Genomic DNA, 70,447 nt, shown 5'->3' on the forward strand with positions numbered 1-70,447 from the left:
TACATCGACTTTTACAAAGTAACAATATTATTATTATTATTATTATTATTATTATTATTATTATTATTATTATTATTAAAACGGGTTGCATTATTATAAGAAATTATAGTGTAGACCAAATCACAACTTTGACCAATCTGTGCCATGTCGCTGTTTCATTCATTGTCTGAAGCCACTTTCTAATATGTATTAATGAAACCGCGATGGGGTACAATTCCGTCACTCAGGACTGGCGGGGGGTCTTGATTGCGGCGAGCCCTATGTCGTGTCAATCAAAATAGCAGCCCTTATACTTTTAATTCTCTTGCTGTAGTAGAAACGTTTCCAATACAATAACCGCGAAATGCAACAGGAGTCTAAATCTGTATTAAATAATAATAATAATAATAATAATAATAATAATAATAATAATAATAATAATAATTAAATATTATTACTTCTATTATTTATACTCTGGGAATTAGAAAGTATTTGCCTGCAGCATTGCATTTGTGTATACATACATAAACATGTATAAATAAAACGTTTCATATTTACAATTTATACCATTCCTTTATCCATTCTGCATATGCATCCATTATATCAGCAAACCTGTATTACTTATTGTTTCCAGAATATGCTACACTAATGCACATTTGAGGTGTGCATGTCCACCGCATGGACTGTATTACAAAAATAGATGGAGTGAATGCAAGAAATGTAAAACTCTTTGCTAGTGAACCCGCCACATTGCAATGTCATGTTTGCTGGTGTCGACTGGGCTGTGCAAAATCTTGTTAGGTTTCATGCCCTGGCAATTACAGCTCAATTAGTGTGTTTTCCGTTATGTAAAATGCTATGCAAATGAGCACCCTGCGCTGCACCTCCTCTTTAATCCCGCCAGTACAGGCTATTTGTGAGCTGCCCGCGATAGTAATCCTGCCAGACCGCAGACAGCAAGAGCAGGAGAGTCGGAGCAGCGAGGATTTGCGCACTTGTCTCCAGGTGAGTTCAGGGAGAAACTCAGAGGAAAGTCTCGGTGCGCAGTCCTTGGTAGCCGCCCGTCTATTGGAAAGGTAATATATATTTATTTGTACGTGTGTTCCTTGGTAGTAATATTGTATCCCACTATTATAGAAACTGGTTATCATTGCATTGCAACGAAAGCAGCGCTTGATTGTGCCATCAGGCCATAGGATACAGGTGCGTCTTGGTGAGATCACACAGTGCAGGCACCAGAAGCGTGTACAATGCAATGCGGAGTTATTGGCAGCGCTATTCTCAGGTGTACACTTCTTCATTTAACAGTGACACGTAACGGTGGAATAAAACATTATGCTCTGGTAATGGTAAAATTGATTTTTGTATTGATTTGTATTGGGGCACTTTTGTAATGCTGTGTAAGCCTGTCTGGATAAGGGCGTCTGCCAATTCATACATGCATTCCTTCATTCCATCATACGAAAATGGCTGGTTCTACACTTTAGCGTTGCATTCAGCGCACGTTGTAGTTTAAAAGCTCTTTAAACTTTTGTTTTTATATATTTTAACGTAGGCTATACATACAAATAAATATAGGTTGACTTTTTCAATAACTATTGTGACAGTCTACACTATTACACTATGTATTTTTAGGGGGGGAGACTATGAATGGCAGGTGCGTCGGTGTGGTCTGTAGGCTAATAAAATCTGAATTAGGAGTATAAGCACTTGCGTAATTTATTATGCATTGATAATAGTTGTGGACACAGAGCATGTGGATTGACATGGACAGCCATGTGAATTAGCCACACGACGCTTTGCTGAGTTGCGCTTATCCGTGTGATGGGTGACAGCTCGGATATGATTTGAGAAGAGCAGGATTATTAATTCACCCGTCAGCAATGTACGAGGGGCATTAATTCAGCAGCGAGAGACGTGATCAAAAGCAACCCAGAAGTGGTGGGACTAGCAGCATGGGCACTGATACCGGTATTATGATTGTGATTATTGTGATTATTGTTATTGTAGTGCTAAGTGTGATAACGGTGTTCTTTGCTTCTGTTTATTAGGCTACATATGAAGTTAATTCTTCGCATTTGCAGTATTGTGTGGCTGTGCGTTTTAACATGATGCCAGGATTATTATTTGTCTTTATTGTTCTTTGTTAAGTAATGTTTGGGAAAGTCTGCTGAAAGGGATAGTCTATAGTGCGAGGAGCATGCTATATTCTAATTTTGGGCAAAGTGATCAACTATGGTCCATCCATAGCTCAGAGACGGTCCTTTTGCGCAAACGGTGCATCGATGGGAAATATTGGTTGTTTTCAGGTCCCTGTAGTGCTGAGACAGATTAAGGTGTTTATAACCAAAGGCGTTTTGATGTTTTATATTATGACTTTGGTGCCATAGTGAAAAAACCCAACCAAAAAACAACGTGAGGATATTTCCAGGTGTGGTAAATCCAGAACTCTCTTGAATTGTACTTCTCGATGTGTAAATCGTTTAGGATCATATGTGATGTCATCCTTGGGTAACCTAATTCATGCTATCTCTTCCAAGAAATTATCCAGGAATTAAATCGCAGTGTTGACGCTTAATGTGTGCAGACAACAGCTTATTAAATATTCCTACATTTTATCGCAAACCATCCGATAGTCGAGCCAAAAAGGTCAAGCACGTCCATCTTCGGCCGTCATTTAATAACCCAAACACATGAATACGATAGAAAACAACGCGTTATCCTGACCTTTCTGGCACCAGTCAAAGCTGGATTTGGGGATTGTGAGTTTTAACCTAGTGAGGGATGTCGTCCAAGGTTTGCATTTAGCGCCCAATCTTCCAGGTCTAGAGATCAAATGAAAGCTAATCCCTTATATAACTAACTTTGCACGCACGAAAGATGCGATGCTTGCAGGGGGACTAGCCCACTTTCTGTGCCCTGTCGAGATCTTGCTGTCAACAACAGCCCATTGAGCTTAACTACAGCGGGCCATTTATAATGAGTAGCAGCAACCTTTTATGTAAGGTAGACTAGTACGAAACAGATCACAACTGGTTAAGCTTTGGTATTGTCCTCAGACAAGGGGAATGAGAATGCTGGTTTGAGAATATAATAATCCTTGTTCTTGTTCTCAAGCTAGGTTGATATCGGCAATATTGTGATACTGTGCTATCACACGTTTTTAAGGATACATTTCTCTCTGTGTGACTCTCTCCCTGGATCATTTTCTCTCTCAGTGTCTCTGAGATCCTCGCCCGTCCCTCATGTTCACGAGAGCTCCTTGGCACAGATAATTTCTCCTCACACGAGCTCTGTGGGATTCATCAATCGCAAACCGATCAATCAGGTGGCCCAATTACATACAAATCAGCCCTGCAGCAGAAGTCCGACAGATTAGTTTGCCAGCGTCTCCCAGGATATTACTACGAGGCGGGGGGGGAGTGTGGAGGGAGGCTGTCCGCCACACAATGTCATTTGTCTGGACTGCACTGCTTAGAGCTGTCTGTACAGGTGATTAAGACGACAGGACAACCTTCACCTCCTTTCTTTTCAGATGCACTTAATAGCGGAAAGTCACAGTCTGCTACGGGGCCGTGGTTATAAGTGTGATCAACACTATTCAAACACCAACAATGACAAACACATAATAACAAATAGATGTTCTGCAAATAGTGTGAAATATTGTCACAACTGAATAAAGTGTGATACGTGGAAAAATATGGAGTTATACAATTATAACATTATAGCAAAGGAAAGGAATGAATACGTTAAGTTTGAGTAAGGCTGAGTTACATGACTTAAAAACTGGTGTCTTGTAATGATTACCTGGGGGTGGGATTAGGACAAAGTTAACCATTGAAATCAATAACAAAAGAAGTATGGCTCCTAAAATCTGATATTTCCTTTAGCAGAAATCCCTGTGGAAGCTCGAGAAACAATGGGTCGCAAAGAAGGAAAGGACGGAAACACCTGGAAGAAAAGCACGGACAACATCCAGGATGTCTTTGAGATCATGGAGGTGCTGGGGTCGTAAGTACAGACATAATTTCCTAAATCCCTCCCTCCCCCACCACCCGTCATCTTGTCTCGGACGCCTCGCACTCGGGGGACAGACGAGACGCTGGGAATCGTGGGAGCTGTTCTCACTTCCGCACGCTATCTGGAGTGGAACTTTAACTGTACGGAACCAGAGCCACTTTGCTCATTAACACAGACCCGATTCAATTACTGGGTTTATGTAAGACCTACTTTTACAGCGCCTGGGGAAAAGGGTCTGGAGACACGGGCTTAATCCCTAACCTCCCGGATTGTCTGAAACCTGGAGTGGCTTAAAGTCTCAAGCCGATAGTGCCTGGCCCAGATCGATTTCCTATCTGTTTTAGTGACGCCTCCCTTGATGGGTTAAGCAGGCAGATAAAAGGTTAATTAAAGCTCTACAGCGGGGGTCTCAGACTCAGTTCCTGGAGGGCTGTGGTGTCTTCTGGCTTGACTGGATCGGTACTTCTCTCCAAACTGCAGATCATGTGACAGGTGGTGCATCTTGAGTCGAAAGAATAGTTAAAAATTAAGACATTTCAGATTGTCTTCAGTTAAGTAATTCAGTGCTCCGGCTGGAATGAAAACCTGAAGCCCCTGCAGCCCCTGGCAGCTGAGTGTGAGACCCCTGATCTTAAGCTGTGCACTGTGAGTGTGCTTTGTGAAATCCTTAACCTCTAGAGAAGCAAACTGACAATGATTTTGACTTCTAAGATAAGGCTACATACATGCCCTCTAGGAATTGAGTCTTCAGATGCATGTTGGGCTGGAACAGGGATAAAAAGTGATCTTTTTATCTAGAGGTGTTTTTGTTTAGAACAAGAATGACAAGTTTGGAGTTTGACTTCTCCTACTACAGCCCAGACCAAAAATGTTTAATCTATCTGAAAAACATACCTGAATAAAAACAATTTGGATCTTCATGTGCCATTTGCTAGACATAGTGTGAAAGAAATATCATCAAGTAATTAATGTGCCAGCTGAATTGTTAACCTTCAGACAAAAGAGGCCACAATTGAGATCTTAAAAGGCGCATGATGTCTGTAGTCACACTTCTGTGTCTTCAATAATCTGCCTGTTGATGAGGTCGTCTTCTTAAAGATGCATTAGGGATGGATGATACATGAGGCTAAGTTTGATAATTACAGCCTGCAGATGCTCATAACAGGCTTATGAGAAATAATTATAAACATGGAATGATCCCTTATTATTCTGCAACAGGGTTTAAGATGAACCAGGCACTTTGAATTTGCACTTGTCTTCCATTATATAATATATTTTAGGGCAGTAGTGCTGATGACAATGTGTACTAACATAAAATGCACAGAGGGTGTGTGTAGTGGGGGGGTTATATCAGGTGTTTAATGCGCACTCTGCCACACCAGTCACTTGCCCCGAGGCTAACATAGTTTCTTCTCCCTGTGGCTGTCATCGAGGGTTGCTGGACCATGCGGATTACATGTGACTGTCTAAATACACCGGCCAACATCTTGGATTAGTAAGACTTTAAAGCTTTTCAGGCAGTGCAGCTCCACGAGGCATTTATCCCCTTGAGCGGCACTGTGCCAGTTCTCGGACACAGCCCACAACAAGGCAAGCCAGCGGAGAGCTAGTGTGGGCGAGGATGCTCAGGGATGGGACTGCGCTATTTACACAGCTACCGAAACCAAAATGAACTTGCATTCAATATACTGTTAGGTCCATAAATATTTGGACAGTGACATAAGTGTCATTATTTTGTCTCTGTATGCCACCACAATGGATTTGAAAGGAAACAATCAAGGTGTGCTTTAAGTGTAGACTTTCATCTTTAATGTGAACATAGGAATTCCACCCATTTTTATATGTGGTCCCCCCAAGTTTAGGGGCTCAAAAGCAATTGGACAGACTAACATAATCATGAATTAAATTGTGAGTTTCAATACTTGGTTGCAAATCCTTTGCAGTTAATGACTGCCTGAAGTCTGAACCCATAGACATCACCAGATGCTGGGTTTCTTCCCTGGTGTTGCTCTGCCAGGCCTGCACTGCAGCTGTCTTTAGTTCCTGCTTGTTCTTGGGGTGTTTTGCCTTCAGTTTTGCCTTCGAAATCAAAACAAACCAATCAGAGAGATAGCAAAAACATTAGGTGTGGCTACTATATCAACTATTCGGTACATTCATACACTGGTGAGCTCAGGAACACCAAAAGGCCCAGAAGACCACGCACAACAACTGTGGTGGATGACAGAAGAATTCACAACAGCTGGTCAGATCAAGAACACCCTCCATGAGGTAGGCGTATCTATGTCAAAGTCAACAATCAAGAGAAGACTTCACCAGAGTAAATACAGAGGGTTTACCACAAGATGTAAACCATTGGTAAGCCCCAAAAACAGGAAGACCAGATTAGAGTTTGCCAAAAAAACATCTAAGGAACCCTGTACAGTTCTGGAACAACATTCTATGGACAGATGAGACAAAGATCAACTTGTACCAGAATGATGGGAAGAGAAGAGTATGGAGAAGGGAAGGAACTGCTCATGATCCGAAGCATACCACCTCATCTGTGAAGCATGTTATGATGTAGGCATGTATGGCTGACAAGGGAACTGGTTCCCTTGTATTTATTGATGATGTGACTGCTGACAAGCAGTAGGATGAATTCTGAAGTGTTTAGGACTAAATTATCTATTCAGATTCAGCCAAATGCTTCAAAACTCATTGGACGGCACTTCACAGTAAAGGTGGACAATGACCTGAAGCATACTGCGAAAGCAACCCAAGACTTTTTTTAAGGCGAAAAAGTGGAATGTTCTGCAATGGCAAGTCAATCACCTGACCTGAATCCAACTGAGCAGCATTTCACTTGCTGAAGGCAAAACTGAATTCAAAACGCCCAAAGAACAAGAAGGAACTAAAGACAGCTGCAGTGCAGGCCTGGCAGAGCATCACTAGGGAATAAACCCAGCATCTGCTGATGTCTATGGGTTCCAGACTTCAGGCAGTCATTGACTGCAAAGGATTTACAAACAAGTATTGAAATTCACAATTTAATTCATGATTGTGTTGGTTTGTCCAAATAATTTGAGCCCCTAAAATTGGGGGACCACATATAAAAATGGGTGTAATTCCTACACCGTTCACCAAATAAAGATGAAAGTCTACACTTAAAGAACATCTTGTTTCCTTTCAAATCCATTGTGGTGGCATACAGAGCCAAATTGATGACAACTGTGTCAATGTCCAAATATATATGGACCTATCTGTATCTGCTAAAACACACTGCCTTCTTTAAGTAATCAAATGCTGTTTATAACCTCTCTCGTAGATTGCTATAAATGCACACCGCTTTATAAAGGTCTGCAGATCTCCAGCTCATTTCTGTTCTCCTCTTTGTCACAATATTCATGCCGTGGGAATGAGGGGAGTGCATGCACAGTCTGTTTTTAAACGGGGAGACCCAGGGGCTTGTCAATGCTGGATCCCAGAACACAGCGGCGACAGACGCTGAACCACACTGGCACAGGGCCGCTGCTGATGTGTAATGCTGTGTTTGAATAGTAAATAAGACCTCTGGGACACTGCTCTCTTCATAAACAAACAAACACAGGACGAGCCCCAGATGAAATGGAAAATTAGTTTAGGAGAGAATTAACTTGAAATAATCTGCCCACACAAATGTCTTTATGAACAGTTGAGGGAGTCTGGAACAATCTTTACCTCAGACACACAGCCACCCCCACCCCCAGATGATGAAGGACTGAGGTTTCAGTCTGAGTCTGAATTTGGGGAATCGGACACTATAGGGGCGGGGACTCGATACGAGTACAGATGAGTGTGATACAAATCTGACAGTGACAAGGGGTTGAATGAGATTCTCTAAAGGGCTTGAGGGACGTCTTGCTTTCCTTTGTGATGGCCTCGCTGCAGCAGTTTCCATGGTTATTACTGTGCGATGGCATTCAACAGGTAACCTTGATTTTAATGCACCATATATGCTCTTGCTGGCAGTGTGGCTGAGGAGGTGCAGTCTGGGGTGAGCAACACAACACAGAGTTCATATATACAACGTTTTCAAGCTAATGGAGAACCTAGTGGAGAAGAAAGTCCAGTGGCAGGATTAATGTACAAGGAAGGTGTGTGTGTGTGTCTAGGGTTTCAAGGGCTGAAAACAGGCTGAATCCATAAGGAATCGCGCGGGGAATTATTGCACCATTTGGGAAAACAAAATCACGTACACCACTTGTTATTCCACAGGATGTCAGCTCTCGAGTTGTCAAGTGCCTGGGTGTGAGGAAGCACCAGCTGCTGCCGACGGTACCCAGGAGTCTGTGCACTTGTTTCTCTCAACTGATGAACGCGCTGTACAACACTCTCTCTCTCTCTCGGTGCTCTGTGGGCAGGGATCGTCCAATTAAACAGCCCCGGAATCACTGCGCTTCGGTGTTTGAAAAGCGGCTATGCGTCACAGTGTCAGGAAATGAGACTCGGAGGAGGGGAGGGTGACAGTGCATCATGTGAAGTGCCATGTGTTTCTCTTCCTCCTGCGAATACAACTTTGCATTTCGGTGATGGTTAACAGTTTCGGTGTTTTGCTAACAAGCAGGATGTGGTGGTCTTTACTGATTCCCCTGTCTGGACCCCGACCCCTTTCTGGAGAAGCTAGGGCAGAACTGGGCTACCTTGGCCACTTGTGTGTGCGTCCCTCACCTTTTGAGAGATGGATAGTTTCCATTACGTAAGGGATTAGGCCTCTAATCCACAGGCCTCAAGTCTCAATATAGACCTAGAGCACATCATATATAAGCCCTTCCCTGTAAGCCCAGGCGCTGATCAACCCGAGACGACACCCCAGCAAGATGCTTTCTGGTTATTTTTGGTGTATGACCAGCTAATAAGGTGGAGCGCAGTTTGCGATGACCGCTTAGTGTGGCAGAGTCGCGTCCATTTTAAAACTTTTCCAGACCCATCTCTGATTCCATTTTGTTTAACTCTATAGCTCTACATACTCCACATACTATGTGCCGTTCATGTCATTCCAGTAATGTCCATTTGCCCAGGCCCATTATGTTCTTATGTTCTTAAGTAAATGAAATGGGGCTTAGCTATCAGTGTATTAATGGGTCTGGATTTCCCATGCAGTCTGTGCCAACTAAAATGGAAGCCATCCACAGTGTTTTCAGTTTATCCTGATATATAATGCTGGGTTGTCTCAAAGTTCCCCACCCCTGTCCTGGGGACCCACTGTCCTGCTAGCTTTACAATCAAGCTATCAATTACTTAATGGAACTAATAATTGACTTGTAACCAGTAGGGCAGTGAGGCTGCAGGAGCAGGATTGGAAAGCCCTGCCCACCTAACGCCCTGCTGCAAGGTTGTGTACGGCCAAGCTTTCACTCAACTTGTGACTGATCTGGTCGTGGGGGTCTGACCTGTCTGTTTGTCTCTCCTAGGGGGGCCTTCTCCGAGGTGTTCCTGGTGAAGGAAAGGAAGACTGGCAAGCTCTTTGCTTTGAAGTGCGTCAAGAAGGTGCCAGATCTTCGTGACAACAACCTGGAGAATGAGATTGCAGTGTTGAGGAGGTAAGGCTGTGGACCTGGTTTCTCAACCTAGCTGATCATCGGTGAATGTGGGGTACTTTCCATTCTGGAGAGCCATGTAAGAGTGCTGCAGGGCCTTTTAGAGATGTTGAGCCAAAAGCTGTGATCCATGTCTTCATCCTGAACCTCATGAGCTGCTTATTCTTGTTCTTCACAGGATCAAACATGACAACGTTGTGGCCCTGGAAGACTTTTACGAGAGCAGAACCCATTACTACCTGGTCATGCAGCTGTGAGTATGAAAAGATGGCGCAATGATTTTCAGTGTTACAACTCTAGGGGAGAAGTGCTTGACAAATTAAGGTTTAAATGAGAAAACAAAGTGGATGGGCTGATAATGATTAAGGTGATCTCAGCATGGGAAACAGAAGAAGATAGAAAATCAATCTGAAATGCATGTTTTTCGTATTGGGGGCAACTGGCACACATATTGTAGCTGCACATTCAGAAATGCTCCGGTCAGGGTGGCGTGCTGATGGGCCCTCTCTCCTCAGGGTGTCTGGAGGGGAGCTGTTTGACCGGATTCTGGACCGTGGGGTTTACACCGAGAAGGACGCCAGTCTGGTAATTCGGCAGGTGCTGGACGCGGTCAGCTACCTGCACAACAACAGCATCGTCCACAGAGACCTGAAGGTATGAGCCCTGGCTGCTTACCTGTGACTCCTCTACTCAGGACATCTCTACATTTATATTATACACATTCACATCTTCAAGCAACCATGAACCCTTTGGGGTTGGGCGTCTGCTCCTCCTCTGACCTCTGACCTCTGTGTTTTCACTCTGCAGCCAGAGAACCTGCTGTACTACAGCCAGGACGAGAACTCAAAAATCATGATCAGCGACTTCGGCCTCTCCAAGATCGAGGACAACGGTGTCATGGCCACTGCCTGCGGGACTCCAGGATATGTGGGTGAGCACACAGGGCCGGTCTGGGAGGGGACAGAAGGGCGGAGGAAGAGGAGGCGGCTCTGTGTCTAGTCTGTCTGTCGCTATCGCTAATAAACGCCAGAGCAGGTGCGGATGGTGTTTCAAGCTCCGGTGCAATGATGGGCGAGCACAATTATTATTTCTGTCATCTCATGCATCAATCGACGGATTTTTACTTGCTGTGGCGCCCTTCACAGCACAGTGTCACAGAGTCCTCTCACAGATTTAGGACAAACAAGAAGAGTTACGATACAGCTATAAAACGCCATTACAAGTCCACATATAGCAGGTCATCTAAAGCAGAAAAACCCGGAGGAGTGTCTTTCGGATAAGTCAATTAGTGTGCTTGTGTTACCTGTGTGTGACGTTGGGAAAGCAGTGTTCTTGTCTTAGTGACCGGGTCATTTCTCTCCCCGCAGCTCCAGAAGTCTTGGCCCAGAAGCCCTACAGTAAGGCGGTGGACTGCTGGTCAATTGGGGTCATAACCTACATCCTGTGAGTATGATCGGCCCCCCAGCTCCCTCTCTCCCCTCTCTGTGTCAGGGCTGTCATGTCAATATCCGTCTTCGAATGGGTGCCTCCGTCCTGACACCTTTTCATCTTTGGCCTTGCAGCCTTAATCTCTGCCTAGCTTTAATCCTTGAGTTTATTCCATCATTTGGTAGGATGGAGTTACAGCGCCCCCTTGTGCAAAATAGTAGCTTTTCTATAGGTCTTCATACATACATGTTACATACATAGATACATTGATGTGTTTCTTCATGTATAACTTGCAATTTTTAGATCCGATTCAATACCTGAGAAAACTGGACTAGGTTCCTCCAGAAGCCAGGGTTGCTGTGTGTGTTGTGTGTATCAGAGCCAGGCTTCTGTCTGGGCTGTTGAAATGAAGCTGTCTGTCTCTGTGCTCTTCCAGGCTGTGTGGATACCCCCCCTTCTATGAGGAGACCGAGTCCAAACTCTTCGCCAAAATCATGAAGGCCGAGTATGAGTTCGACTCTCCGTTCTGGGACGACATTTCTGATTCAGGTATGTCTTCGATTGTTATCTGTACTCATTAAATACTTGAATGTATGTTCTTTGTTTTTATTTATGTATGTATGTATTTTAATATGATTTTATTATTTCTACAGCAAAGGATTTCATTCGTAACATGATGCAGAAGAACCCCAAGACTCGCTACACTACTGAGAAGGCTCTGAGACACCCTTGGTAAGTAGGGTCAAATAGGACAGATTCTTCATCAGTATCTGAGAAGGAAGTGATTCAGACCCATCTCCCATCTCTCGATCTGACCACACTGTCTCTGCTTCTCCTGGCAGGATCGTGGGGAAGACGGCGCGCACCCACGACATCTACCACTCGGTGAGCGAGCAGATCCAGAAGAACTTTGCCAAGTCCAAGTGGAGGGTGAGTCTGACCGAGCTCCCTGACCCGCTAACACTGTACTGGACAACATCCTGGTCTTAAATCAACACAGTAAAAAGCTCAGTGTGCTCAGAGTCAATGAAGCCCTCCATTATATAAGTATAAGAGATGTAATGTGACCTCATAGGTTGATGGATATTTTCCTTCTGTGCTGTTTGCAGCAAGCCTTCAACGCCACAGCGGTCATCAACCACATGAAGAAGCTCCAGCTCACCCACTCTGAGGTGATCAACAAGCCGGTCCCTGCGATCACGGTCATGGGCTCATCTATGCCCGGCTCCCCCAAGAGGCACGCTCTGCAGGAGCCCAACGGCAACGTGGAGCACCCCTGCTCCCTGCCCGTGCCCGACAACCTGAACGAAGCCAAGAGCCACTACCACGGCCCGCGCACCACCCACGGCGAATCTCCCCACGGGATCCACTTCCTGTCCGAGCCGGCCAACTTAAACGGCGCCGCCAAGAAAGCGTACGTCCCTGTCTGCCCATTCTCCTGGTTGAACCTCCTCGTCGCCCTCTGTTCAGCTCCATCTGCCAGCCCTTCCTCCTTCCATAACTCCCTCCCCTAGTCCTCACGGTCCCTTTAGTCTTGGCTCTTCCTCGAACCAAGAGGTCTCCCTGTCTCCACCAACACCCAGTGTCTCCTCCAAGGGCAGCAGATTAATGTTCTGTCCGACACCGTGTCTTGCAGGTATGTGTCTCCTACGCTGATCATCCCGGTGAAGAGCATGAGTGACCAAAACCCTCCCCTGCAGACGGGGGTGTGCTCCGTCATGTGATCGCCCGGCCGGCCAGCGACTGGGGAATTCTAACAGGTGCGTAGATCAGCGCAGGACAGACACAGCACTAAGGGGCGGCACGAGACCCGCAGACATAGGGAGGGAAGGGACAGACAGTGCCTGCTTGGCTTGACACGGCGCCATTTAACTCTGCCGTCAGCCCTCACTCACTCCACCCTGACCGACTTCTTCTCTCCGCAGGACTGTCCTCTCCAACATCTGGAAGGACCTCACCGGTGTTTATCAGCCCACAGCACATTTGTTTGGCTGCACTGTTACCAGAGAGCGAGGGTCACGTGTCCTACGGGCTCCCACAGGATCTTGAAGAAAAACCGAGTGCCTAGAGAATATATCTACACATATTTATAGATATACATACATTGTTCTTCAAGACATTCCACAAGGGGAGATCCCTGTCAGGGGATCACAGGCTCGCTAGGAGAGACTTGATCGTTCAATGTGCTTACAAATACATATAATATTAAAAGAGTAAGTAAAACACTTTATTTTTGTCTGCTATCGTAAGCTTTGTATTAGTGTTTGGAAAAAGCTGAACAGATTATTGATTATGTATTGTGATGTGCAGTAAAACGTTACATGTTTTGAAAACTGTTCCTGTGAATCTGGACAGCAAATAAATGCTTCATGGGCTGAACCACATGTTGAAGGGTATTTTAGATACAAGTGCAAATTAATTTTTTTTCCTCAGTGCTGTGTCAGTATAGAATTAACAAGATGCGCTAATTTGCCATAATTCTGCTGCCGTATTGGTTTTGAAGCCCTAGAAACAAAAAACAAAACAAACCTTTAGCACAGTGCATGAAATCAGAGCTACAGCTACAGTTTTATTTATTTTTTAATTGGCTGTAATTGCTAGTTAGTCTGCAATTAAGTTCTTATGCACTGATTTGACAGACTGGTTTGTAAAAGCCAGAACATCCAGTCTCTCAATATGTGATTAATTGTCTGTTTTAATGGAGGTAGATAAATACATAATCTGTTCCTGTTCCTAGCTTTAACTGAGGCAAGCTGATGCTCTTGTTCTTGGTAGACTCCTGAAGGTCATGTATTATATTTTTATATTAAATATTGCTTGATGACTGTTGCAAGAAAAAAAAAAAACACACACACAAAAAGTGACTGGAGTTGTAGCTATGCGTTATAGTTGTAGTGTTGTTATTGACATGATTATTGTTATCACTCGCCAACAGTTCTGAATGTCTCGTTTTGACGCTGGTACTTTACTGAGGGGAAGGAGGGCGGGCTCTTATTCTTATTAACCTATATATATATTTTTGTTTCGGTAAAAGAGATTATATTTAATATACCAAAAAAAGAAAACGGATGTGCATTACAGCTTGCGTGTACTGTTCCGACGCGGGATTTGTAACACCCTGCGTTCTTCTGTACCAACCACCAAATGAAGGGGAAAATACCCATGCTTTAAATGTTGATCTTGCTTTAATTGATTAATTAAAATCGATTGTGGACTGTAAACATTGACCTTTTGGTTTTCTTGTGTGTTTTGTTATCCGTGTCATCTGAAGAGAGCGTATTTAGCACCACAAGTCTGATCTGGGAGGTCTGGAATGGGTCTAGAGCAGCTCAGGATCATAATGCTGACCCAGTTACCTAACTGATCCATTTTGGCACTTCCTGATGTCTTTAAGCACACCTATAAATAGCTCCAGATAACCACCTACCCCCCCACACACACAAACACTGCTTCACTTTGCTTCACTTGGAGTCCCTTGAGTTTCAGGTTAAGTGTTTACTTTATCTCTCATACAGTATTAAATAAACTGACAACATGATGCTTATGCATTTCAATGTATTCATCTCAGAGCATCGTATCAATGTTTTAACAACATGGATTGTAAACGGGCAGGAGATGGTATCTACTTTTCCCTTTAAGTCAGGGGTCCCCAGTTAGTGGCCCAGGAAAAGTTCATTTGTGGCCCTTGTGTGACCAGCTACACATTGTGTATTGCAAGATGAAATTACAAAGAAAAGCAATACATATTAAGACGATGATAAAAACAAAGATGACAAAAGTTTAACTATTTATTTTCATTGGTTAACGCATAACTCTCTTCGCAACTACATCCTCACTTCAATAATAAAAATAAATAAATAACGTTATTGAAGTCTCGCCAGAAAAACAATAATAAATAACGAGTTTACACACTCAGTCACCTGCAACTTATGAATTTATAATTTGAAGAGACGTCAACTGTAAGTACAATCAGTTATTTATATATCTAGGAAACGCAAAGTACAGCGAAAACAGACACACAAACAAACCGCAGGCATTTTTGCGTTGTTCTCTTCGGGAATTATGCAAAACCAATGTGCGTGTTGTGCACACAAACCGTAACAGTCTGCAAATGTTCGTCAAAGAATGGCAGCTTTAATCAATAGTCTCTCCTAAATCACACACGCAATCAATAGAAGTAGAAAGTTGTATTTCTTTGTCACATCTGTGTCCTTACAATACATAAAACCGCATCCATGCAGGAACACGCAACTGCAGCGCCGCTTCGTGTTGCATGGCGTCTGCAGAAAGACTTTCAGGGAAACTGAGCTTTTAATATCGAATTTCAATCTTCGCACAATGGACTGGTTCAGATGGTGTGTCCAACAGAATGTAATATATTTTCTTACATATTTCCCAGAACAAAGCAGCCTGCATTTTAAGTGAATTGATAACACTGTTGTAGCCTAGCAATTTTATTATATATATATATATATATATATATATATATATATATATATATATATATATATATATATATAATTAAGCTTTTTATTCTTTTCATAAAGTCACATAGTTCACTTCATGACAATGTTGAGGGTCTGTGGTTTGCTGGGGACGCACTCCTCACAGTTTCTGCAGTAAGTCGTTGTTCATCTGATGTACTGGTACTGAACAAATTGCACTTTTAATACTGTAGACCAGGGGATCCCAATCCTTGTCCTGTAGGACCCCCTACCCTGCTGGTTTTTGTTCCAACTGAGCTGAACCTTAATTGAAGTAACAATCTGCTTACATTTGACTTTTTAAATTGTGTAATAAAAGAGTAGGATCTTTAATAAGATCTTCATACAATTCTATACTTAACTTTAAAGCCCTACTTTTTATAATAATGAAAAGCACTCTGATATAGTAAATTATTTGTTCAATTAAGTAAATGAGAGCTTGGTTGGAACAAAAATTGCTTAATTGGAACCGGCTTCAATGAAAGGCCACACATCATGAGATTATTTAAATATGCTTTTATTGAGAAAAGACAAACCAGAGGTTTGCAGGCATCGCTATTTCCTGCTTGGTTTCAGCACAGACCAGAGGCCAGTTAATGTACTTGAGTGCTTGAGAAGAGTACAGTTGCTGTCAACAGTGTGAGGGAGTTAATTGCCACCAGGGGGCGATAGCTTCCCAACAAACCTGCAGAGAAAACAATGTGCAGGAGTGATGGAGGAGATTATTTTAAGGTTGCTGGAGAGAACGGTGGGGATCGTCTGTAGGTCTATAGATACTGTAAGATATAATCTCTCTCAACACTGAACTGCTCCAATGTGTTTGTTAGTCGGTTGCCTAAAGGAGAGCTACTAACTGATAGTGTTTTATTTTTCAATTGAAAATAGAATAAATAATGATGTTGTCAGCGACAGGTGAAGCTGTGCATCGTGCTGAACAGTCAACAGATGGGCTGGGAGGTGCCGGACAGTTCCCTGAACGGGGTTGGGCTGCAATTATCCCTGGCAGATGCTAAGGCGCCGTTGCTTCTCGCGGATGTCTGCCAGGATGCCTTCCATTTTTGTGTCCAGGTTGAGCAGACTTTGGGACTTCTGGATCAGCTCCTCGTTGGCTTGCAGGAGAGCACCTTCTTTGCCTGTTTGCAGAGGGGGGGACAGAGAGGTCAGGGACCAAGCATCACAGCTCATTACTGCTCTCAATATACAGACCACGTGGATCCTTGGGTTGGAGTACGGGCCCTGCATTGGACACCACTTGACCAATCACGACAGGAGGGAGTGGGTCAGCCCTAGTCCTGTCATTGACACGCTGCGGGATCTCTCTTCCTGTTCTCAGGGTGTTAACGCCCCTCCCACCAGCCTGACAGACACTGACCTGAGAGTCTATTGATCATGTCCATGCTGTCCTGGATCAGGACCCCAGCCTGCCCCTGGAGCTGCCGCAGTTTGTCGTCCATGGGGCCCGACTCCCCTCTGCTCGAACTTTCTGATGCCTTCTGCTGTAGCACGCTGTACTGCTTCTCCAGGTCCTTCAGGTCCTGCTCACACACACACACAACATACCAACATTAGTGACTTGTGGAGATAAAGATGGGAGGGGGTGGCTCATCTCCATGTTGCAAATCTATTTTAGTTACATTGCCTGGAGGGGAGGCAACACTAAATCAAAACGGAGTTGAGTTGAATTGAAAACCAGGGTTCAAGAATCCACGGCAAGGGTGGGCAGCTTCTGTCCCTCCCCGTCCCCTCACCCCCCGTCCTCTCACCCATGCAGCCTGATCAGCCTCAGTTTGGGCCAGATCGGCATCTGTGTCCGCCTGTGTGGCCAGGCCGGCGTTCTTCTTCACCAGATCCTTTAGGCCGGTCAGCTGTGGCTTCATGTCATCCATCTGGTCGTTCAGCTCATCCAGAGTCTGGAATGCCGGGTCTAGCAGGCCCTTAGCCTGAGAGAGAGGGGGAGAGGGAGAAAGGGAGAAAGAGAGAGATTGTATTGTGAGCCTTATCTTTTCATTAACCAAGCACTGGTACATTTCAGCAGTGTCCGGTGAAACTATCCCTCACCGAAACGAGCATTTATTTTTTTCAGCAGAAGCTTGCAAACTAGCATTGTGCCTAAAGTGTTAACAGGATAGGAACTGAAATGGTTTGGCTTTGCTCCACTGTACTGCAGTTGGGGAACTCGACAGAGCGCCATCGCTGGACCAGACTAAGTGGAAACAAGATGGCCCTCTTCTGTTGTACATAGGTTGCACAGGCTTCTGGGATCTGTTTGGACGGCCCCTGTCTGTACTCCTCCACTCACGTTTGCAATGTTGTCCTGCACTTGCTTCACGATGTCAGTGCTGCTGCGGATCTTCTTCTCCACTTCGCCCAGCGAGCTCTCCACGCTGCCCAGGTTGTCCAGCAGCCCCTCCACGTTCTCATTCATCTGATTGGCCTTGTCCCTGCAAGACAACAGCGCCGTCACACTCAAAGTAGTGGTCCTACAAGTTGTGCCCGTGTGCTTTTGATTGCCCTTGAAGCCAGTTGCCATGTCCACCCTAGTTTTACATCTTTGAGGTGTGTGAACTAATGGCAGGGTTTACTGTAAAATGACCTTTTTAATTCACTTGTGTGGCCAGGAGAATGACTGATAATGATTGGGGAAGACAAGGCCTAGATATCGTAGAAGGAAAATAAAATAAGGATGTATAAGGATGTTCAAAAGCAGTGCTAAAGTCTGTGTGAAGCTGGAACTTTATAGAATGCCAGAAATGCACACAAAACACCTTGACGAACACCATGCTATGCTGTCCTGCCCTGTCGTTGTATTGAGCTGTAAAAATAAGGGGGATTTCTACGGCATTGTGCTGTCTCTGGGTCTTACCGGGCCTTCTCTGCCTCCAATAGCAGCTTTCGGGCACGATCCAGCTCTGGGCCAGTCTTGCTCAAGACATCGGTGCTGTCAGGCAGGGTTGCAGCAATACGCCTGATTTCGTCCAACTTCCTGCGCAGGGCGTCCATGCTCTGGGGCAGCTGGGTGTCCAGGACTTCTTCACTCACTCTCTGGATGGTGGCAGGGTCGGTGGTGGGGTCTGGGGAAAGAGGGACAAGCACAAAGTTGAAGCCAGTCAAGATATAGGTTGGTAATGCTTTCAGGAACTCACAGAGCAAATTTTTTCCATCAGAGAAGAGACTTTGGAGTCACTGAAGTCTAATACTAAAGGCAGATGTTATGTAGGCTTTTACCAGTCAGGAAGTCCCTCAGCTGCCTGACAAAGTTCCGTGTGTCCTGCATGTCTGCGTCCATGTCAGTTCTGGCTTGTTTGATCCGATTGGCCAGCTGGTCTGTAGAGAGTCTCGCCTGATTGGCCGAATCCTGCGTGTCCTGGATCTGTGTAGAAAACATGTGGAATATCAAGGCATATATAAGCGCTACACTACATACAAGTGAGTTGCCATGTGCTTCATGGAAGACTGCCGCTGAATATGGCACTCCACCCACCTCTGCCGCTGCCTGCTGGATTCTCGAGGTGAGCTCCCTCAGTCTGGACCGGGCCTCCTCGCTGTCAGCCAGGGCCTTCTTCCCGAGAGGCAGAGCTCCAGTGCAGGTCCTCCTGCCATCACAAGGGGGCGCATCTGGGCCAGGGCACAATTGCCCACCACACTCCTTGGGGGTGCAGGGGGCGGTCCGGGTGCTGCCACACACCTGAAACGGAGGACATGGTAATAAGATGGTTTGAAGTTAAACATCTTTCCTCTCCGTTTTCCTCCAATCCTTTGCTTCCCTCTTTCACTCTCTTCTTCCATTTCCTCCCTAATGACTCCTCTCCCCTCCGTTCCTCGCCCTCGCTTCCCCCTCTCTCTCACCTTGCGGGCGGTGGGAGTGAGGTTGGGCTGTGTGCGGAGCTGGTTGTTGAGGTCCTCCAGAGCTCTTGTGTTGCCCGGCTGCACCTGCCCCTCCAGGTCGATGGCATCGCCCCGCAACTTGGCGGACTGGTCCACCACCCCTTGGCTGCCCTCCACGCTCTTCATCGCGTCTGTGGACTCCTTGTAGGCTGTGGTGATGGTAGAGTAGGCTCCTGCAAAAAGGTCACACACGGGTCAGAGGTCTGAGCTCAGGTGAGGCCTATCTTTAAGGCTGTGAGTGCCTGGCATTAGAGCTGAAAGCAATGCTTGGATCCCAGCTGATCCCTGACTTGCGATGGACCAGTGCTATGGGTGCCGCCCTCTGGTGGCTGGACTGGGTAATAAACTCTCACCACTAGGGTCTGTGGTCACAGTTTTGGTGACCTGTTCCCTCTTGATGTTGTACTGCTGGGTGAGGAGAAGCAGCGAGGCCCTCAGGTCATCAATCTGTCGGTCCAGAGCCCGGCTCTGATCCGTAGGGAAGAGGTCAGGGTTCAAACGGCCAGCCTCAGCCCTTGAGAGAGAGAGAGAGAGGGAGCGTTACCTGGGAATGGGACAGACCTGGCAAACGGGATCACAAATTATGATTGATCCATTCGGCCGATCACAAACTAAAGCTAAACGTTACCATTAAGGTGATAATAATACAAAGCACTAAATACTAACTTCAGTCTGTTCAGTGTTGTGATGCTGTCAGTGATCTCTCTGTCAATGGGGTTTGGGTAGGGCAGCTGGTCCCTGATCTGTCGGAGGATGGCCTCCAGCCCAACGATCCTGGGGCCCAAGTCCTGCCCAGAGGAGCCTGGCAGGTTTGTGACCTGGGAGGAGAGACGGGCCAGGGTGCTGGAGAAGCCTTTGAGATCGTTGTCCAAGGAGAAGAAGCAGGAGGGACAGAGCACGCATCTGGGGTAGTTATCGCAGTGCCCTCGCTGGCACCGGTCGCACCGAGGCCCAGTCATGCCCAGCAGGCACAGACAAGCGCCCGTGGTCTTGTCACAGCCGGGCCTCATGGTGCCCGCCTGCTCACAGTTACACGCTAGGAGGAGAGCAGAGATGGACCAGAGTGAGGCGATGTGGGGACACGGGGGAAACAAGGCGGGGTACAAAGTAACAGTCTCAAACTGGTGTGCGGTTTTCAGAGGAGGGACGATTACTGGCAAATGAAGACCGGAGGAGAAAATAACTCCTCCCAAAGTTCTGGAAGGCCTGTGGCGGAAGGCAGATGCCACACACGGCTCTTCGGCAGAAATGGTAAGGGCCTGCCAAGAGCAGCCTTATAGAAGTATATATATCAGATCTTTTAGTGGGAGAGACGGAGGTACTCTGACAGACTGTATTAAGTGTACGTACGCTTGCAGCCTCTGCGAACGTCTCCGTAGGTGTTGTCCGGGCATTCTGTGCAGGTCCGTCCCCCATATCCTGTCCGGCACTGACACTGACCTGTTAACTACAACAGACACAGAACACAAGATGTAGAAGACACTTCTTCACACAGAGAGGCGTCACAATCTGGAAAAAACTCCCCAGCGATGTGGTTGAAGCTGATAATTTGGGAACATTCAAGAACAGACTGGATAGGATCCCTGGATCAATTAGTTATTAATGGACACCAAATGAGCACGATGGGGCGAATGGCCTCCTCTCGACTGTACACTTTCTTATGTTCTTATGTTCTTATGTTCCTAATACATGCACTGTACACCGTCGGCGGCAATTATGTACACACACGACACAACACAGCTCAATGTCTGTCTTGCCTCACACACACAGCACAGAAAAATACAGTTCTGCGCTTTTCTTGTACATTGAGTGCACAGAATCTGCAGAGGAGCCTTGCTGCCACTAGATGGCCCCGGAGTACAGCAGCCGACAGGCCGTCTGGTTACCTGGTCGCAGGAGGAGCTGTAGGAATTGCGGGGGTCACAGTTGCAGCGCTCACAGCCCTGGCCAGACAAGGGGTTCCAGTAGCCGGCGGCACAGCGTTCACACGTCTGGCCCACGAAGTGAGGCAGACACTGGCACTGGCCGGTCACTGCATCACAAGTCGCACCTCTGCTGGAGCCCACCGCACTGCAGGGGCATTCTGGGGGAAACAAACAGGAGATGCTCAGCAGGAGCCGCGGCAGTTATTCAATGAAGCACGTCGAGTGGTTTGAGAGTAGAAGTGGACTATGTGAGGCCCACAGGCACCGAAGCATGCCAATAAATGCCCAAAACATTTACACTTACTCTTGCATCCCATGGGGTCCGAGGGGCTCAAGCCATAGTATCCCTGTTTGCAGCGATCACAGCGGGGTCCCTCCACGTTGGCCTTGCAGAGGCAGACCCCCGTCTCCGGATCGCACATCCTTCCCTGCCCGTTGCCGTCGTTCGCACACTGGCACCCTGCAGACAACAACGACGGTCAAACAATAGCTCAGACTTAAAACTCATATCAGAGTGCTTGCTTGTCTCCTTGCACAGCTCAAGTAAAGCTTGGCAATGGCCCACAGCTGAAAGGAGAATGGAAAAACAGTCTGACAGGGGGTTGTAGACACTGTAGAATATGGCCCCCCAGTTCTGTAGTCCTGACTGGGGCACCAGAGCACTCAGAAACACAGCTTCACCACACGGCATATACATAGAGATGTACAGTTCTGGTAGCATTCAATTGAGAGGGATCCCCTCACTGTTTTGCCAGATGGTGCTGCGGTTTAACCTTTGTTCAGGCAGGTCTCACTGCCATCATAGCCCTGTATATGGGAACACCGAGTTCTCTCATTGGTATTTGCTGCAGCTTTCCGTAGCACTGTCTCTGAAGAGGCACAGTCCTTGCAAGTCGCTTTAAAAACTCAGTGGGAAACAGGATAATCTCCTGGCCTAAGCACAGCATCTCTTCAGATCTGGGTCAGTGTAAACAGCAGTGCTGGTGTAAACATTGGTGTCTGTACTCACGCAGGCAGGCGTCCTGTCGGTTCATGCTGCTCCGAGGGTTGCGGTAGTAAAAGGCGGCGCACTTGTCACATTTGGGGCCGGTCGTATGGTGCTGACAGTCCTCGCACACCCCACCGCTCACCCTACCACTGGCCTCAAACACCGCTGGATCAAACCGGCAGCGCTGGGAATGGTTATTGCACTCGCACCCTGCAATAGAACAATCGGAATGACCACTGTGAGAATAAGACTAAGAGGAAGACTAGGAATAAGATTAAGACTAGGAATAAGACTAAGAATAAAACTAAGACTAGGAATTAGAATAGGAATAGGAATAGGAATAAGAACTATCTCTAGGTGCTGTGTTTGGCTACCAGTCTGTAGGCCTTGGCAGTAGCAGAGGACCAGTGTGCCACAGATACCCACTCTTGCACTGGTGCGTGTTGAACTCCTCGGCGGGTCTCCAGGGCAGGTCGTTGTAGAGGTCGGCGCAGCGCTCGCAGTTCACCCCCGCTGTGTTGTGCTGGCAATCGCAGACGCTGTTCACCTGCACAGAGACGCACACATAGATCTTACCAGGAGGGTCCTGTGCAGAAACATGACTGGCACTGTGGCCCTTGTACTCATAAACCATTATAATCTTGCTGCCATCGTGTATTACATCTGAAATAGCTCGTTCTGCTCTGCAAAGAGGGATGCAACTTTTCACCCATTAAATCGGCCATTTCAATGTTTACAGGTTGGCAGTGTGTTTCCAAACCCTTGGCATGATGAAAAACCTGCCTTCTGAGTCCGCCCCCTTCCCACTGAGCTGTGATAATGTCTGTCTGACCTGTACACTGGACGGCTGCGTGGCGCTGGGCAGGCATCGGTTGGCGTGGCCGTGGCAGAAACAGGTGCCCTGTACCCGCATCTCCTTCAGGGCGTACAGAGCGCTGGATGCACGGGCATTGCTCAGAGGGGGTGCCCGGCCCAATTTGGTCAGGTTCACACGCAAGTTGGTGAAGTCTGCCATACCTGAGGGAGGGGGAGGGACAGGGACAGGGGTCCAGTTCAGTGACCTTCATGCTAAATATATACTGTATCTATTTAAAATATCTTACATATTTGCATCTTCCCATCTTCTTTAGTTTCTGTTGTGTTTCAGGGTTATGTGTGCATTTGCAGTCGGGTTCAGAGTGGATGTAAATGAGCCACTTACTCTCAATCTTCTGGCTCTGTGGCACATTGACGTCAGCCAGCTGAAGCAGAGGACTAAATTGCACCTGCGGAGGAGAGGAGATGCTGATGTCAGTTTCCATTAACACACACCACACCAAAATCCGTATGACATCACCAGCCACTTGTGCTGGGGGTCAAAGGCCAGTACAGTCCCAGTGCACAGAGTCATCAGTTTATAAGGAGGAAAAAGGAGAGGAGAACATATATTAAATCCCTATGACACCTCAAAACAGAAAAAGGCCAACGTCTCATTATCTTAGTGTGTTCTATATTGGGGGGTAAGTAGTGACAGTCTCACCGTATGATCCTGGTAGAAGTTGTTGGTGGGCACAGGGGCCATTTTGGTACACTGGGTGTCATGCAGTGTGCGGGGGGAAGAGGTGCTGATGGACGGGAAGGAGGAGCTGCAGTCACACGCCCTGTACATATAGGGCTGCCAGGTCACGCCAAAATCTGTGGAGCGCTCAATCACCAAGGCGCTCGGTCTGGGTCCCTGCAACACACACACACACAAACCCGTTACACATCATAGAGACATCACACACACACACACACACACAAACCCATTACACATCATAGAGACATCACACACACACACACACACACACACACACACAAACCCATTACACATCATAGAGACATCACACACACACACACACACACACACACACAAACCCATTACACATCATAGAGACATCACACACACACACACACACACACACACACACAAACCCATTACACATCATAGAGACATCACACACACACACACACACACACACACACACACAAACCCATTACACATCATAGAGACATCACACACACACACACACACACACACACACACACACACACACACAAACCTATTACACATAATAGAGACATCACACACACACACACACAAACCCGTTACACATCATAGAGACATCACACACACACACACACACACACACACACACACAAACCCATTACACATCATAGAGACATCACACACACACACACACACAAACCCATTACACATCATAGAGACATCACACACACACACAAACCCATTACACATCATAGAGACATCACACACACACACTTTCACAGCCTGATCTCCGAGGTGGGTCACACAGACACTGAGCCGCAGGGTGGAGGTGGACGGCTTTACCTTGAACTCCAGGACCAACTCGCTGAGCTGGAACGTGCTATCAAGGTCAAACTGCACGGTGACGGGATTCACATCTGGAGGAGACAACCACAGCGAAGACGATGAGAAATATTGTCATGAAATATAAGCAGAGGGAAAAGTTATTTCTAAAAAATGTTCTCTGTGTCGATCACTGCTCTCTCACCTTTCGTGGACTGCCACCACCTGTCGGGCCCGGCCTGGGAGAGCACGTTCTGGATGCGATGGGCGTTTTGGGAAGAAGGGTCCCTGGAGTCACATGGGCAGCACTTCATCTTCCACTGTGAGGGACAGGGGACACACACATTACCCCTCACTCCCCACACAGGCAGGGCTTGTTGTCACCTATTTCACCCGTGGGATTCGGCCAAACCTTTTTGGCACTGGGTTCTGCGCTCGTTTGCTTTCGCTGTGAACGAATGGTGGCCATTTTTGAATTTTTTGTGTGACCAACACTTTGAGATGTATTTTGTTTCCCTCTAGTTGGGCAACTTGGAAAAGAGTGGAAGAGAAATGCACTTTCAAATAAGGAGGTTGACCATCCTATTAGCCTGTGGCTGGACAGGAATGGGGATTTTGATAATTGTGAAAATAGAGAAAAAGCAGCTGTCGTGTTTCGCCAGGCTTGGTATGCCGTGTACTGTTGGAATTTGCAAAGCAGTGCAGTATGTGTATTGCCTAATATGACCTCTGACCTCAGCCTTCTGTCTGAAATGATTTAAGTGTCTGTGTGTGCGTGTGCTAATATCTATATTTTAAAGTATATTGAACAGGACGGATCAAGTTAAAATCTGGTATTTCTTTCTCAAACCGAGTATTCTGTTGTTTCAGACGAATCCCGATCCCTTCTGGACCGGAACACGCCCAATAAAGACCTCAAATGAAAAGACTGAGTCCTCCTACTGAGTCTTGACACACTTTAAAACATGCGACTCCTGGTGCTGTCTTTCAGGGCCGATGCGTGCTGCCGGACAGCGGGACTCATGGGGGTGCGTGTCTGTGGGAGCGTGGGAGAGACGTGCTCACCGTGTAGGTGGACTGTCTGTTGTCATTGTGTAACAGCTCCACCACACAGTTCAGGATCTGGGAGCTCCTGGGATGAATCCGATAAGAGTCTCGCTCACATTTCACCTGCATGTTTCTTGGCCCACAATTTTTGTGTTAATTCCCAGAATGGAATCTCGCTGATACACTGTTCTTGTCGGTGAAGAAAGTGTTTCCCCAACATATACACACAGCTGAAATTCAGCAGCTTGGACATAACTGTTAACTCAGCACTCAAATTCCATACTGATTAACTATGCGTTCCAGTTTCGATATGGTACTTTTCTCCTACAAGTCCTGTAGCACCATGTTGGTAGACTAATCTCTTTGTGTTAATTATTGAATAGTATGGTTTCCAAGACAAGTTACTCTATTGAAATGGAAATGGATGAAATCTCTGCTCCTGTCCCCGTGTGGTTCCTGAATCAGCATTGCGATCTGCTACGCATGTCCTCCAGTCAGTCAGTAAATCAGATGTGTTCGTTGTCCATTATGTTGAGCACGAGCAATTAAGCTACAAGGCTACGATCACAGCTGCCAGTAACTATCCCCCCACACCGTGATGACTCACTTCCAGGCACGCTGTTTCGTCAGCGCGGTACAGGAGAGAGCTGTGCCTGTCTGGAGACTCTGCCACAGAGGGACACATGCGCCACTGAAGTGGGGGAAAGGTCCTCGGTGGTGCGGGTGAAGGCTGCGGCCATTTCAACACAGCAGGAGTGCCAGAATACCCTCGCCTGCTACCCAAGGGAGTATTTTCACTTAATCTGGGCACTAGTCAATAATTATGTTATGTTTCATTATTTGATTGAAGTCTATTTATTTTAGTAATCTGCTAATTACTTCTTATACACCTTTTTCCACACCTTATCGAATATTTACCCAGTGCTTTTTCCGATTATTGTGTCTGTCGTGCATGATTGATTTTCTGCATTGAAATAGGGTAAGACAACTAAACAGTTTTTTCCCACTTTCATATGGTTTACATTTAAAGAAGAGACATGAGCAAATAAACAATAAATGTGTGTTGTAGGTTATAAATTAAAGGCTAGGAGGAGTGTTCAGTGTTTTTTTTTTATCTTCGAGCTTGAACTACAAGATAATCACAAGCAGTTATAAGGGATTTAATTGCACGTTCATTAAAAATGTGATCGAGCACTTTAGTGTATTTGAAAATATGAATGCAGTGTTTGTAGCTGTGGGCTGCATACTTGTGTTTAAATATGTATATGTGTTTGGAGGCTAATGTATGGACGAATTCTGGTCTCTCTCTCTCTCTCTCTCTCATATGTAATCTTTATATCATATGTTTGGATTACCAGGCCTCTACTGTATATTAAATAGTAACTAAATCCAGCCATTGCAGGGCTTGCATTGATTTGTGCAGATAATTGTTGACCCCTTCACTGCCAACAAAGCATTTGGTTCTTGTTAGATCTGAACTGAGGGTGGGAACTCCATTTTCACTGCATCACCCTCCCCCTCCTCTGTAGCACAACTTGAATAATTCGAGTAAATTCCCACCATCGATGTCATGTGTTGACTCCACAGGTTACAGGCTTACTATGGGATGGCGTTGCTCATCTCTACAAGGCATTACTTAGGACCCTTAGGACAAGTCACCAGTGAGGACTATCACTTGCTTCAGCCAATCAGGGCCAACTGGGTGAAAGGTGATGGTGGCCAAAGGTCTTCTGATTGGTCTGTTGGTCAGGTATCCAAGGTTAATGTATGTATATCAGCTCCCTTGACATCAGTTGCGCAGTAGCGGCCAATGAGGTTACTGTGAATAAACCAATGCTTATGACCTTCTACTAACAGATGTTTGTGGATAGCAGGCTTGGTTTTCAGCTTTAGATTTCCTACGTAGATGCTCTTTATTTACAAATAATACAGTTTTAACTGAAAACATAACAAGAAGTAACGTCAATATGTCATTTGAGGTAAACGCGGAAGACTTTGGAAAAATACAACATCAAGGCCAACAAAAAAAATAAGGACACAAATTTGCAACATAAAGTAACATTTAAAGAATGCCCGAAATGTGACCTTAGACGCTATCTCAATAAGTGACTTCAGTAGACAATAACCTGCCTAACCAGAATTTTTTTAGTACAGTTTTCTTGCATCGTTTGACTTGAGTGTGTGTAATTACATCACTGGGACGTGCTTTTGTGGTTGAGGTTGAAGACAGGGAGGTGACACTAGAAGGAGATAAAATAAACCTGTTCTGCAGCAGTGAATGTAGCAGCTACTTGACACCCCCCATCACCCTTAATTACTCTCCCATTGTGGTCCATCCTCAGGTCTCCATACCAGGCTCACTGGGTGAAAGGTTACTAGGGGAAAGGTTGCTCTCAAACAAATGTCTGTTGACAAAAGGTGGGGGGCTGAGTTTGTCATTGTAATGTTCCTCCAAACCCCCAGCCCCACCTCCGACACGTCGAATCTGTGTGACAAAGACCAAGCAGCCCCTGAGGGTAGAAGACTATTGGAAAGTGCAGCCATTTTGTTCAAGGACTGAATTCAGGAGAACGAGGTTTATTGTCATTGAAAAAGGCTTCTTTATCTTGTCAGTACTATACAGTAGTTCGTCATTTACATTACTATTTTTACATGGACAGTTTTTGATGCACAGATGTTACCATAATGCAATAATAATATACCACGCTTTTAAACTCAAATGTCCCTCTTGCAGTGTTACATTTTTCTGATAAAGATCTATTAATTTGACTTTGTTGGCTCTGCGGTAAGTATCGGTTTACGTTTGTTACCCATAATACTTTGAGACACTGTATCTAAGTAGTTGACTAGAACATGCTGTTGAAATTGGCTTCTTCACTTATTTCTTGGACTGACGAAAAATGGAAAACATTGTACACTATTCCCACCATTCCCATGCATTTGAGAAACGGTCCTACCTGGAGTCTAAGAGAAGTATATCCCATTGTACTCGTGCCAGACTAGATGTTGAGCCAAACTCTGTACAGAATTTAGATTTGACTATGGAAGGGTATATTACCCGCTGAGCGGATCATGAAAAGCACAGTTGATGGTGCCAGGGTCATCCAAGGCGGCACGCTGACAAAGGAGAGATGTGCGAACCCTGAGTCTGGGGTACATGTGCTGTGTGGAGCTGCACGCAGAATATCACATAGCAAGCGCTACTTTAAATGGCTTTCCATTCCTCACCCGCCTTTAATAAAGCTCTAAATCACCCTGCTATCATCAAACACTCAGTCATGACACAGCAAGCTTAAAATATCCCGCTCTCTGCCAGGCTGCTGAGTGGGTTATGTTGTTCGCCTTCATAGGCAAAGAGGTGGGAGTTTCTTTTTCGTCCTTCTTTGCGAGGAATTTCAAGGTATGGTTGACATATCTTAATCGTCTATCAGTATTGTATCTAAACCGTCTCGGGGACGGACCCAAATTCAGTTTCGAGATCCTTCTCTGGCCTGGACAGTTTCCCAAGTTACCCAGGCAATGAAAAGATGCTGGCGAACCCACAGCGCTGCCATTATCCAACGTAAGGCTGGTGCCAATAAGTAGAAACAATTATTACATGAGAATTGCACTCCACAGCTTGATTTGGAAATACATTGTTTTCTTAAGAAAAAGATGGTGAAAACATATCCAGAACTGTCCCAGTTTGCAGCTGATATCAAATGCAAATCACGCCTCTAAGAAAAAAACTGTAATGCCAGCAGTTGGACCCCAAGCCTGGGAAATGGCAATTGTCCTCCTGTTACGCAACCAGAGTGCTTTTATCTAGTGAGTCCAGCAGTCAATGGAATCCCATTTTACAAATTTAAATGTGGGAAAGGTTGGATGTGTCGGAGCCAGGAATGTGTCATTTTTTCCCCCAAATTGGGTGTCTGAAGAAATCCCTTCACTGGGGTCAGGATCATGCGACTGTATAGCCAAACGTATACTCCTTAGTGTGGTCTCTGGTTTGTTAGTGTGTTTTTGACAGGCTGTGGGTTTGGGGTGGCTCTGTTAACAAGCCTTGGAATTTATTGAGGCTTGCATTGGTTATCAGAACTTAATCTTTCATTGCCCAACAAATTAGCTTTTAAAAAAATAGGTGGTAACAAAAATTGGTTTTTATTGTTTTCTGAAAGCACCATTGCAAGCCCTTTTCAATCCATACAGAGATATGTTCCCTGTGCCATATGGACCACATGGATCCCAGTATAGCCCATCACTTATTTCCCCTCAGCAAGAGTTTAATGTCTACGATGGACCACAGTTAGCACCAAACTCCTGCAGTGGATCTGTGAATCTTTGTGTTAATTTCGTTGTATCATGATGCGACATTGGTTCCAAGTGCAACTACATCTCTGAGTCTGGAAGCCAATGCAGTATTACATTACATATATATTTAGGGTTAGGGCAGTAGCATTTTGAAGAAGGGTGTGTTTTTACCACGCCTCTGTTTTTTGCATGTAGTAGCATTCATAGATCGTTCACCCCTTGTCATTGTGAAGCCTTGATGATATCATTCTGCATAATGTATGCTTCCTTTCCCAAAAACCCCAACACCTTGGCAGAAGGTTCAGGTAAGAATGGGTTATATATCTGCTAAGTCATTATCATTTTGTAAACTGCATGTCTTTGTGCCATTATTTTAGACCGCCTCTTTCAATTAGTTGTTTGTTACCTTTCTGATATTGATTTATGCATTGTTGTCTTTCATGGCCACCTTACATGGAACAAAGTAAAATCCCAAAGCCTCTCATACTCATAGAGAAGCAACAAGGAAGGTGAAGGAGGTAGCTGGAGCCGGTCGAAAGAGCAGGGCTTTTGCATAAACTGCTCCCTTTCTCAAACAGGGCAAGTCCTGCCAGACCCAGCAAATCTTTGTCCTTGAGCCGAAAGGACACACAGCGATTGCCAGGGATCTTGCAATACTAGACTCGGACTCCTGTGTGGAGTTTCAACACTTCACTACAGCAACTCTTACTGAGCGACGTGCAAAAGGGCTCTGGCACACAGGATGGCTGCCAAAGCCAGCTGGCCATGAATACTTGTGTGGAGGACGGCCAGTTGGGCTGTGAAATCAGTGGGGAAGGCAACGGCTCTCTGAGAAGGTCATCCTGTTTGCTTTGTTTTTAACCCACAGATGCGACAGAACAACATGTGTCTTCAGGGGCTGATACGGTTAAATACCTGCTTTTGCAGAGAGTATAAATCTGCAGTATTGTTTGATTGGTTAGGGGTATATGGCTCAAAACATTGCTATGTATCTGCTTCTCCATCCGGTTAATCCAGTGTGTGAAATCACTGCAGTTAGAAAAGGGAATCAATCCAATCCTTCCAGTAAGGAGTTGATCAGGTTTAGAAGAGAAAGGCCAAGGCAGAGTTGGCAGCTATAAGAGTCAAGAAACCTTTTGCCTAAAATCGCCCATTTCTCTTGCCGAGCTCAGCATGGCTGGCAACGTCTGTTCCCCTATCCCAACAAAATATGGAACAAGCCCCTCTCAATGGGACGATGATTGGTCAGAGAGTGAGAGTGCGTGGTCTGGCATCGGTCAACTGGGCTGCGCTGTCTGCAGCAGTTCAAGGGTGGCTGAGCGACTTGGCGTGGGGACGGTCTGAAACTGCTGGCCACCTATCTGTCTGTACTGTCCAGCACGACTCAGCAGATTACAGGGGTTAGAAATAGATCACGCACCCCCCCGCTGTGCTCGCCTGTCTTGCAGAGACCGGCTCATTTTATTCATATACCAGCCACATGCATCGGACATGCAAAACTCGTTTAAACTCTCCTCCTTCTTTCCTGATACACAAGTCTCTCCTTGACATTTGTTTCAGTTTAGCTCATCATCTTGCCTTTCCAACACACATTGAGTATTTCCTACAAAGCAACCATACTGTCTTTAATGGAGAGTATACTGGATAGGCCACCTCTCTCTCTTTCCTTGAGGATAGAGTCCCTTCTGTTGCAAAAGATTGCAAGCCCCCAGATTTACACACCAGTATGTGTCCTGTGCTGTGTTGGCAACGATCCCAGCAGTTTAAAGTTTACCGCCAGCTCTGCCAGTCTATTCCTGTATTTTGTTTTTTCAAGTGCACTTTACCCCATCTCTGTCTGCTCCTGTCCCTCGGGGTCTGTTTGGCAATTTAATAACACTGATTTGATTAATGTTTGGTTTACCCAGGGGTTTATCTGTAAGCCTAGAGAGGTGTATTTCGATCCTGTGTGGAGAAACCACAATATAAAGGAAAGTGCATTTTGTGTTTTGGGGTTTGAGTGACTGGGTGCGTGAAAGACACAATCCAGCAGCTGTGTGTAAAGAGAATATGTTTATAACCACTCCAGCCCGAAGCTATAAAATAGTCTTTTGAAGGTATAGGCCTGGATTAATACAAATTTAGACCCACGTGCCCATTGTACATCAATTTCCAAACCCAGACTTCCATTTACTTACTTTTTCAAGGTAAAATGTCTCCACAACCCGTGTTTACCTCCCTTTAAAATACAGTACACTGTTTCTCCAGCTTTGAGAGCTTTGGAGTGGGTGCTATTGACCCATTTTCACAATAGCTCCTTATGAAATCAAATGACCTACTTCTGTGCCGTTTACATAACATGAGCAATTGGTAAAAAATATATAAAAATACATTTACTTTTTATTTTATCACTGCTCCTACTGGCTAATGATTACAAGGTAATGCCTTTCTCACACAGAGGTAGTAGAATATGTTATTTTACTACTATTTTAACTACTGAAATTACAAAATGACTATTGTTAGCTATGATCGTGTTTTGTGGCTAGGGAGGGCTGGGCTGAGTAACCAACTAATCGATGAAGTGTAGACACTAGGCACTGCAAGATGTATAAGTCCAAGCTACCAGTGTGCATGTGTTTGTGTCTGCTTGGTTATGTGCTTGGTGTCTTGTTACAGGCATGTTATCTTTATGTCAGGGCTGAACCCTTTTCCTTATGATAGCCCAGCAGCTTTCTTCCCATCTGTCAGAAACAGGGGCAGATAAACCACTCAGGCATTTTCTTCTCACACTTCCCATCTCTTCTCTTCAGGTCTCTGTGTTTAATTCTCCAAACCAGCATTATAACTGCAAACCATTCTCTTTGGCAGTACAAATTACAGACACAGCCTGCAATGACAAAACTCAGGCTTATGAGACTCTACACTGCGCAAAGACTTGGAACCAAAACTGATCTTAGTTAGAGGCCAGGAAATAACTGAGACCCGATTGCCCTAAACAGGCAAGACGGTAAAAGCCAAAAAAACAAGATTAGCGCGAAGCCAGGAATTGTGACGCAGTACTTGTCTACTACTTGCTTACCAACCTACCAAATACAGACCACAGGGAATATCCTGAGCGATAGATATTAAACTGTGAAAAAAGAACAACATATGTGGTCAGCTTTGAATTATGTTTTAAAAAAAATATATGACAATTATTCCATATTACAGTACAAAACAGTTTATTATGAGTTACACCCTTATCCACAGGGGACATGTTTCTGCAAAGCCCTTCTGATCTTCCAGATAAAAAGATACTGCGCCCCTCGCTGGAGATCATGTATATTGGCAATCTTGTAATCTTGCTTCGCTCCAAATACTGCCCTGGGAAAGAATAATCCTCTGTTTCTGCTCTCCCTTCCTCTGACTGGGTTCAGTTATTCACACCGTCTGAAATAGTTCACACCAGCGCGCAAAAATAGCAATATGTAACTCTTTCAATGTCTCATATTTACAGTGATTACAGCGAAGGAAAATAACTATCACACTTAAACGGATTTGTTCACCTTCGTTTACATGTTGTAACATGGCAGGCGTTTATCCTCAACAAATCAAGAGAAGCGCTGCAGTTCAAATGCCAGGTTTTATCAGTGGAAGATGAATTGACCTCTTTCCAGACTAGCTGAGTGTTTCCAAACAGTGAAGATGGGTAAATAAAAGAAAGAGAGAGAGGGAAAGACTGAAGGAAGGGATGAGGGAGAGAGTGCTGTTATTCTTCTACTGGATAGTGAATGTACTTTACAAGAAACAGCACTTGAAGTCAATGAATAAAGTGTGGATAGGAAGACCCTTCTGTTCAGCAGCCCATGGACAAGATTAGTGACTCTCAGACTAATCCTGTCCATGTTTGCTAACAGTTACACTGTTTATTTCCACATCGGTGCCAAGAATATAAGCACGCCTATCAAGGTAACGGAAATACAAATCTAACAACTGAAGTGCTTGGAAGAACTACTTGGCTGTGGGTCTCGTCTCAGATGGGCTCAGGCTGTGAAACTGTTGTCTAGGGACAATTCTTTATTGCTTTTCCTTTCTTTTATCTCTCTCTTTCACTCAGTTGTTCTTTCCCCAATGTGGCAAGGAAGGTAGGATTGCAACACTTAGCCCTTGGTGCGCTCTGGCTTCAAACCCAGACGATTTCCCAAAACAGGCGAACCCCACACCACAACCTCCAACCAAAGCACTCCGTACAGAGATCAACAGTCAGGGTAGCCAGTCACCTTTGACACGGTTGCTTTTTGTCTGTCGTTATACTCCATCAAATCATTTCATTGAGATCAAACGGCACAACAAAATGAAACTATCTTATTGCATATTGCAACATCTAAAAAACATAAAAATACCCCCATTTAAACCTACTGACTAAACCCATTCTCAAATCCTACAGCGGAAATGAGGGGAAGCAAGAGGTGAGAGGGGAACCTTACCTGTCCCAGGGGGCTACAGAAGACCTCGGGGCCGGTCATGCCGCAGGTGGAAGAGGCTTCTAGTTGACTGGCTCGGCCGATAAGCAGGTCTCCGGTGGGCGGGTAACAGGCGCCTCGATTGCAGTCTTCCTGGGCCACAGAAAGGGCCACCAGCACTGGGGAAGAGAGAGAGAGCGGTCAGGCAGAGAAGGACATGGCAGATACCACCTCCCGTCGACCACTTCCCTCCAGTGTCTGTCCAGCTCCGGTCCTGAGGGCCCCGCTGACAATCCAGGCTTCTCCTCCAGCCAGTGCTTACTCATCAGGTTCCTCTTCAAATCTGGCCAGTCACACATTGTGTACAAAAGCCTCAATTTGGTAAAACACATGTTTTGCACAGGTATTGTGATATTTCCTGGCTCTCGTCTGGCTATCTTCTTTTCATATCCATACGATCGACTGGGCTGAACCACAACCCCTCGCTCACATCACTGCAACGAGAGGTCCTCCGAAAGGCTGATTTTGGAACCACCGTCCTGTTTCTGCAACCCAGATCCCGAACTGTGAACGGTAGAGCTCTCTTGTCCGATGAAGGCCAGGCACGGCTGAAACGGGATGGGTGAAGAGCCGAGGAACGGTGATGCTCAGATGTCATCACTCCATTGCAGACCACCAGGTCTGACAATCCAGTGGTCCCACCCCACATGAAAATGAGTCTGGGCATTGCTATTGCTATTGAACTATGAATCTACTTCAAGAACTCAAGCCATCTTGTATTTCTTTAATCTAATAGCTGCTCCTTACAAACCACTGTGAAGGATCTGCCCTTCAGCCTCTTTCTCCACAACAAAAACCCAGCTACATACATCACAGCTGACCTAGATGGACAAATGCAGGAAACATTCTCATATTTTTTCAGAAAATACGTACCTACTAACGGGAGTAGAGTCCACATCTTGAGTTTCTTTTCTTTTGCACCACCTGTAATGAAAGGAATAAAAATGAAGCTACATTTGAAAAGTTCAATTAAATATATTCAATTATATATATATTCTGCTGCTTAGTGTGATCTTCAGTGTCAGTGATAAATGTATTATTTTAACAAACTAGTAGTTGATTCTCTTGTGTTTTTATACAATAGATGGATCAGGTAGATTGGATAGACAGATCAAATGAAAGATCCATATCCGCTGACACACCTGACTACCATGGTCTTACGGACAGCTTTAGACAGGTAACAGGCACTTACCAGCTCCTGGTGTGTTACGTTGCGCAGTGTTTGGAGATGGCAGTGGTTGTGCTCTGTGTGTAGTGAGTCTCGGGTATGGTGCTCTGCCACTCCTCCTGCCTGTATTTAAGCTAAGCCTCACCTGTGCCAGGCAGAGTGATACAGGAATGTGTCAGAAAGCAGCACAGACAGACCCACCCTTCCTCCCGGACACACCCTGCCTGGCGCGATAAGCGTCTTATATGGAAGAGGAGCCAAGCAAACCAATGCTTAGATCTGCACCCAGCTCTCTTTAAAACCCTGGGGACAAAACAGTGATCAGTTTCACTGGACATGGGGCAAAATAATAGGTTTGTTAAGGCTCCTTCTCAGTGTGCATTATCAGAGGCCCCTGACCCTGACTCTGCAGTGGGACAGAGATGGGACAACACCCTCACAACGCCAGAAAGTTATTCACGTAGTTTCATAAGAACATGTTAGAGAGAAAACAATGAGAATGGCGACTGTTTGAATTGCTTTTTTGCTTTCCTGAGTCTCCATTATCCAAAACATGTTAAGAGCTGCCTTCCTCAGCACGCCTGTGGCGAACCCCACCCTCGTGTTATTAACACGGCCCGACCGCAGACCCAGTCCAGACCTGTACTGGTAACATCCACATAAACCCAGCCCCTTTGTCATCCTTGAGGAATGAGTGCCCTGCAGCCGCGTTCAGACGGGAAAACTTTCCAGGGATGTTTTGTTTTGTGTTTGTTTGTTTTTTTAAACCAATTTCACATTTTTGTATCTGTAATTTGTCTGTTTGTTTTCTTGGTGTGTTTTTTTTTCAGTGACCCAAGAAAACATAGTCCAGTGCCAAATGGTTCATTATCACAAACTAGACTGAAAAATCTGGGAAAAACACCACTTACACCAATCAGTGGAGACTAATGGTGTAATAAGGCTTATTAACTCAATGACTTGAGCCACGATCATGGCAGTTGAAGTTTGAATACACAGACAGATACTTAGATAGATAGATAACCCAAAAAACACTGTTCCAATATCCGCCTTAACTTAAATATATCATTCATCATAACCCTACGAAATACATCAAAACATACTATAGTTCAGGAACGATAGCAAGGGGGTTACACTGGTTTTATTATTGATGTGTGTTTGTTTAATGACTACAGTACTGTAACCAAGTAGCCGATTTCCCTCAAAGGTGCTCATTCACCTATGTGCAATAAACAGCGCCCGAGAATGTTGAATTTTGCTGTGTAGTGGCTTGCCCGGTTGATTAAGTATGTGTCGTCACTGACTCACTTGCCAGCTCACTTTCAGACAGCCACAGATGGTCCCGAGGCAGGCGGTCAGGGGGTTGTCTTCCCACAAGAGAACCGAGCTCTGACTGGCTTGGGTGTAGTGTGATAATCCCACAGGGAGAGGCTGTTGATACTGGAAAGGGCTTTTTACTGTTCATATCCGGCAGTCCGCCTACCTCCTGTAATAGAGTGTGATATATACTTTATATCTTCGATAAGGTTTGGCTGTGCATGGCATTATCTACAGAAAGGCAAAACCAAACAAGTAGTGGTCAAATGTTTTGCCTCTTGTTTTCTTCATAGTCAGCGCTGTCTGTAACCTCAGCTATTTTGAAGACTCACCAGTCTCCTCAAATCTTTTTTTGTGTGTTGACTGCTGTCGTTTATTTTCAGTCCATGTGTGTGTGTCCATTTTCATCACATTTCGATTCTGACACTAGTTGGAGGTGAGAAATAATAGGTAGGCCATCACAGCTTAGCTGCAGCTACAGTAAGCAGTCATCTAGTCTCTCACTTGGTTTATGAACCTAACAACTCGTGGCACTATTCTTAGAGCTGGGAACTAAGAGCAGCCAATGCAGGTGGATACAATACCTGCCTTACACCACAGTCACAGGGGTCTGAACAATGATTTCTGCTTTGGCTGACTAATGCTTGACCATGACTCTTTTACAGCTCTTGTTTAGTGGTTGCCAGTAAACTCTGTCATTTATCACTTACAATAAACCTCAGAATACCTGGTGGTAATAAAACAAACAAATTAAAGGCAGCACAAGTTGCAGATCAATGTGGTTTGTGTGTTTTTTTAGGCATTACCAGCAAGAGCAGGCTATCTCCAGTCGCTGAAAGTCGCTGAGTTCTTTAGCTGTGTAAACAGCCTGTAAGCATTTCACCCAATAAAGCAGTTATCAAGTGTTATCAGATTGACTGTGGCTACAGTGTGAGACGTGAAGGCCAGGCCCCCTCAGCCCATGCTGTTCAATGTGCAGCAGGCACTGTGCACGTCGCAGCGCAACGCAACTCGCAGGTCACTCACAAACAGAGAGAGCCATAAAGAGAGAGATAGATAGAGAGAGAGAGAGAGAGAGAGAGAGAGAGAGAGAGAGAAAGAGAGAAGTTATGAAAATAGCTATATGCTATCAGCTCAACAAGGACACAACTTGTACAGCCAGACATTTGTCCTCGTGCCAAAAAAGGGCATTGAGTTTACTCTAAAGGACACTCTACAAACTCAAACAACTTTGTACATGGGCGGTTTTAAAAAAGTGACACACACACCTCAGTACAGCTGGGCAATGCAACACATAGGTGGACCTCTGTGCAATACTGCATATGTCAGGATTATGAAGGTTGCTTGTATGCTGACTAGATCACCATAAAGTAAATCGTTCATTGTTGAAATCGACACCACGTAAACAAATCGGGCAAAGATGCACGATGCGGCACAACCAAAAGCCAACAAAGCCGCTCTGGATTGGCACGTGGGTGCTGTGACGATTGTTTACAATGCATTCTTGTACCAACTTCACCACGGTATCAGTTCAGTTTGTCCTTGTCGTTAACCGCACCTTCATATCTTAATTGGTAACAATCCATCAACATGAAGGAAACTTTTGTTCTTCGAATGACTGAGCCTCTGCTTTCATCTCATACATGTAGGAACTAAACTGCCAAGCACCCAAGCCAACCCACCTGCCACACAAGTTGAACTACCTGAAAGCACTGCAAGCAAATAGGGTTAATTTCACATTATCTCAGAGGATCAAAACATTCTCAGTTCCTCTGCTTGTTCGTGTAAATCAGAATAATGTATTTGTAATATCCCCTGAGACAAAACCGTGTTAGTCAATGAATTAAGTACGTTACCTAAACTGGCACCTAAACATTCAACACCACTTGCACAACCAGATGAATCATTAAAAGAATCGGTTGCTTTATCACAGATTTCACCTGAAGACCTATCTGCAGTTCTGTAAGATATCTTTATTTTTTATTTTCGTAAGATACTTGCATTGCAATTCAATGGTTTATCTCCCAATTGGAGGATTGCTAGAACAGGAGTGGGGCAGCCCAGTGTTTCCACATCGCCACGTTTGCTATGTCCACATTGACGGTCAAAGCTGTCCAAATCACCACCATTGTCCTGCTTGCACAGATATTTGCAAACGAAGAGCAGGAATGGTGCAATCCGGGGGTGAAGCTGCTGGCCTACAGCGTACAGTAGCTCAGCTCCAGCAGGTGTGCGGTGGCCCCGTCAGGTTCTGACCAGTGCCCTGGGCTTCCTGCCGCACCTTTCTCCTTTACAGCACGTCTTTCTAAACAAAGAAGCCTTTTAGTACTATTGTTATTCGTTATTGTTTCTCTGCATATGGTGGGAAGAAAGGAAAAGAAAGAGAAAAAAGAACAATAATTGGATTTGGGTCATGAATTGCTTTTATTCCTGTTGTGAAAGTTAAGGCAATTATAATTCTTACATTTCTGTTTATATTCTTATTATTAATGCCTTTAATACCTTGTCTTTGACCTAATTCAGTGAAACCAGACATCATCGCAGTGGGACAATATTAAAGCTGGGTCAGTGGGTTTACCCTATGGTCCTGCTTAATGTCTGTGTCCACGGGGTCAGACAGTGTATGATTTCCTCAGTACAGCTATAACTGATTCATTTTTTTAAATGGCACCCCTTACACGTCTAATAACCCCCCCCCCCCCCCCATTGTGGTGGAATAGGATATATAGTTAATTAGATGGTTGAACTGATTGACTTCTTTATGGCTTCTCACAAACACATGACAGGAACACTATTTACTCCAGAAAAGTCTTGAATATGCTTTATTGTATGAAACATTTTTGTTTTGTTGTTGCTAAGTGTACCCCTAACTTTGCCACTATAATAATCCTCATCATAATGGATTACTAATTGTTTTTCAACATTAACAATCTAGTTTTTGTTTTTGAAAAAGAAAGAACAGGCTAAAAACTTGCATCAATGCATATTTTAAATGCCAAGTACTTCTGCCATGTCAAGGAAGCCACATGATGAACCCTCTCACTCCCATCAAAGGGACTGTGGACAATATATCACAGTAGGCTATAATAATAATAATAATAATAATAATAATAATAATAATAATAATAATACCTCTACAAATTCAAGCATTAGTTGTGTTTTGTTTTCTTTATAAGCCCACATTATCAGAGTATGTAAATGACAGATTATAAACGCATAACTTCCTCTTGGTTGGAGAAGAGCTCCGCACATGAATCACGCCGATGCTGTGCCTCTGTGCGGTGGCCGGGTTCATCGGGTGAGGAGGTTCAATGGTCAACAGCAGCAATAGAGGAACATGTCGTTCAGAGCTGCGTCTGGGTGGTGTTCATTAGCGTCACTGCATATTTCCGCATTACCACGCTGTCTTACTATTACTACCATTGCTTTAAATGTATGACTTATCTAAAAAGAATGTGCTTTTCTGCATCGTGGGCACATTGTGTTATTTGGAAGTTCGTTTGAGACCCCTAACCCTTCGCCTAATTCCCAGCGCTGTATCTGATACCCTGGTGTATTTTTATACCGTGCATAATTTCACTGTATGAGTGACTTTTGAGAAATGAATCAATATTGTTTCCTATACGCATTTTTTCATTCTCATTTGAGTGTTTTTACTGTAAACTATTTATTAGACTTAAATCTAATCCTGTCCTTGCATGTTTTAGAGAGCAAAAATCTAAAATAAATAAAATGCACGTTACAATTCAATGTGCAGTATCTACTGTATATAACATTGGCCAGCAACTGTCCTCCAGCAATGCAATGTGAAGCATGCTCTGGCGCTAACTAGGTGAAAGGTAAAGTAAATACTAGCCCCAGCCGGGAGCGCGGGGAGGTGTGCTTTGTTTACAGCACGTTTTCAAAGGGGCCGAGTTTAAAGCCAGTGTGACGTCACAGAGAGAAACAGCTGAGTTCCTGTTCCTAAACCCCAGTGAACTGAAACACGCGTGTCACGCTTCACTGAATCACGGTTTGTTTTTTGGATGGATCTCAGTTTATTGCACGTATAACCAGAGCCACAGATCATATACGGTCTTCTGACCAAACCAAAAAGCACGTGTGGAAAGCATATTTTAAACTTGATGTGTCTGGGGACATGCCCGTCCCAAACGTGTAAGTGTCCTGTTAAAGCAAACAAAGAAACAGACACAAAGAAACGAAATGTACATTCTCTCTTTGCTGCAGCATGAGGTCCCGTTTTACATGCATCTGTGAATAATGCACACAGTTGCGGGACAGGGGGCGAGTGCATGCTTTTAAATATTGCAGAAAAAAAAACATTTAGTTGTCTTGAATCAGTCATAATCAGTCGATCTATAAACAATGAATTGCAAATGAAAACTTTTTTGTCAAATGGGCTTTTGCTATTTTTATGCTACTTTTTTCTACAACAATAACTTTTTTTCCTGGTTCCACTTGCCTACTTAAAAACAAAAATAAAACAATACATCTCTAAACAGGACTCCCTCTCTATGTATGTATGTATGTATATATAACTATATGGTGGATTTATGTGTTTCTGTCTATTTGTCTATCTTTGATTGTTAATGGGCAGTATGTGGGGGATGGGAGGCTTTTGAACTGTTTCATTGTTAGCATCTCTTGTTGAGTTGCTGGTTTATATGGATTGGTGTATAAGTTTATAATGTGTTAATTGTTTTTATCTGTTAAATACAGTTCATTTAAAACCCCAAACCTATCTATCTCTATCTCAATCCACCACAGTATTGATAATCAATTCCAGCTCAAATAGCCCTCTTCGATGGTGAGTACGTGCGCAGTTGCATGCACTGCTGCCAGATCAGTGTTGTGCTGTTCCTCCAGAGCCCCATGGCGAAGGGTTTTTTTTTTTGGTGCAGCCGCCAACCAGATCGCGTCAATTTGACTCCCTGGCCGGAGCCCCGCAGAATCAATGCAAAGTGTCGCCACAGTTGCCTCATGCTGCCTGCGTGGCCGCCGCATGGATAGTCATAGCCCCGCCCATCTCATGAATATTCAACACGCGCTCTGGAGTGGGAGTGGCTAGTGCGCCCAGGAGCTTTAAATGTGGGAAGATCCGTCCCTCTCTCTGCACTACAAACCCGAGAAACAGCACAGGATACGAGAAGCGCATTCAAAGACCCCGGAGATAAACGACCAGAAACCGTGTTGGTGAGTATCATTACAAAGATCAAATGTTTTCTGTTGCAGAGTCATGGTGTTGGTGTTTAGATCTAGTGAGGCATGAATCGCAAAACCCGGGGTTATTTCTCCGAACGCCACCGCAAACATTGCCATGTAATAATCGATAGTACTGCCTAAATAGCTTGCTTTAAAAGTAGAATGTCGCCTTGCAATGAATTAATGTTGTGTGATGCATGCACAAACGAGAAGGTAGAGTCGGATGCGACCTGGGAAAATGTGGTTTCAAAATACACGTGTGCTTCAGCACACAGACTGCAAACTGTGGAAGTGGCATGCGTGGGCACAGCCGGGGCAACTCGACGCCAGCCTGCCGCCTGGACTCATGCCCCGCTTCTCCTTGTTCTTCCCGCAGGCTGCACAAATGGAGACCATGCAGGAGTTCATCCCCTTTGCCAAAGAGATGCTGAGCCAGAAGCCCAGCCGCAAGATGCTGAAGGTGTACCTGGTGGGCAGCGTGCTGGCCTTCCTGGGCGTTGTGATCGGAATCGTGGAGACGGTCTGCACCCCCTTCTCCTCGGAAGAGCCCCTGGACGAGGAGCTGGAGCGGCTGGCCGACCAGGGACAGCGCAGGCTGGAAGAGGAGGAGGAGGAGAGAGAGAGGGAAGAGGCTGCAGCCCGGCAGACAGAGCGCCTGCCCCCGGCCAAGCAGCAGCAGCCCATCGTCGGGCAGAGGAACACGGCCAACCGATTGCACGCCTCATAAAAAGACTCTGTATTGATGAACTGCCTACATCCTGCCATACCAATTGCAATTCTCACACACTGACATGCATATTCATGTGTGTATATATATTTAAAAACCATGCATACGCTTCCAGACGATCACTCATCCATTTGGACAACAACGAGTTAAGTGAGAAAGTCACTGGAATGTATTGTAGGTTGTTCTGGGTGTCTGGTGACCGTACTGACCCGTACTGACCCGTACTGACCGGTACTGACCGCCTCTCCCGCCGGAGCCCAGAGCACAGCCTGGTTACTGTGAAACCGTTGCTGCCGTGCAGCAGTGAAGCGCTGCCATGTTTTATGGTGTTTAAAATGTACCGTGGTACACTGCTGAAATGAACACTTTTGTACTGAATGGGAAAATCTATTGTTTCCGATGCTGTATTTGTATATTCTTTTGCACCTCAATAAATGCGTATTTTGTGTTTTTTTTAAGTCTGTGTCAAAGACTGATACTTGCAAGGTGAAAAACATATTCAGATCACATTGAGATCAAACCCTTTTGTCATTAAAACCCCATATAGTAATGCATCTTGAGAGAAAGATGTCCCCAACGCCCAGGTTAAATACCTGTTCATATTAAGCCCATAATAGATTAGTGGGGTGTATTTAAGGTGAAATTAAGTGTTATGTATTTATCTTTTAGTAACAGCAGGGTTTTTAATTTTGTTCATGTGAATTATGAACTTGAATTAATCGGGTAGTTCTTTTTGGATATTCATTATACTGTGGTGCGATTTTTCTCATCTTATGTGTGAAACTATTACAAAAGCAACCTGCTGCTATATAGTTTCAATTATGTAATGTAATTTCTTAATTGAAATGATGCTTAAAGTTCCGACGACCGGGGAGCTTAAAAAAGATGACAAATGAGACCCCTTCTGGATACTAGTGGTAAAATCATAAGAAAGTTTACAAACGATAGGAGGCCATTAATAACTAAGTGATCCAAGGATCCTATCTAGTCGGTTTCTGAATGTTCCCAAATTGTCTCTTCAGCCACATCGCTGGGGAGTTTGTTCAGATTGTGACGCCTCTCTGTGTGAAGAAGTGTCTCCTGTTTTCTGTCTTGAATGCCTTGAAGCCCAATTTCCATTTGTGTCCCGGGTGCGTGTGTCCCTGCTGATCTGGAAAAGCTCCTCTGGTTTGATGTGGTCGATGCCTTTCATGATTTTGAAGACTTGAATCAAGTCCCCACGTAGTCTCCTCTGTTCCAGGGTGAAAAGGTTCAGGTCCTCAGTCTCTCAGTCGGACTTTCCCTTCAGACCTGGAATAAGTCTGGTTGCTCTCCTCTGAACTGCCTCTAGAGCAGCGATATCTTTATTGAAGTGTGGAGCCCAGAACTGTCCACAGTATCCAGATGAGCTCTAACTAGTAAAACAACTACCAACTATTAAATCTTGGTTCTAATATGCGCCCTCAGATATTTGCGACATTTGCGTCAGCTTTTGTTTGTACTTTCCGCTGTATTTTGCTTCCTCGAATATTACACTATACCCTTGCCTATAACCACCTTACTCTGCGTAAAGGGTTCAGTGTTCACTTTTAAAACGAAATGCACGACATTAACACATACAACATGTATTAACATGCTGCTGTGACACGTGTTTGGATCCCAATTATAGAATGTTTTCTTTCTTCAAACAACCCCCTGTATAATGTAGTAGTTCAACTAATATGCGCTAGTGTCTTTATAATAAACCCTGTATCTGACTGTTGTTTATAAACATTTGTACATACACTCACCTAAAGGATTATTAGGAACACCTGTTCAATTTCTCATTAATGCAATTATCTAACCAACCAATCACATGGCAGTTGCTTCAATGCATTTAGGGGTGTGGTCCTGGTCAAGACAATCTCCTGAACTCCAAACTGAATGTCTGAATGGGATAGAAAGGTGATTTAAGCAATTTTGAGCGTGGCATGGTTGTTGGTGCCAGACGGGCCGGTCTGAGTATTTCACAATCTGCTCAGTTACTGGGATTTTCACGCACAACCATTTCTAGGGTTTACAAAGAATGGTGTGAAAAGGGAAAAACATCCAGTATGTGGCAGTCCTGTGGGCGAAAATGCCTTGTTGATGCTAGAGGTCAGAGGAGAATGGGCCGACTGACTCAAGCTGATAGAAGAGCAACTTTGACTGAAATAACCACTCGTTACAACCGAGGTATGCAGCAAAGCATTTGTGAAGCCACAACACGTACAACCTTGAGGCGGATGGGCTACAACAGCAGAAGACCCCACCGGGTACCACTCATCTCCACTACAAATCGGAAAAAGAGGCTACAATTTGCACAAGCTCACCAAAATTGGACAGTTGAAGACTGGAAAAATGTTGCCTGGTCTGATGAGTCTCGATTTCTGTTGAGACATTCAGATGGTAGAGTCAGAATTTGGCGTAAACAGAATGAGAACATGGATCCATCATGCCTTGTTACCACTGTGCAGGCTGGTGGTGGTGGTGTAATGGTGTGGGGGATGTTTTCCTGGCACACTTTAGGCCCCTTAGTGCCAATTGGGCATCGTTTAAATGCCACGGCCTACCTGAGCATTGTTTCTGACCATGTCCATCCCTTTATGACCACCATGTACCCATCCTCTGATGGCTACTTCCAGCAGGATAATGCACCATGTCACAAAGGTCGAATCATTTCAAATTGGTTTCTTGAACATGACAATGAGTTCACTGTACTAAACTGGCCCCCACAGTCACCAGATCTCAACCCAATAGAGCATCTTTGGGATGTGGTGGAACGGGAGCTTCGTGCCCTGGATGTGCATCCCACAAATCTCCATCAACTGCAAGATGCTATCCTATCATTATGGGCCAACATTTCTAAAGAATGCTTTCAGCACCTTGTTGAATCAATGCCACGTAGAATTAAGGCAGTTCTGAAGGCGAAAGGGGGTCAAACACAGTATTAGTATGGTGTTCCTAATAATCCTTTAGGTGAGTGTATAGCATTGCAGCTTTATAGCAGCACATAAATATCACCTGAGGCACTATTTTATAATTGGAGGGGTTCATATGTTTATTAAGGCTGATCCATTGATCACTCAGATGCCACTAATCAATACTGCAGATCTGTGCTGTGGTATAAGTGAGTGGAAAGGATCATGTAGGTCTAATTTCTCTCTGCAACTTGTAATCACTGTTCCCCTGGCTGTTGCTTCTATATTTAACTTTGCCTAATGTACTATCACCATATTTCCCCCAGGCATTGATATGAGGTTTAAGTATGGACTCAGATAATGGTTACTGTAGCCATATCTTGACTGCCACTATTGTTAAAGAACTGAGAATGACCTTGTAAAGTAGCTGTCTCCCTGGAACAGCCTTTAAACATGGTAATAAGTAACAATACAGGTCTGCCAAGCCTAAAGAAAACAAAGTAACCATCAATGTCGTAAACACGTGCAGGCCTTTGATTGAATTGGCACCCAGTAACCAGAACCAAATCAAATCAAACCTTTTTGACTTTGGCAAACTACCAGCGTGTATCATTGTATTGTTCTTGGTGCCCATTTTTAGGTCCCTCTGAGCAAGTGGGTCAATGTTTTATTTTAATCTGGCCCTTCAGTAACCAATCCAGTGCCACATTTAATTTGATCTAGTTAAGATATAACTCTCTACTCTCCCTGGAGCTGCTGTCTGAATGACTGGACTGGCACGTTTCAGTGCTAAAAATAGCAAGAGGCAACGGGGGAGGAATGAAGGTCAGGGAATAGGATATTAATCAGGGTTAGATTTACTGGAAACTGTTACTGAAGAATATTTGGAGCGAGTGTGTGCATTAAGGAAGCCCAACAATATCCTCGTTTGGTTTCAGTGGCCATTAATGAGTCCCTTAACTGTTGCAACATGATCCTCTCCCTGATCTGCAAACTAACTAGATACTAAGACACCGTTCTCTGATTTGCAGCCTGTAAAGCTTTACCGCCAGTACAGTGTTGCTTTACACTGTGGAAGATCAGTCAAAATGTAACTTTCTCTGTAGTTCTCATTTTAATTCACTCCCATGCTTGCTATGGTGATATATAATCACTTACCTCATTTGCTATAGTTGCTGTATTTGCCTTTATTAGTAATAACTTATTTGCATTGGAGCACTATTCTGCCTTGATCCTATCCTGGGTACTTGGTGGACATCAGCTTCTATTTTTGGTGTTGTTTTCTCCTTAACGATGATACTAATAGTAAAAAACATTTCTCTTCCTAATGTAGGGCAGTAAAAGGAGGTCTGCTAACAGCTTCTCTGCCTATGTAACCTTTGCTTTATTTTGACACTGGGAAACCTTTCACCAACTTCCACCTGAGGAAAAACAAAAACTCCCATTTGAAATGGATTTAAAAACTAGAATCAACAAACAGCCACTAACAAATCACCCCTGGGGACTTGCCTAATGGCTGCAGGCGATGGCTTTCACTGGCGTTTAAATACAGATACGGAGTAAACAAAAGATTCGCACTAATGCCTTTGCAGATGTTTTACAGGAAACTCAATACATCAACTCACATTTCAGAATAGAAAATACAAGAAAACCCACGAGAGTGCACAACTGAACTCCTCTCTGCGTTGTCACCTATCACGGCCCACTGTGGAGGATCAGATCACATATACATTTTATATGTTTTTGTATTTTTACCTTGTATTTGTTTTCCTTTCCTCCGTGCTGAATGGTTTATTTTATGTTGGATTAGTTTATTTAAACTGTTAAAGGTTTATGTATTTATTTTATGTATTTATTTTGTTGTTGTCTGTTTATCATTCTGTAAAGCGCTCTGTGGCTACGCTATACAAATCAAAAAATGATTGATTGATTGATTGATATCACTATAGCCTACGTTCATCGACATCCTAGCATACTATTCTCCCGGTCTTTATTTGCTAAATGTGATAGATCTTTTACCACATGCATTATATTGTACCATATTTTACAGTCTGGTGGCACCACTCTCAGCTATGTTCACATTTTTACAGAAGACGATTTGCAGATCAACACTCTTGTGCTCTCAGATACTGAATGCAGATGGCAATCAGATTTGTTGTGTCTCCTTCGGCAGAAAGTACTGGTGCCCAATACTTAATTACCCCTCACCAAATCTTCTTCCAATGGATACGGACTTCTGTGACACAGCCTTGAGTTTTTTTCCTGTTCAGACTGCCATGGGAATCGATAGTAGTGGCCAAAGTGTAGGCGACTCAGGCTGAAGTGGAACCGGCAGTCCAAGGGTCACTGTGGGTCTCCATGTGTTTAAAGATAGTCAATAAATAACGCTCAATGGCAAGCCCTGGAGGTGTAGCACCGATGGAGAAATAATCAATGGAGTTGTGCGATTGTGTTGACATTGCCCTGTATCTGATGAGGAGATAGCATTGTGTACACTTTCCTTCTTGGATTAGGAGGCTAATAAAACCGTGTGAAATTAGCTCGTGTTGATACTTTCTCCGTGTGATTAGGGCTGTAGTAAATTTAGGGTGGGTGGGGGGGTATAGAGAATTCATATTTCCTTACTACTACCCCAGAAACAGTTCAAAGTAAGTTACCTAGGCCTCTTTTATTTTATTTGAGTCCAAGTTGAATCTTAACCCAGCGCTCTGAAACCAGGAGATTAATAAGTAAAACATTAAATGTAAAAGCAATGATGTTTAATTATTCCAAAATTAATTCTTAGCGGTGTTTTTCTGCTGGTTAAATTGAGGTCAAACACCTAAATCTGGTGCACAGTTCCAGACTCCACAACTTGCACATTTACACAGTGTTCAACATGTATACAGGTGCACAAAACACACACACAAAAAACACTTACACAGCACCAGCACAAACTACAAGGCTCTCCCAATAAAAGGGACAACAAAAATGCATCCCCTCAGACGTCTGCACCACTTAATATAAGCGCTCGAGTTCCTAATAATAGTGATGTTGTGAAAGTGCATGTCAATCTTGCTACATTTAGAAGTTTACATTATGAAAAAATAAAAAGATACATGAGAGAGATTGCATCATTCCTCATCTATAAACCTTTACCAATACATGCAACCAATCCAGCTGTTTAGGCGAACTGGTGGAAGAAAACCACACTCCAGTCCGAAGTTCAGTTGGAGGACAGTACCGTTCCCGATATCAGTCTGAGTCTGATAAGGACTGTGTATGTTGGAGAGTCCATGTTTACATGTGAGTTGCTGCAAGGCACATTTAGGGTGATGCGCTATATGTGCACTGATGTGTAAAGCTGTAGCAGACGACTGCTGCCAATGCGCTGTTGTCCTCATCACACAGCAAATCTGTAGTGTTGAAATCCCAGTGTTAATAATATAGTGTTAAAATCAGTGTTGTTTCAACACTAAAAAGATTCAGTTGACACTTTGAGAGTTAAACCATCTTGGGAGTCAGTTTTAATACTGGGTGTCAAAATAAAGAGTGTTGATTTTACACTGTACTGGTGTAAAACCAAAGAATTTACCATACCCACAATGCATTGTGGTAGTTTCCTGAATAATTGTTGTTTTGTGGTTTTATTTTTTCTTAATAATTGTATAAATGTTAATTATTGTACATTAATAATTGTTTGAGGGTAACATGTATCTTTACCCATCAATGTATTTATATGTATTTATGACTCATGTCTTTGTGTCAACCCCGAACCCGAATAGGTGGTGGTGCTTGTAAGCATTACCTGTATATGCCTGACCCGTTGGGGTGTTTGATTGGGTCTGGGTATTTATTTACTGAAAAGTAAATTGTAAACCAATATATATTTTCTCTCTCTCTCTCTCTCTCTCTCTCTCTCTCTCTCTCTAACAAAGGACTGCTAGATTTTAATATACAGTATCAATGCACACATTTCTGATCATCCAGAGTGTATAGAAGCAAATCTTGTCGTATTGCTAGTTATTGTTTGATTGATAAAAGCAGAGTAAACAGGGGTTTAACAATTTAATGGAGTAACAGAGTTAACACTGGTGAGAGTAGTGCAGTGTTAAATAAAATAAAATAAACACTTATAAGAGTTGCTTATTTAACTCCCTGAGGCAGTGTAAAAATGCCATCTCTGTTGAAAGTGTTAATTTTACTCTGGTGAGTGTGGATTATATAAACACTTTTTTATAGTTAATTTTAACACTGTTGGAGTAAATTCAATACTGGTGAATTTACTGTGCAAGGTCGAACTTTTTATCTGCCTTCCCCCTCCATGGTGTTATTGTGATACAAGGCACCATGTTTACTGAGGATAATCTTGTTATCATTCGTAATTAATGTATTGATGTATTTATTTCTGGTAACTCACTGCATATCTTTCTTTGTGTTGTTTTGGTAGCAAGTGAAGTAACAGTATACAACAACAGAACAACACAATCTTATTCTGAACACATACATTCAAAACATCCAACAATTCCCTGGGTGATTGTGTTGTGTTGTTGTTGTTGTTGTTGTTGTCGTTTTGCTCCAAAGCAAATGCAATTCAAATCACAATTGCCTGAATGTCATTGTAGAAGTCTGAGGACACAAAGCATGCAAGAGAATATTAAATAAGTGTGTATTTCATTCCCACTAATGAACTGGAAGATTATATGGAGATATGCAGCTGTATAAATAGGTAATTGTATGTAACAAATACTGTGATATATTGTAACATTTGTAAGTCTTCCTGGATAAGGGTGTCTGCTAAGAAATATAATTATTCACTATATGCAATATACTATTTTCTGTACTGTATTACACTGCAGCCTGTCTTATGATGTACTGTACTGAATTAAATTTGGCACAGCAGTATGAGGAGAGAAGTGCCACATTAGCAACATTCTTTAAAAGGACGTTTTGTAAATAGAAGTAAAACAACTGACACAAGATAAGATATTATATGATATTTACACATACACCTAGCCCAGAGTGTACAATGTTGTCCCTTGACTGATTGGCTAATTCACTTGTAGATACTTCTAGAATCCTTCTCAAACATTCCCCCTTTTCCCAGTCATGTGCTCTGATTGAGTAATGAACTCCTGATTGTTTTGGCTCATTAGTAGCCTATATACCCAAACACAGTGTCTCCCCTTTCCCTCAAAGTGGAGCAATCTGATCGACAACAGCGCCAGTGGAAAGACGCCAGAAATCCTTGGCTCGTTTGCCAGCGACCGAGTAAACAGCTCTGAGTGAAGCTCAACGGGAGTTTACTCAACAGTGCGGACGTGTAACTCTGACAGCAGCTGAGAGAAGGATTGGGGAGCCTCAGTAAGCTGCTTGTGTTAATTGCGTATTATTAATGATGTGTGTTTTAGATTGTGTACGTTCCCTGGCTCGAAATGTCCAAAGCAACCACCTTATATAACAACACGGTGCCCTGGTATGTGTTACACCATACATCACAGATAGGAACAAGACACAGTTGACAATTCCTGTTGCCTTTCAACAACCTGAACCTGTTCATACAACTCTGCAGAACTATTGTTTTGACATGGAGGAACATCAAACCTTTTCTCCAGGTTCAGCACTGATTAAGTGACATGTCTTATTCAGTGGTGTCTGACTGTGACCCATATCTGTACAGTAACTCTGTCCCCCAGACTCCCTCTCTTCCTGCTGTCCTCACATGCTCTCCTCCTCCAAAAGCAAGTGTCAGGAAACTGAGAGCAGCTTCTGGGCCGCCTGCCCACAGTCCACAGACCAACAGCAGTGCTCTGACCGAGAGGGTGAGTGACCCAGGGGTCATGCTTTGGATGTCTGAAACACTGGGAGCTAATTCCAAATATAATAATTTCTCCATGTTGAGGAGATAAATAAAACCAGGGGGTGGACAGCTCATACTGTTGGATATTGGCTAGGTTGTCTGTCTTTTTTCCCTCCCCCTAATACTGTACTGTAATACAACAGTGTGCAGTAGTGGTCAGGGGTCTGGACTCCTAACCAGGGTTGTGGGTTCAATCCCAGGTGGGGGACACTGCTGTACCCGTGAGCAAGACACTGTACCTAGACTGCTCCAGTAAAAACCTAGTGGTATAAATGGGTAATAGTATGTAAAAATAATGTGATATTCTGAAACAATTGTAAGTCGCCCCGGATAAGGGTGTCTGCTAAGAAATATATTCATACACTGCATACAATACCCTATATATTTTGCACTGTAGATTGTATTATGATGTATGTATAGTCTGCAACATGTTGACGTGTGTAAACTGGTCTTTGGTTCCCTCTTGTGTGCATTTGAAATACTGCAGACTAATCATCCATTACATATCGGAACAGCAGGTATTATCCCAAAACAAAGAAAATACACTATTTTAATGAATTTTAAAACAAACTAATTAATTAAAAATGATAATGATGCAAATACGGCGAATCCACATGTTCATGTTGTATTGATGAATAACTAAAGTGGAGTGGGCTTCTTATGACGGTTCTGTAAATATGTGTTGCTGTGATAATAACAGTTTTGTAATCGTCTGACTGAGTGAATATCGGACGCCGCTGTCGTCACACGCCGGGCTGCAGGGGGCGTGGCCAGCGTGCAGGGACCCGGAAGCGGAAGCACATGGTGGCGGCCCGGCGTGCGCGTCCATTCATTCGCGGGTTTGGATCCGAGAGAGCGGAGAGACACGGGGACAGCATCCGTGCAGCAGAATCGACACGGTCCCGGTGAAGGGCGATCGGAGAGAAGCGGCTGCCAGTGGGAATCGGACGAGCTGCCTTTCCGTCCGTATATCCGGCCCCGGTTCGCGTCATGAGGAGCGTGGAGATGGTGAAGGAGAGCCGCTGGAGCATCCCCCCCAACGCGCCGGCCTGCATGGAGAAGCACCTGGACGCCCTGCACTACCGAGCGGGTGAGCGCGTCCGGCGCGGCGGCCCCTGTGCGGTTCAAGTTCAGTAGCCAGGACGCCGAAACAGAGACGGCCTTTCCATGTGTTGCTTCTGCATTTTAAAGACACGTGTGCAGCGATGTGTTACAGATGGTGGATCTCGACTGCTGTGGACGAAGCTGCTGCGAAGTTATCGAAAGCGCAGCTTGTTGAGTTGTTTTGTGGATGGTGACTTTACTGTGTGTGTGTGTGTGTTTCCTTTCGCCGTTAAAAATGTCCCCCTCCTTGCAGACTGTTGTCCTGCCAGGCAGCTCATTTTATTCATTCATTAATTCATTCATTATCCCCCGATACTCCGTTGTGTGATGAACCTGGGGGGTCGCAGAGTCATAACCGTGATTGCTTTTGCACTGGCGTTGTGCCGCAGCTGTGTAACCGGGTTTACTCTGATCTGAGCATCTATTTGCTAATTATATGTAGAAAACAACCGTGCATGTCATTGGGGGGGAAAATGCAATAAATTAACCGTTAACTTTACACTGAACATCTGAGGGTTGGGGAATAAAGAGACGCTCACGTTTAAGTGTTTGGCTCTTCTGTTCAATCAACACAATGTGAAGAGTCTTTAAACTTAATGTAGGACCTGAAATGGATTGGAAGGCAGTGGGAGTGTTGTGTAGTATGGTTCATCCTGCTCATCTGTCTCTTCCCTCGCAGATGGCGCCCTGCTGCTCGGGGCCTCCAGCCTGACAGGGAGGTGCTGGCTGGGGTCCATCTGGGTGTTCAAGGACCCCAAACAGGCTCCGAACGAGGGCTTCTGCAGCGCCGGGGTCCAGACGGAGGCGGGGGTCGCCGACGTCAAGTGGGTGTCGGAGAAGGGGATCCTGGTGGCCTCTGACTCAGGTGAGTCCGTGGAGTCGAACCCGTGCTCTTCAAATGCAGGACTGTGGGCCTGGCTGTTTCTTGCAGACGACACCTGTTTGGGGCCACGGAAAGGGCTCCGTTAACCAATTAAGAATTGAAGTTGGAATAAAAATCAGATCCTGTCGGGCCCTTGAGGACCAGATTTGAACACTACAGGGGCCAGCTGAACAAAACCACTTAAGTTTAGTTTCCACTCTTCATTTTGCCTTGAAGTGTAGCCTCACACATTAAGGTGAATACCCTACTAGTTCACTTGTATTCAACTGCCATATTTAAAATGTAGGGCCTAAATTATTAAGCCTTTCACAAACCCAGATTACCAGTAGTCTTGCCCTACCCAGTGTTGATTTAGGGAGGGTGTGTAGGGTGTAGTCGTAATACACTAATTAAATGGCAAATGCAGGAATGTAGTCATGGCATTTCAAGTGACTGGCATATATATCTGTCCAGGTTTCTCTGGGAACGTCTTTGTCCCTGAGGATCTTGCTTTGCCGCCGGAGTGAGAATGGTCTGTTTTATTGTGTTCAGAATCAAGGTGCAGAGATCAGAGCAGCGGGCAGCGAGTATCGGTGGGGGTTAATAGCTGAACGCTGCCTGGCATGCAGGATGTGGGTGCAGCGCAGAGAGAGCACTGCTCCGGCTCTGCCAATCTGGTCCAGCTGGTCTGATCTCCTCAGACTCCCAGACATTCCTCTTAATATTCCCGTATGGCCGACTGAACCAGCCGGTGGATGGCGACCACATTGCTGTGCCTCTGCTGGAGACTTGTGGATCCACGTACAAAAAAAACGGCCTGTGGGTTTTATAGAATTCAGACATCCCTTTTCACGCTCTCTGATCTGTGCCGGGTAATGCTTCTTGTGTTTTGAGGGGTGTGTGTGTGTGTGTGTGTGTGTGTGTGTGTGTGTGTGTGTCGTGTAGCCCCTCGGTGGTCATCGGGGTTGTGTCGTCTCCTCTCTCAGGCGCGGTGGAGATGTGGGAGCTGGCGGAGGACGAGACCCTGATCGTGAGCAAGTTCTGCCGCCACGAGCACGACGACATCGTCACCAGCATCAGCCCGATGGCACGTGAGGGACACGCGGTCAGCGGCAGCATGGACTGCTGGTCAGTGTGTGCCCGGCCTCCTCTGAGCTGCACCTGATGATTGCAGGGCTTCTGTGTGGGGGGATGTAAACAGGTGTAGTAGGGAGTTGTGTAAAATGTGCTCAAGGGGTGCTGTAGTAAGTCTCTCTTCTGTTGTGCAGGATCAAGGTGTGGGACCTGGCCCAGGAGTCGGTGCTCAACATGTACAATGGTGAGTTGACCGGGAAACGCGTGCTGCTCAGGTACTGAGGGACAGAAGCTCTACTCGCTGCGCTTCACCGCCGGCGATCCGGTCCAGTTTGCGGTGCTGTGGTGCTGGCAGGCTCTGTGCTGCTCATTCACAGCATCCCTGACTGCGCTGATGAGGATCGTGATCATTTCAATAATATTTTACTGGAGGGGATGCAAGCTCGTGCTTTAATGTGTGTGTGTGTGTGTCCTTCCCTCCAGCTCACTCCAGTCCCATCAGCTGCGTGTCCTGCAGCCCCACCGAAGAGGCCCTGTTTCTGTCCAGCGGTCAGGTAATTCGTCGTCCTTTAATTTGCAAACAAAAAACACACACAAGGAAAAAAACAGCTAAAGATACATTATAAGAACATAGTGTCCAGTCGAGAGGAGGCCATCCGCCCCATCATGCTCGTTTGGTGTCCATTAATAACTGAGTGATCAAGGATCCTATCCAGTCGGTTTCTGAATGTTCCCAAATTGTCTCTTCAGCCACATCGCTGGGGAGTTTGTTCAGATTGTGACGCCTCTCTGTGTGAAGAAGTGTCTCCTGTTTTCTGTCTTGAATGCCTTGAAGCCCAATTTCCATTTGTGTCCCCGGGTGCGTGTGTCCCTGCTGATCTGGAAAAGCTCCTCTGGTTTGAAGACTTGAATCAAGTCCCCACGTAGTCACCTTCAAGGATCAAAACTATTGAGTAGAAAACAGAAATAGTTCAATTAAAACAATAAAGGACTTGCTTTCTCCCTCAGGACGGGAGGCTCCTGCTGTGGGACCGAAGGAAGCCCAAGCCCGCGTCCCGCCTCGGTGAGTGAGACCTGACATTGGACGGCTGGCTGAGCTGGTCTGTTTTGGGCGCAGCGGTTATCCTGTGGCCGACGCACCGGTCCACAGACCGCCTGGCTGAGATCGTTCACAGCCATTAGAGCGACTGTCGTTTATAATACGATTCGCCGGTAATGGGGGTTTGTTTTCGGTGTGAGGGGCGCTCCGTGGGAAGCTCGTCGGAGAGAGGACTGCTGTAGTGTTTTGGGATTGTTTTTCTTGACCGTTTGTTTCCTTCTTCCCCAGACATCGGCAGCTCCCCTTCCTGCCCTACCTCAATAGCCTGGCACCCTCAGAAGAGCTCTGTCTTCGCCTACGGTAAGCGTAGGACCCACGTGCTTTCTGCATCCCGAGAGGATGTGTGCAGAGAGAGAGTGGTAATAAAGATGCGCGTGATGTCCTTGCAGTATATTATGAAGAGGGTAAAGAGCAGCCCAGGCAGGCCAGAGCAGCGGTTTTCAACCCGTGTCCCCGAGCCATGACAGTTTTATCAGAAATATGATGTCATTGTTTTATGGCAACTTCAAAAATCTTTGATCAAATCCAGCTTATTCAAAGTTGTGAAAATGTAACATTTCAACACCTACTGTAGACTTTTTTTAAATGATGTATTCAACTGAAGTCGATTTCTGAACAGAGGAGGGCAGAACTGTGGGGTCGGTTCGAATGCACTCTGTGCCGAGCTGCAGTGCTGTCAGTGGGATGGACACACAGCTGATTGAGTGGACGGATGTTGAATTCGTTTTCATCTCGCTCTCTGCTTGTCCTTTTTCTAGGTTGGACTTGTGGACGAAATAGATTTTATAAATTTTATTTAATGTTTGTCCTTGGCATGTTGGTAGGCTTGTTTATTTGATATGGAACTGCTGAAATGAACTGCGTATATTTGCATCGTGCTCAGCTCAGGTGTGCGTTCAGTCCGCAAACAAAACATTTCAGTTTAAACGTTTCATCAGATAAAACCGAGGATACCATGTTTGATCTGTGTGCGATTGTTTTTCAACAACTGTAATGCCCTTTGTTACGTTTAACCACTTAGTTGAATTAACTTGTTATAAGATGATATGAACTGAACATGTTTTGCTGTTAATTTATATTCACTGTGAATAGTTTAGTGTGTGGTCTTGGTCTGCCTGCACTAAATAAATGATTTGTATTAATTACAAGTAATTATTTAGTATGTCTACACCACTGAAGGCCACTCCTTGCACTTCACACATTCACCCTTTTAATTACTCTTTACTGACATATTTTAACACTCTGCCTGTGTGTGATAATAGTTCTAGCAACCCATTGACATTCAGGTAAGACAATACCTTGTAAATTCTTGTTTTTTTCATGTTGGTGTGCCACAAGGTTTTTGGTCTTGGCAAAGTGCTGTGGCATTTAAGAGGTTGGGAACCCCTGGGCCAGACCAGTGTTGATCTAGCAGCCACACGTGAGAGAGTCTGAAATAAATGTTGATCGTTTATCAAGAATAAATAAGTTTCTACCAGAATAAAGCGAACCTGTGCATCAAGACCAGCGAAGTGAACTTTATTTGAAAGTTTAAGAAAGGTGGGAGGATTGGTGTGCCGAGACAGATTTTAAAATACGAAGTAGCTGTGTCTTGCGCTTTTAAGAGTTCTGAAACGCTGGGCTAGACTGGGCTAATGTGCGATGCTGTGCTCGGTCCCTCGACGTGTCCTCTGACGTGTCCCCTCCCCCCCCACAGGAGACGACACGGGCCGCGTGGTGGTCCGGGAGCTGCAGGGCGGGGACAGCACGAGGACGGCGGATGCCCACACGCGAAGGGTCACCGGCCTGGCCTTCTCCTCGCACAGGTGAGCCGGGGGGGCGGTCTGTGGCAGGCTTTATGTTTCCCCCCTCCCCCACCCCCACCCATGGGACTGACCCCACACGCCTACGGATCCCTTTTGTGCGTTGAAAGCGCTTCATTCTTCAGGCTGGAGACGATTATAAAACGCAGATGTGAAGCCTATGCAGAGACTGCTCAAAACCCCTCTTTACACTGGTTTGTAGCAGCTAGTTTTGTTGCAGACATCAGGCATGGATACTTTATTAGGGACTTCTGAAATCGGGGCTGTTTTTCCTCGGATCTCCACTAGAGAGTGCCTTTTCAGCTCGTTTAGTCGGAGATCCTCGCGTATCAGACCTGCAGTTCTGTTTCTGCACTCGGGCACAGCCGGCCTGTATGTCCATTGTCCGATTCAGTTTCCCACACCCGATAAACCCTCTCTCCTCGCCCGCAGCACACCCCTCCTGGCCTCGATCAGTGATGACTGCTCCGTGGCTGTGATGGACGCTGACCTCAAAGAGATGTAAGTACGACGCGGCCGGTCGACGGCGGAAGACCATTCTCTGGTGCGCTGCTGTTGCCGGATGCTTTGGGAGGCAGACGCGGTGGTTGGTCCTGTGGAGATGGACGCACTGCCGAGGAGGTTGTGGTTCAACATTGTGCGTCACCCAGAAGTTAATGGTTCTCGGGGTTCCTCTGTCAGTTTCAGGGACCGGCGTCACCAGGACTTCGTGCGCGGCATCTCCTGGGCCCCCGACGGCTCTTCCACCCTCACGACGGCTGGCTGGGACCACCAGATCCTGCACCACACCATGCAGACGGCCGAGAAGTCCCCTCCGGCGGCCGCCGCCGCCTCCCCCACCTCACCCTAGAAGTCACAGCCCCCTCCCCTCGGTCCCACCTCGGACTCTCTCCTGGAGCGGAGGAGGGTGCCGGGCACATCTGACGTCTGACGAGTCTGGTACTGTGGTCCCCCTCTGTGGAGGAGGTGTCTGTGCCGCGGCCTGTTGTGTGTGTGTGTCCCCGTTTTGTCGTCCTGTGGGGGGTGGTCTGTGCTCGGTGTGCCGCGAGGAGAGGCTGGCAAAGATTGTACTAATTAAGCCAGTCAATCAGTGTCCAGCTGCAATAAAAACAATAAAAGCAAGGCCAAGGGTATGTTTTTACAGCTAGCACCCCCACCACCCTCCTCTGTTCCTCAATTTCAGACTCCCCACCCACACATACATGTATGTTCTTGTTAAATGTGCCGGTCAGTTGAATAACAAGGCACTGTGATAAAAAGTTCCTCATCCATGAGGGTCGTTCGAAGGTCACTCCCCCCTCAGTCTGTGTGTTGATCTCGTCGCTGGGCCACGAGCGCAGACTGCAGGGTTATGAGTTTCTGAAATTGCAGGTCTTCAATAAAGTTTGTATCCTCAATACCTGGTAACTGGGGCGTGGTGTCTCTGTTCCTTGTGGCTGCCTGTGCGTGCGGTTGCAAGCCGAGGAGTGGTCCGACCGGGCGGGCAGGATTGTGTGGTTTCCGTGTGTGCGGGCTCGGTCTGGGCCGCTCGGTCTGCTCAGAGCGCTGTCGCTGCAGAGGACAGGAATGACGATCTGTGGTTCGAGCTCCTGTTTTTGTTGACCAGACGGGCGGTGTTGCCACTCTGCTCATGCAAACACCATGAAAAAAACTTTAAAACCAGGTGTCTAGGTGGCCACTGTGCGTTTACTTCTCCAATATTTGTCTTGGTTTTCCGAAATGTCCTCTGAGCGTGCATCAGTTTCTTTTTTTTCCTGTTATCATTAGTTTTCGGAGATGTTTCCCTGGAGATGTTCTGGACAGCCAGTCACACCGGTTCTCTTGTTCATAAACCACAACAGCTCGGTTTGCCTTGCCCAGCACACAGTTTTATTACCAAGATAATTGCCAGAATGGTTGGGTTTGACCTGGAGGACAAACTCCTCCGTATTCTGAAATGAACTGCTTTTAGAACGACCATCAATCACGAATTATATCTAAAATATTTTTTATTTATTTCTGTAACATGCCTACAGCCAAAGTGACTCGCATTCAAAACTCTACCTGCATTTAACTCGCCGGCAACTGTAATGAAAATGCAAGGTGTGAAAGCTAACCCTCTCGAGCTACTTAATTACCACCTCATTGTGCTCCTGGGCAAGATCATGCTCTGCTTTGTGGAGCCGCGCCGTCGAACAACAGCGTTTCACAGGGCTGGCAAGGACTGAATCGAGCTTTTGTTTGTACAGCCACAGAAAAATTCCCTGCCTTTTTTTCAGTACTTGTTTGAGGAAGCAAACGTCTGCTTAATTGCACCAAGCGCCCAGAGCGAGATAAAGTGGAGAGTCGGGCTGATGGTGGCCGGATCTTTGAGGAGCAGAAAAAATACTTGTAGCTGGGTTGGGAACCAATGCGTTTCTTTTCGAGCCTCTCCTGTAACTTGACAAACGGAAGGCTCTGGAGACCGAAGCGTGATGCACAACCGTTTGTAATCGACGACGTACATCCGCGTTCGTCTCCATCTTGATGATGCAGACGGGTGTGGCTCACACAGTCTAGTCTTTATTAAACCACAAGACAGAGGGAAGCAACAGTCCCCATGTGACCTTTTATTCTTAAATACATTTGGATTCCTCTGCATGTTAAATAAAATATAAAGTTTATACACTTTATTCTGTATGTACAGATCCCCCCCCCTCACATTCACAAAACAAAAAGGCACAGAGTAGCGTAAGGTCCTCTTCTACAGCTGCATGGTACTAGTCCTGCAACATTTTGGATCCTAATACAGTAATTTGGCCATTGATGTACTTAATTAGCATTCTTCTATATACAGATCTTCTTTTCCCCTCTCACAAAGACAGGCTGGACACAGTGTAACTCAAGTCCCTTTTCCAGTGGTACAGCAGTGTTCAGTACTGTGTCTTGGCCATCGGTGTTCAGTACAAAAGGATTGTGATTTCCGCAACACCGCTCTGAATTGTGGCGATACTAGTGTCGGCCATTTTTATATTTGTAATTGTGGGACTCGATACCTATTGTGACAGTGGCTCCTCTCTGATGAAAGAGTGTCAGTAATGTGCCGGGGTAAGTAATCATTCCTGTCCCTCCAACACAGCCCTACTGCCGTCCGTCGCGGCACCTGGGGAGCGTCGTGGTCATAAACTGGCTGGGACCAGAGAGGACGCCTCTTTGCTCACGGGTGGCATTACTTGTCCTGAGATTTTGAAGCCAAATTAATTTCAAAGCTCACATTTCCCAGCTCCCGGCCAATGAATTCTGGACCCCCAGTCTATGTCAAGGGTACCGGGGGGTGGCAGACAAGAAAATGAAAAACGCGACATGAAAAAAATAGACATTCAAATAATAAAACGATAACAAAGTCTTTTAAATAAACAAAACAAGAACGTCTCTCTTTCAATATCTGGCTGCTGTCACCCTCCCCTGAGACGGGTCAGATTATGAAAAGTACAAATCTCAGCTTCATCCATGTTACTATCACAAGGAATGGCCACTAGACCCAGAACAAAATGTTAAGGCCGACGTCTTCATATCCCAGGTAATGCAAGTCTTGTATCACTTTTGTGTGTTATTTTGTATCCTTGTTTCTTTCAAACTGCCTTCTGGGTACCATAGCCACTTATAACTAAGAGCTACAAAACAACCTAAATAGATTCAGGGTTATAGATCACGAATATAAAAAGCAGATACTTAGATATTTACTGTACAGGCTGGAGTATAATATACAGCTCTGGAAAAAAATGAGATCACCCCAAGTTCAGAAATCAATGTTAAGTGGTCTCTTAATTTTTTCCACAGCTGTATATGTTTTTTGTTTTCTTTTAAGGACCTGGGCAGTATTTTGCCCCACCTGAGAGAGAGAGAGAGAGAGAGAGAGAGAGAACTCTAACCTGTGCACTGTTTAAAACAAATGACAAAGATTGTGAATACAAACGGCTCCTGCAGCAGAAGGAGAGCAGTGATTTGGTGTAACACTGAAAACATTTTACAGCCGAGAGTCGCTGTTTTAAGGCTTGTCAACGTAACCAGGAGCACATTTTTCGATGCAGAGAACATTCTCCACTGAAGGGTTGGTAACATTGTCCCCATACCAATATATCGTCAGAAAGCTACCTTTTCTCATCTTCCTAAATGGCATATGCTTGATATATATAATTATTCATTTACTTATTACAGTCTCACTCCAACAACTGGAGTATATACATTTTAAACAACTTGACAAGGCAAGCTAAGTGCTTTTAGTTAATCTCTTTACCAGAAGCCCCCCCCCCCCCATCTCTCTAGACAGGTCCTTCCTCCCCTAGTTTCAAGGTGGAGCAGCGCAGCCCAGCTCCTGGAAGCCATTAAAAGTCTTGCGTGTTCCAGACCGCTCCGGAGTGTCCGTCTCACATGGGCTCTCCTTTGCTCACCAGGGTAATGGGCTGTTTGGTTCCGGGTCGCACCGTAAAGGTCATTCCGTAGGGCTGCTTAGACTTGGAGGTCTGTGGCTCACTGCTGAAAAAGACACCCAGAGAGGATGCGTTAGAGCTGGGGATTCCCGCTGCCCGTTAACCTTAACTTCAAAATACGAAGATACAGCATTTAAAATGAGAGAACCACATTTAGTACTCAGGATCTCAAACAATCAATCAATCAATTTTTATTATCCCCTAGGGGCAATTGGTGCAAAACAGACATACAAAATATATAACAAACACCCTAACACAGATATATAAATTCCGACACACACAATTTGTAATTTCCAGTTGCCCAGCAGGAAATTTTACTTGCCCCCCCAAAAAACGAGCCTAATATGGTCATCGGGCTTTAATACTTTGTAGGACACATGTACATTTGGATGTAAAGAAATCGGCTGCAAGGAAATACGGTAAAATTATCGCTTGCCCCGTCGGGCGTGTACTCTATCGAAAAAGCCTGCCCAACAGAACTTGACATGGGGCGTTCACCGGGCGGGTGGTCCCTTAGATTGAACTGTATACAAAAATTTTCGGTTAAACTGGGGAACATGCAGAAATGTAGCCAGTGCACGTTAGTTACGTGTCTCGCTACTGTGACGTAGAAATGTCTCCTCTCAGATACAACACTGACAGAGTGGGCTCCCGGCACGTGAAAACACATCAGCAAAAGAGGGGAGAACTCAGATAAAGCTGTTACGATACCTGGTAGCGGTCTTTGTCGTGGCTGTGGGAACCGTAGGTTTCTTCCCCAATTTGGTTCCAAGTTCATTGAGGAACTGGTCCTGCAGTTGGGCAGGCGGTGCTCTGGAAGTGGGACTCCGGTCCTTCCGAACAAAACTGGGCTTCGCCGGCCCGCTGCTCTCGTCCTCGGAGTAGGAGGTCCCCCACTCGTCGCTGCTGGCCTCGGCCTGCTGGAACACGTGCTTCTGCTCCATCTCCAGCATCTTCTTCTGCAAGATGCTCTGGAGGGTCATCTGACTGGGCGTGAGAGCTGATGAGGGGGCCAGGAGGCCAGCGGGAGCTGGTGTGTCAGGCTTGACCGAGGCCTGGGCTGGGGGTTTTGGTTTGGCTTGTGTCGGGGACTTTGGGGGTGGGAATCGGGGTGGAGAAGGAACCGGGGCCTTACCTTGGGGTTTTGGGGGAGGCAGGGGAGCCTTGCTTTTATTGACCAAGCTGGCAGGAGCTTTGACCTCTGTACTGGGAGGTGGGTTGTTATTTTGATGGACTGTGGTGGAGGAAAGCCAACTGGGAGGTGGGTCTCTCTGGACTGGGGAGCTCTCCTCTTCCATGTCCGAGTTGGCGAATTCAGGAGGGGGTGGGATAAAGAATGTGTCTTCCCCGCTTTCTGCATCCCTGACGGACACTGGGGACGATGTGCTCGAGACTGAGTCAGTCCTGAGTTTATTCAGGTGCTCTGACACTAGGGTGCTGCTGGAGAAGTTTGGGGAGTTCAGTGAGTTTGGCGCCTTGTGCGTTGGTATAGAGTAGATGGATCCAGCACTTTCAAGGCTCCCGGGACTCCTGGGGGTCACCGTGAAGGAGTTGGGATTTGACTCACTGGGGTGAATGCTTGACCCAAGAGATGCACTGGGTAAGGGGCTGCTGCTGCTGTTGTTGTTGCTCTGGCTGGTCAGGGTGGGTCTGTTTTGGCTCCTCTGTTTGGCAGCATTCAGTAGATCCAGTGGGGACTTAGACCGGTCTTTTTGAGAGGGTCCCGAGGCAGAAAGGACATCGGTGGCACGGAGAGGGTAGGGCGTCCTACTGATGTTGTGCTTTTGGTGCCTGATCGGCGAGATCGGTGGTGGTCTGCTCCAGTTCAGTTCCTGGCCGCAGGGAGAGAGTGAGGGCTGGGGGATCTCTTGCGGAGACACTGCCAGCGACGGTTTGGGGACGTCCTCAGGCTTTGGCAGGGATATTGCCAGTGCCGCGGGCCGAGAGGAAAGATTGGAAGTGTCCGTAGGTGGGCTCACTTTTGCTGAAGCCGCCGGTATTGTGGCATCTACCTCATGGGTCCCTGCCCCAGGCTTGGGTGGTGTCCTGGAGATGGAGATAGGGGTGTAGGATGGAATTTTGTCCTTAAATGGCTGCAGATCCTTCTCCAGCTGGAGGCCGGAGCTGTTCCTCCGAGCAGGTTTGACCGGCGGTGTTAGGGATTTCACTGGGATACTGGAACTTAGATCCTGGTCGTTGGTAGTGGCTTTCCCATTCACCTGGATGGGCAGCACATTCCTGTTTGGATCCTGCAGGAAAATTAAGGACTTGGCCTTCCTCTCTCTCTCCGACTGTCCATCTGCCGGGGCCGTCTTGCCCGTGCTGTAGATCTTGGCCGTGTTCTGGGGATTGAAGCTGGAGGGGGTGGAACCCTGCTGGTCTAGGATGGGCGGCTGCAGCGCCACGTCTCGATTCGGCATGGAGGAATCCCGGTGGGGTTTGGGAGGGGGCATTTTGGGGGTTTTGGGTAGCACAGGTGGGCCCGGCGCACGGGATGGTGGGGGCTGTGGAATGGTGTCTTTTTGGGGCACCATGGGGGGCATGGGAGGAGCATATCTTGGACGCTGGATGGTGAAGTCATCGCTCAAGTTTGGATCAACCTGTGGAGATGGGGGTGGCTGTTTGGTGTTAGTGGGAGGCTTAGGCGGAGCCATCGGCGGTGGCTTGAGAGCATAAAGGTCTGGTTCCTTCACTACGGGCTGACCGGGTGGCTTCGGAGTAGACATGGGCGGCGGCTTCAAGAAGGCCACATTTGGGGAGGTGGGTGAGATGGGCACAGAGTCCCCAGCAAACTTGGTGGGAGGAGGAATGGGCACAAACTGCTGCGGGGGAGGCGGGGGTTTCATTGCCGGAGGGGGAGGGATGTAGATGTTCTCCTCCATCAGTCCGTTCATGTATCTGGCAGACTTCTCTCCGTTTTCTAACGCACACACAAAGAAAAGGAATTGTTACAAGAAGTAGAAGAAAAGAACAGGAACTAGAAGCGGCAGTCTTTTCGTATCCCTCTGTCAATACTGCCTTTGTTGGAAGGGATATTGTTTTTTTTTTCCTCTGCATTTGTTATTCTCTAGAGTTTTAACATAACTGCCGCTGGGACTTTTATTACTAATTGTGGAACCCCAGGGTGGGGACGACAGCGGACCATTGTACCGACTCTATTCAGGAACTGCAAAGACACGGTGTTCCTGGACTGGTCCCTCTGGATTATTTCTGACAAGCTGGCATTGTTAATCATCTCCCTACGTGGGCTCAAGGGCGATCGAGCCCGGACGCCACAGAACAGAACAATGACCCATACGTAACCTATTGAGCCACGAGGTAAAGTGCCCGTGACTCTGCTTCCTTGACTTGAGTGTCAAGGAAAAACGGGCAGCTTAGAGGTCTCTGAGGTGCGATTAGATATTTTGTGCCCAAGCCAGTTTCTAAAAGATCCGTTTGTAAAATTCAATGGCTCGTACAGGCTTAAGCAACGAGGATGTAAGAATTTGAAGTGACAAACTAATGGATACGATGCAGCCCACCTCACCTGAATTGTTCCCAGTAACTAAAATCAGATTTAAATGCTTTTCTGATCGTAGGAAGGTTTATGGCAGACGCCATCACAGCTCCGCATTTACGAACAACTCCAAAGCCGGGGAGGTTTTTTCAGGGCTCATAACTGCAGAGCTACGGCCGCCACCGTTTTTCATGAAGGACGGGAACCTCCAATATAGTTATATTTACACCTTGTTCTGTGCAGAGGCAGTTTGTTCAGACAAGTCTGAGCTTCATCATTCAAGACAGTGTTGGGTGGCTTCTCAGCACAAGTTATACAAATTAAATCTAAGATACAGTGAGTGAAGTATTAAGTGAGAATATGCTTGAACTTGGAGCATGTAGTAAAAGGAGGTAAATAAAAAGCATTTTGAAGTATTTCTGTGCCCGAGATAATGCTCAATACATTGCTGAACAGAAAAGTGATCATGGGTCTACAGGCAGTCTGTACAGGTGAGCTACATTCACATTTTAATTTACATTGTAACACTACTTGCAGACCATAATAAAATACCACTTAAGATCACTTATCTTCTCTTTGAATTATTTTTCTGTGCAACACTTTCACCACAGCTTATGTTTAACTGTGGCAACACTTTTTGAGACTCTAGCTGCGGTCTCTGAAGGTAAACATCGATAAGGCAGGCTTACTCTGAGATTTTTCCATTTCTGATAAAAGCGATTCAAAACAAAAACATCGGCGGTTGTGGGTGTGATGTAACTGTGACTACAGACACAGTACAGTGCCATATCCCTCCCATGAGCCACCCGTTCCAAGGACAGGAATCCACTCATCAGGTGTGTCGTCAGGTGTACTGAAGGCTTTTACCGATTGGTTACTGTGGCCAGGAAGCTGATTGGAACCACAGACTCCTCTACAGGATTCTACAGGTAAACACTTGTAATACACTCCCTTTTGCTTTGAAACCCCCCCCATCCTTTGAATGTTTCTGTTCATTTCTACGGTCACTCTAGGTCTTTGAAACCTGGGGAAAGCATGACAAATAAAGGAATATAGACCACAAATGTAACCTCTGAAACAAGGACAAGTGTAAGAGTCGAAACAACCTAGGGGGGTGTCTTACCTCTTGCTGTGATCCCCGGCCCGTTCACAACAGGTGGCACTTGAGGAGTTGGGACTGCAAAGCCTTGCACAATATCAGAGGATGGCTGCGGGGAAAAGAGCAAACAATGGCTGTTGAAATGTTCCTGTAGTAGAGAACAAAGTCAACTTCTGATGTTGACACAAGGCTCGGAAAGCCGAGGAACTGAACGAGGGGCCCTTCCCCTCCTCCTACCACGCTCTCTGCACTCTGAATCGCATGGACGTCTGAGCAGACACGCTGAATCTCCAAGCTTCATATTCCGTGTACATCTACTGAATATGAATAGGAAAGTAGCTGACGTGTGCGGTTAAGGACGCAGTACACATTTGAGAAAGAAAATGATTCATACAAAACAAGATTCAAGCCTAGAGTTCTGCAAGACTGTAACAAGACACCCGGCCTGATCATCGGTTGCCTCCCAACAACATTATTACATTATATATGCAGGATGACTCTTTCTGAGAATGAACACACCCCTCACACTTCAAGGTAGAGTTTGCTGGCAGATGTAATTGTAATCCTTCCACTGACTCATCGCCAGTATCGCTGTACCTAAGTTGTGCGTTGTTCGATAAGCCGATTCTGTCATTCTGTCAGTACAGACGGTGGGTAAGGATTCCTGGTGGTATTCACCAACCGTGTCTGAGCTGGAATGAGAGGAATTTCTTCCGGAGGTTTATTCTTACACATTTTTTAAAATCGTTCTTCCTGCAGAACCCCTCTGGCAGGGAGTGCCAAGAAGAAAACCACCCCATTCCAGCACAGGCATATATTAAAAAAAAAAAAAATAGAGTATGCATCATATACTCTGGAATTTGCCTAGCATCCTCTTCAAGATGGAAAGAATTACACACACAAACACACTTGTAAGGACTCCAGTGTAAGCTCTTTAATGCTGGAGATGAAAAGATGTTCTGGGATGTCAGTGGATCAATTAGGTTAAATTCTTGTGCAATTAGTAACATATGATACACTCAGCTGTTCACTAATTGTGTGAGCGTCCAATCAAGCGAGCACAGAACAGGCCTGAACAGATCCTAGACACCCCATTGTCTCCTGGTTGTCATTCTCCTGGTACCTAATTACCATTAATTGAATTAAGCAATTGCTTAACTAGAAATTGTTCTGCATACTCCGCCCTTCTGCAGTTTGCCACTTCATGTTAGGTTTCTAGTATGTGCTAAAGTCTCTTATGTGGTCCATGCTGAGGTATTAGGTACGTGGAGATTTTAAAAGAGGACACTGCCAAGAGATCCAATCTAAATCTACACTGCAAGCCCACCAGATTATTTAATTCTAATTGAGAGTTTCAGACCAAATCCCCAACACCAGGACAGCATGGCCGACAGTTTAACAGCCAAATGCTCTTGACGCAGCTTGAAATCTTAGCTACAAATACACAGAGGGACAGTTTACACATCATAACCATACAGACGGGTGACAAATTAAAGGAAAAACCCACATAAAGTGTCTCACTAAGGTGTTGGGCACCACGAGCCGCCAGAACAGCTTCAATGCTGGACTCTACTGGAGGGATGAACACCATTCTTCCAAAAGATATTCTCTCATTTGGGGTTTTGATGATAATGGTGGAGAGCGCTGTCTAACATGTCGGTCCACAGTCTCCCATAAGTGTTCAACTGGGTTGAGATCTGGTGATTGCGAAGGCCACAGCATATGATTCACATAATTTTCATACTCATCACACCATTCGGTGCCCCCTCGTGCATTGTCATCCTGGAAGAGACCACTCCCATCAGGATAGAAATGTGTCACCATAGGATAAAGGGGATCACTCAGAATAACTTTGTCATGATTTGCAGTGACCCTTCCCTCTAAGGGAACAAGTGGACCCAAACCATGCCAGGAAAATGCCCCCCACAGCATAACAGAGCCTCCGGACCCCCTCACTGTAGGGGTCCAGCAGTCAGGCCTATCCTGTTCCCTTGGTATACACCACTCATCTTTTTTCCACATCTCTGTACACCAGTGCCTATGGTTTGTGCACCACTGAACTCTCAAATGTGCATTTGTCTACTATAATACCCCTCTCTGTGTAGTTCTCGCCAGACTGTTCTTGCTGACACAGTCTGATCACGCCCTGCATTGACATTCTCAGTCATCTGGGAAAGAGCTGCTCTTCTGTTTTTCCTTACATGTTCCTCCACTCATTTATTCAGGTTTTTCCTTTAATTTATCATCTGTCTGTATATTCTCCACACACAAGGGCCCATGTATCCAGAGAAAAGTAATGCAACATTCAAAAAGATCCCAGAAAACCGCTCAAGGTAACTTGATAACTCTACACCTACTGGAATACAGACATTGTTTCGATTAAAAGTAAGCTGCCATAAAGGTTAGCTGCTTATTTAACTTGCACTTCAGCATTTGAGAAACAAAAATAAAGAATTGTATCTGGTTTGGAAGCAATTTAAACAAACAAACAAAATGTTCGTGAGTTGAGCCCGGTTGTTATAGCTCTAATAATTGGCATGCTTTTCACATACGCAGAATTACACAGGGGACAGACTGTGCAGGCAGCATGGTGAGCGTGTATCTTCAGACAGGAATGCAGTGCTCGCCTCGGTTTTATGATTTCCTGCTGTAAAAAGCACCTTGTGTTACGGGCGTTTGGGGCCATGCATTACAGGCTGTACTTGCAAAAGCATGTGAGAAATGAAGACGCGCTGCGAACACCACCCTGCCCTCGGGTCTCTCGGATTCATTTAATGATAAGACCGGTCAGATGCAGGGTACACTGTGCCGAACACAGAACAGATCCAGCGTCTGTGTTGTTTATAGGGGAAGAAAGTGGTTGGTTACTGCTTCTATTAAACACACACACACAGCAGTACTCACGGTGTGGAAAGTGGAGTAGTGTTTGACTGTGGGCCTGGCTCGCACTTTGGCTGTCCCCGATTCAGGAAAAGCAGTGGAATCCAGGACTAACTCCACATCGTCTGGAAACATACAAGACAAAGACCACAACGGTGAGATCACGGTCACACCCTCAGTGGGAACAATCTCACTGATCCACAACGGAGTTTAGTGATCTTTAGAGTGGTTCACACACACACCATCCATCACTTTGGACAGGTGGGAGAGGATACCATTAAGACCCCTGTGGAGCCACTGGCCCGTGTGGTGATCAGAGGGGCAGGGAGATGAGCATCACCCGGCCCTATAAATACAGTCTGTCCCTCGGAGAGCTTGCACTTTGCACCCTGTTTGTTCTCAGAAAGCACGAGAATGGCTACTTATTAAGCTGCAAACTGGGTGCTTTTGTCAGAGTTTTTGTGCTCCAGTAACCCTGATCCTTCAACAAACAGCCAATAGCACATATATCTGTGACTGTAAAGCAATAAAAACTTAAATAGACCGAAATGCATGGCTCTCATTTATTGGTGGCTGCTCTCTCTATATATTGTGAATATTCTTCTGAATCAAGACAATATCTTATTTACTAGGCAAGGCCTAATGCGTTGTATGTCCATCTAACTTCAAACTTGATGACAGGCCTCATCATGCTATAGCTTACACTGTCACAAACAAATCACCTGGTATATTTCCAACAGTACTTAAAGAAATGAGGGAAATTATTTATAGGCCGCTAACTCAAATATTCCAAAAGACACTTAGAACAGGGGATGTGCCAACTGATTGGAAGACGGCAAATGTCAAACCAATCCACAAGAAAGGGGACAAAACTGAGCCAGGAAATTACAGACAAATCAGTCTCACCTGCATCACCTGTAAAATGTTGGAAAAAATGATTAGATAGAAAATAGAGGAGCATCTTAATGAAAACCATA

General features: G+C 45.4%; 5 protein-coding genes across 10 annotated transcripts in view; 3 read left to right on the forward strand and 2 right to left on the reverse strand.

Moving 5' to 3' along the window:
• Positions 1-912: 912 nt before the first annotated feature.
• On the forward strand, positions 913-14,212 carry camk1ga (calcium/calmodulin-dependent protein kinase IGa). 4 transcript variants are annotated; one of them, XM_066703372.1, is made up of 13 exons: positions 913-1,055; positions 3,870-3,990; positions 9,432-9,560; positions 9,736-9,810; positions 10,073-10,211; positions 10,365-10,488; positions 10,925-11,000; positions 11,422-11,534; positions 11,639-11,717; positions 11,828-11,915; positions 12,095-12,399; positions 12,622-12,745; positions 12,911-14,212. In XM_066703372.1, the coding sequence occupies exons 2-12, from the start codon at positions 3,899-3,901 to the stop codon at positions 12,707-12,709; spliced, it is 1,308 nt and encodes a 435-aa protein (XP_066559469.1). In that variant the 5' UTR covers positions 913-1,055; positions 3,870-3,898; the 3' UTR covers positions 12,710-12,745; positions 12,911-14,212. The 4 variants fall into 4 exon arrangements, with proteins under 4 accessions (XP_066559469.1, XP_066559468.1, XP_066559472.1 ...); XM_066703371.1 differs by having other exon boundaries at positions 3,873-3,990; XM_066703375.1 differs by having other exon boundaries at positions 925-984; positions 3,873-3,990.
• A 1,758-nt stretch (positions 14,213-15,970) lies between these two features.
• On the reverse strand, positions 15,971-35,772 carry lamb3 (laminin subunit beta 3). Its single transcript, XM_066703370.1, has 23 exons — positions 35,628-35,772; positions 35,309-35,359; positions 34,400-34,554; positions 24,823-24,937; positions 24,639-24,712; positions 23,787-23,981; positions 23,469-23,532; positions 23,100-23,284; positions 22,694-22,814; positions 22,289-22,477; positions 21,584-21,739; positions 21,241-21,437; positions 20,705-20,801; positions 20,021-20,390; positions 19,708-19,868; positions 19,316-19,527; positions 18,951-19,154; positions 18,695-18,839; positions 18,333-18,540; positions 17,769-17,910; positions 17,233-17,409; positions 16,842-17,004; positions 15,971-16,602 (listed from the first exon to the last, which is right to left on the reverse strand). Exons 2-23 carry the CDS (start codon positions 35,331-35,333, stop codon positions 16,463-16,465), a joined length of 3,495 nt encoding a protein of 1,164 aa, XP_066559467.1. The 5' UTR covers positions 35,334-35,359; positions 35,628-35,772; the 3' UTR covers positions 15,971-16,462.
• Positions 35,773-42,032: 6,260 nt separating this feature from the next.
• g0s2 (G0/G1 switch 2) lies at positions 42,033-43,307 on the forward strand. Its single transcript, XM_066703376.1, has 2 exons — positions 42,033-42,113; positions 42,499-43,307. Exon 2 carries the CDS (start codon positions 42,508-42,510, stop codon positions 42,847-42,849), a length of 342 nt encoding a protein of 113 aa, XP_066559473.1. The 5' UTR covers positions 42,033-42,113; positions 42,499-42,507; the 3' UTR covers positions 42,850-43,307.
• Positions 43,308-52,407: 9,100 nt separating this feature from the next.
• wdr77 (WD repeat domain 77) lies at positions 52,408-58,669 on the forward strand. Its single transcript, XM_066703380.1, has 10 exons — positions 52,408-52,696; positions 53,390-53,575; positions 54,559-54,700; positions 54,841-54,890; positions 55,130-55,200; positions 55,655-55,709; positions 55,974-56,045; positions 57,442-57,550; positions 57,980-58,048; positions 58,229-58,669. Exons 1-10 carry the CDS (start codon positions 52,597-52,599, stop codon positions 58,395-58,397), a joined length of 1,023 nt encoding a protein of 340 aa, XP_066559477.1. The 5' UTR covers positions 52,408-52,596; the 3' UTR covers positions 58,398-58,669.
• A 1,446-nt stretch (positions 58,670-60,115) lies between these two features.
• Positions 60,116-70,447, reverse strand: part of LOC136749256 (uncharacterized) — a 12,669-nt gene continuing 2,337 nt past the window's right edge. Inside the window, exons 2-5 of one of the 3 annotated variants that reach the window (XM_066703378.1) lie at positions 69,495-69,595; positions 66,615-66,699; positions 62,707-64,915; positions 60,116-62,038 (exon numbers count right to left, since the gene is read on the reverse strand). In XM_066703378.1, coding sequence (XP_066559475.1) covers positions 61,933-62,038; positions 62,707-64,915; positions 66,615-66,699; positions 69,495-69,595 — 2,501 coding nt within the window. In that variant the 3' untranslated portion in view covers positions 60,116-61,932. Of the gene's footprint in view, positions 62,042-62,706; positions 64,916-66,614; positions 66,700-69,494; positions 69,596-70,447 lie in introns of all 3 variants that reach the window. The other 2 variants (XM_066703377.1, XM_066703379.1) reach the window with 2 other exon arrangements.

This window comes from Amia ocellicauda, chromosome 5, assembly GCF_036373705.1.
Source record: "Amia ocellicauda isolate fAmiCal2 chromosome 5, fAmiCal2.hap1, whole genome shotgun sequence".
NCBI lineage: Eukaryota > Metazoa > Chordata > Actinopteri > Amiiformes > Amiidae > Amia > Amia ocellicauda.

Excerpts from the sequence above, each read along its gene's own strand:
- camk1ga (XM_066703372.1), top strand. The coding sequence starts at position 3,899 with ATGGGTCGCAAAGAAGGAAAGGACGGAAACACCTGGAAGAAAAGCACG. Across the intron at positions 10,212-10,364 it reads TCGTCCACAGAGACCTGAAG|CCAGAGAACCTGCTGTACTA; the intron begins GTATGAGCCCTG and ends TTCACTCTGCAG. Across the intron at positions 12,400-12,621 it reads AACGGCGCCGCCAAGAAAGC|GTATGTGTCTCCTACGCTGA; the intron begins GTACGTCCCTGT and ends CGTGTCTTGCAG.
- lamb3 (XM_066703370.1), bottom strand. The coding sequence starts at position 35,333 with ATGTGGACTCTACTCCCGTTAGTAG. Across the intron at positions 20,391-20,704 it reads CGTTCGCAGAGGCTGCAAGC|CGTGTAACTGTGAGCAGGCG; the intron begins GTACGTACACTT and ends CTCTCCTCCTAG. Across the intron at positions 18,840-18,950 it reads TCCAGCAGGCAGCGGCAGAG|ATCCAGGACACGCAGGATTC; the intron begins GTGGGTGGAGTG and ends TTTTCTACACAG.
- g0s2 (XM_066703376.1), top strand. The coding sequence starts at position 42,508 with ATGGAGACCATGCAGGAGTTCATCCCCTTTGCCAAAGAGATGCTGAGC.
- wdr77 (XM_066703380.1), top strand. The coding sequence starts at position 52,597 with ATGAGGAGCGTGGAGATGGTGAAGGAGAGCCGCTGGAGCATCCCCCCC. Across the intron at positions 56,046-57,441 it reads GAGCTCTGTCTTCGCCTACG|GAGACGACACGGGCCGCGTG; the intron begins GTAAGCGTAGGA and ends CCCCCCCCACAG. Across the intron at positions 58,049-58,228 it reads GACGCTGACCTCAAAGAGAT|TTTCAGGGACCGGCGTCACC; the intron begins GTAAGTACGACG and ends TTCCTCTGTCAG.